The 63,370-nt window shown below is 38.1% G+C and overlaps 2 protein-coding genes across 12 annotated transcripts; one reads left to right on the forward strand and one right to left on the reverse strand.

Annotated features, from left to right (window-relative positions):
- The first annotated feature begins 30,156 nt into the window (after positions 1 to 30,156).
- Positions 30,157 to 36,770, forward strand: LOC132609354 (protein NLP8-like). Its single transcript, XM_060323299.1, has 5 exons — positions 30,157 to 32,034; positions 33,106 to 33,150; positions 33,608 to 34,300; positions 34,942 to 35,065; positions 35,592 to 36,770. Exons 1-5 carry the CDS (start codon positions 31,243 to 31,245, stop codon positions 36,620 to 36,622), a joined length of 2,685 nt encoding a protein of 894 aa, XP_060179282.1. The 5' UTR covers positions 30,157 to 31,242; the 3' UTR covers positions 36,623 to 36,770.
- Positions 32,029 to 60,089, reverse strand: LOC132609355 (uncharacterized GPI-anchored protein At1g61900-like). Of its 11 annotated transcripts, none has more exons than XM_060323301.1 (9): positions 59,852 to 60,088; positions 56,170 to 56,311; positions 55,747 to 55,886; positions 54,120 to 54,971; positions 48,616 to 48,861; positions 48,491 to 48,505; positions 40,377 to 40,520; positions 40,199 to 40,246; positions 39,589 to 39,801 (listed from the first exon to the last, which is right to left on the reverse strand). In XM_060323301.1, the coding sequence occupies exons 3-9, from the start codon at positions 55,778 to 55,780 to the stop codon at positions 39,716 to 39,718; spliced, it is 1,425 nt and encodes a 474-aa protein (XP_060179284.1). In that variant the 5' UTR covers positions 55,781 to 55,886; positions 56,170 to 56,311; positions 59,852 to 60,088; the 3' UTR covers positions 39,589 to 39,715. The 11 variants fall into 11 exon arrangements, with proteins under 11 accessions (XP_060179289.1, XP_060179290.1, XP_060179284.1 ...); XM_060323302.1 differs by having other exon boundaries at positions 56,170 to 56,320; XM_060323306.1 differs by lacking the exons at positions 39,589 to 39,801; positions 56,170 to 56,311 and adding an exon at positions 32,029 to 32,701 and having other exon boundaries at positions 59,852 to 60,089.
- Between the last annotated feature and the right edge of the window lie 3,281 nt (positions 60,090 to 63,370).

A 63,370-nucleotide genomic window follows, 5' to 3' on the forward strand; every position in this document is an offset into this window, starting at 1 on the left:
TGCTCACTAAGATTATTATTTGTATCTATCAACAAAACAAAGAAGAACAATTATTATTTTGTCTTTAAAATAATACACAATCCAATGCAAATCAATTACATATGTGATGAAGCAGACAAATTCTCTCTATTCACAAGAAGTAAAACTTAATAGCTCTTAAAAGAAGGAAAATCTTATAGGTGACGTGATCGCACAAGATAGAAAGAAGAAATTATTTATAGCTAATTACAAGAAATAATAAGTATTATGTGTGGAAGTTACAGAAATAATGAAGAGACAACATTTAATTTGATCCCTTAAGGTAAATCCGTCGAAATGATATCATTTTCAATTGGATTGAATGAAAAGAAATGGAAGGAAGGGTGGAAAACTAAAGAAAATGAAAATTCAATTGAGTTGAATGATGAAAAGAACAAATGAGAGAAAAATTAAGGCAAAATGCAGAATTCTTGGCCGAAGAATTATGTCACATCATTATACTATAGACCACACTTGTGATATATATATAACAACATACCTAGTGAAACCACACAGTGTGGGGTCTGGGGAGGGTAAAATGTACGCAGACCTTACCTTCATCTCGGAAGATAGAGAGGCTGTTTCCGGAAGACCCTCGGCTCAAGTAGAAAACATGATGAGAAAAGGTCAAATAAGCAGAAACAGTTCAAAGCAATACGAAAATGAAACTAACGAAAGCGAAAAAGCCATGATAAAGCAGTATGAGAAAATAGAAACAGTAGCTACCACCGATAAATACGATAATTGTGGTACACGGACCAACATATAGTTGCACGAATCAAAGGACAAGAAAATGAAGATCAAAACTGCGACTACTAGTACGACGGGATACGTGGGACTACCTACTAGCCTTCTACCCTAATCTGAGTCCTCCATAGCCTCCTATCTAAGGTCATGTCCTCGGTAAGCTGGAACTGCGCCATGTCCTGTCTAAGCACCTCTCCCCAATACTTCTTCGGCCTACCTCTACCTCTTCTGAAACTGTCCATAGCCAACCTTTCACACCTCCGCACTGGGGCCTCTGTGTCTCTCTTCCTCACATTCCCAAACCATCTCAGCCGCGCTTCCCGCGTCTTGTCCTCCACTGATGCCACTCCCACCTTATCTCGGATATCTTCATTCCTATCTCGCCTGGTGTGTCCACACATCCATCGCAACATTCTCATTTCCGCAACTTTCATCTTCTGGACGTGCGAGTTCTTGACTGCCCAGCATTCCGCCCCGTACAACAAAGTTGGTCTCACTACCACTTTGTAGAACTTGCCTTTAAGCTTTGGTGGCACCTTCTTATCACACAGCACTCCTGAAGCGAGCCTCTATTTCATCCACCCTGCACCAATATGATGCGTGACATCATCTTCAATATCCCCATCTCCTTGTACACTAGACCCAAAATACTTAAAACTTCCTTTCTTTTGGATGGCCTGGGTACCCAGCCACACTTCCACGCCAGCCTCATGTGTCTCGTCCCTAAACTTGCACTCCATGTACTCTGTCTTGGTCCTACTCAACTTGAACCCTTTAGACTCCAAAGTTTGTCTCCAAACCTCCAGCTTAGCATTCACTCCGTTGCGGATCTCGTCAATCAGGACTATATCATCCGTGAATAACATGCACCATGGCACCTCACCTTGAATTTGCCGCGTCGAACATCCATCACCAAGGCAAATAAAAAAGGGCTAAGAACTGATCCCTGATACAACCCCATCTCCACTGGGAAGTGTTCCGAGTCTCCTCCCACTGTTCTAACCCTGGTCTTGGCTCCCTCATACATGTCCTTGATCGCCCTAATGTACGCCACAGGTATACCTCTAACCTCCAAGCATTTCCATAAAACCTCTCTTGACACTTTATCGTAAGCCTTTTCTAGGTCGATGAAAACCATGTGTAAGTCTCTCTTCCTCTCCCTATACTGCTTCACCAGTCTCTTCACAAGATGAATGGCTTCTATAGTCGAGCGACCCGGCATGAATCCGAACTGGTTCTCTGAAATGGACACGCCTCTCCTCACCCTCATCTCCACCACCCTTTCCCACACTTTCATAGTGTGACTTAGCAGCTTGATACCTCTATAGTTGTTGCAACTTTGAATGTTGCCCTTGTTTTTGTACAAAGGAACCATCGTACTCCACCTCCATTCCCCGGGCATCTTCGTCATCTTAAAAATGACATTAAACCGATATATATATAAAGTTGCCCTTGTTCTTATACAAAGGAACCATTGTACTCCACCTTCATTTCCCGGGCATCTTCGTCGTCTTAAAAATGACATATATATATATATATATATATATATATATATATATATATATATATTATATTGTTCGAAGATTTTGTTCTCTGCCATTATAATCGAGAACTGGAAGATTTTGGTCAAAGCGACGAGTTTATGGAGAAAAATGTTGAAACGGTATTTTTCTCTCTTTCTTTATTTACTAAAGTATCTTTAGTAATTGTGTGGATGACTTGAAAACCTTAAAACTTTGCTTTGAAACAGTTGGTTTTCCAAGAAGTTTGAAAGGATGCATGTCAACAGTTTGCGAAATGGTTATGATTTGAAACAGTTGGTTTAAAAAGAAATGTGAAACGGTGCTTTTGGTCTTATAGATGCAATTAAACCGTAATTGCTTGCATTTAATAATTAAGTATTGTATTTAAATGGGAAGAAAAAGGCAAAAATTGAGAAATTAGATAAATACATTTCTTGATCCTAGAGAGTGCCACACCACCGGGCCCGTGTCCCGGCTTTATATATATACAGATTATAAAACAATATTATTTAAATAAAATCTTTAATTTGAAGTGGCCTTTCTTAAAAAGGTTGTGTTCTTTTAAAAATGTGTAAACCTTTAGAGGTTAACAACTTTTCCTTTCAAAATTAGTATAATTTTGGTCTTTGTGATATTTAATTAAGCACATTGAATTTTCAATCAACTGACGTGTGTTTTTAGTTCTTATGTAGAAAGTATGTTATATTTGATCTAATCCTTAGAACTGTATTACCGAAAAAATGTAGTAACAATACAAACTTAAGATAAAGTGGTGGAATGGTTATAATTATGATAAATTTATGAAGATTTAATTTTCATTAATTATATTTACTTAATAAGACATCACAAAGATTAAATTTAAAATTTACTATAACTAAAGAACCAAATTACTATTAACCTTTCTGTTTACCCTGAATTTAGGTAATCAATTGAATTTGTAAGTGAGGTATAGGATATGTGGATGAACTTTAATCTATTTTGGGTTTATAGGAAATAATTATAGATTTGCGTGCTATAGCATGTGTACGTGAATATATACGCTAATGATTGAAATAAAGATATGGATGTTTGTGATTAAGCCAAATATGGAAGAATAAGCATAAAATGTCACTGATCCGGACCAAAGGAGAGAGAGCTTCAATATATAATTTCTATTACAATGTTCTTGATCTTGAAAAAGCTAACCCTTAAAAGAAGGGAAATGCCTCATATTTATAGTTTTGCCTTATAGGCCTTGCATACTACATAAAGCCCCTTTAGAATAAAGAAAACCCTAAAAGGATAAGGTTGGGCCGTATGGTCTGACACCCGTACGATTGGCAGTACAATGTGGCAGAATGGTATTGACGCGTGGCAATTTTGTAACTGATCACCCGGACTAACAGCCACGATCAACTCGGCCATAGAGAAACCGGACTAACGGCCACGATCAACTCAGCCATGGAGAAACCGGACTAACGGCCACGATCAACTCGGCCATGGAGAAACCGGACTAACGATTTCCTTTGCCTTTTTCTGATCAACCACTTCTAGTGCAATACCCCCGGTTCGAAAGAAAGTCCTCATGCTCGTGCTTGTTTCTTTCTTCCCTCGATTTTCGATCTCACCGGTCTAGAATAAATTCAATTTTTATCGTATACAGATAGTCCCCACACTTTTCGGACCGTAGTTTTACCGGAGTAACGGGAATTAGATGAGTCACGAAACCGGTGGTTCCACAAGCTCGTTCTTATCTTTTCATTTTGGCGGGAACAGTTGCGTCACGTCCCTCTGCCATCAGCCACGTGTCTCATCCCGAACGGCTAACTTTGGCAACCGCCGTAACGCACGTCGTTTCAAATCATGTCTCATTAATTATGGGATACGTGGCATCCCCTGGTTGGCTGGGATCTGTAACCGCTGGTTTCCCATGCCTATATAAGGCTTTTAACCCTTTCATTTCTCCATTTTACTTCTTCACTTTCTTCTTCTCCACTTCTAATCATCTTCATCTCATATTTCTTGTGATTTCAGCCGTTTTCTCCCCTCAATTCGTTTCTCACATTGTGTGTAAGAAAACCAACTTTGCCAACTTTTTCATTTGTTGTTTTCCTATCGAAAGTGCTGCTTTGTTTCTTCTCTCACTTTGCCATTTTGAATTTTCAACTGCTCCTTCACTCTTTCTTATTTTTTAACTTGTTCCTTCTCCCTTTTCGAATTCGCCAATCTCCTTTTCCATAACTTCTAAATGCCTGCCAACACCGAAACCACCTCTCAGGATGTTCCCTCGGTTTCTTCTCAAGGAACCGAGCCAACTTCACAACCCAAAGGAAAAACTGTCATTGAGCCCACTGCTTTGGACATTGTACCGTCCAAACCCAACTATAACAAGGAGTTTGAAGTTGAGAAGCCTTCTTCGGTTACTGATAGAGGGTTTGATATCAGGCGATACCCGTCGTCTATTACCGAGGACAAACTTGATCAAGTCCAGGCTGATTGCGGATGGGATAACCGTCCAGTACAAGTGTTTGCCCCTGGACCTGATGAATCAATCACCGATCATCGGGAGGGTTTTCTGTACGTTTACACCTATCCTTTTACACTCAAGCTCGACCCCCCAATCGACTCGGTTATTTTGGATATGTGCCACACATATAATGTAACCTTGGCCCAGATTGGTCCGATAATCTGGAGGACCGTGGCCTGCCTCCGATTGTTGGCCAACAACTTGAAGAAGGAGTTTACGATGGCTCACTTCATCCGATTATATTCCCCGAGGTTGTTCCGAGGGGGTGTAATAAAGTTCGCCAAGAGAAGCCGGAACCCAATCTTTTTGAAGATGGATGAAGATAGAGACCGAGGTTGGCTAGAGCGCTGAGTCCGGGTGAGGACCGCGGACATTATTCTGGCCAACTATATGCCTTTTCCGGAGAGGTGGAATGATAATCGTAAGTGTCTCAGTTCTTTTAATAGTTACCTTTGAATGCTTTGTCAAACGTTTGTCCTTTCATATTGTCACGATTTGTCCCCTTCTTTATACCAGCTGTGGCATGGATACCTTCGGCTGTCCGGAACATGAACGAATGGGTTGGTGCTCTCCTTAGCCAACACACCCATGAAGCACGGACATAGGGACTCATGTCGCGTGGCCGATGGGTCGCTCAAAATCACGGTAATACTATGCTTGGAATTTATCGCATTTTCTACTTTTTTCTTTCCCCTCTTTTTGTAACCTCTTCGGTATTCAAGTCTACCCAAGGGCTCGGTGGACCCAAGACCGGAGGCAGCAGCCGAAACCGCTGCACCGGTATCCGAATTTGATTGAGCGGGTACATCCCGTATTATTGCTGCTGCCAACAAAAGGAGGAGATACCCCTCGGACAAAGGGCAGAAACCGAAAAAGAGGGCAAGAAGTGTCGTTCGGCCTCTAAGAGATGAAACAGAGCCCGATTTCCTCGTTCGGAGGATCGGTGTGACCCCTTCCGTTGCTTCTATTCCAGAGGAGGATATCACCATTCCACCACTTCCTTCAGTCGAAGAAGGACCGTCAGCTCCGGCATTGCACACAGGTGGGGAAAAAGTTCTTTACCCGACTCCTCTAAGGTCGATTGAATATGTTGATATTTCAGGTGATGCTTCATCCGAGGAGACCCCCCTGCAAAGGACTAGAAGGTTCGGGCAAGCTCCAGTTGCCGAAGCCGATCAAAGGGCTGAGCCGGTCCCCGAGACCGAGGCTTCAATGGATGCTGGTCCACTGCCTGGCGATGAGACTGCTGCAACTTCCGAGATCTTTACCTCTACCGAGGCTGCTGAGGCTGCTCTAAATTCTCCAACTCCAGTTTCTGCGACTCCAACTTCGAGGTCGGATAACTTTGATGATATGTTCTCGGGTACTCCTCCTGCTACTGAGGAAGCTGCCGGTTTCGGACATCTCCCTATCCCTCGAGTCACGAGGGCAGCTAGCCGGTCCACCAAAACTGGTGCAAGGGAGAGCCTGGTGCCCATCTTCCCGCCCCCAAGTGTGGAACCTAGGAGGATAAGATCGGCCGTGATTACCGTCCCCGAGGACTGCAGCTTTTTTGTCTCGTCCAGTGGGAGTAGCAAGCTATCAGAGGCCCCTCGTCTCGGACTCGGATAAGCGAAAGATGAGCAGAGTCACCTGGCAGAGTCTCATTAATGAGGGCATGCACGCGGATAATCGAGTAAGCTTATCAGCCTATCCTTGCATAATTCAATGGGAATTTTAGCTTCTCGTTTATCCAAGTTTAACTTCTCGTTTCTTTTACAGAGTGTGGTGCTCGTCAATGAAGCCTTCATCCGTGCTCAGCAAGAGGTTGACGACCTTAAGGGCCAGCTGGAGAAGTTTCAGCACCTTTTGCAAGTGAAAGAGGATGAATTGAACCGAGCTGTTGCCCTTTCCAACCTTCAACCCGAGCTCGAAGCAGCGAAGGCTGAACACCTTCGGTTAAGGAATGAGTTGGTCGGGATGGTCGAGAAGAACCGACTTCTCAAAGCGGACAAGGTCGGCCTTAGCCAAGACAACGCTCGTTTTTCTTCGAGGCTTGGTGAGCTCGAAACCACTATCTCTCAACTCCGGGGGGAGCTTGACTAGGTCAAGTCTGATGCCGTGAACATGGCCGAGAGGCATCGGCTACTTGAATCTGAGAGTGCTAAGTATAAGGAGAGGATGAGGGTGTTCGAGCAAAAATCCGAGGATAGGGCCCAGATATGCGACGAGCTGAAAACCGAACTCGAGGAGACAGCCGAGGCTGAGGACCTTCTCAAAGTCGAGCTCGAGTCGGCCACTCAAATCCAAAGAATCCTTGATGAAGAGAGGGGTGAATTAGTGGCCAAGTTGGCCCTGGCTGAGGCCGATTTGGCAGAAGCCCTTAGGAATGTGGAGGTTGTCGAGGCTCATACCACGATTGCGGTGGAGTATGAACGGTGGAAGTCCCGGAGGGCCACCCTTGCGCAAGCCGATCATGGTTTTGCGGATCTCCCGGCCCTGATACTCGAAGCTAAAAGAACCGAGGAAGAAGCTAAGAGGGCCCTCGATACTGACTCCGAAGATTCCGAGCGGACAGTATCCGAACATTCTGGATCCAGCCACACCGAATAGACCAGGGCCTGTATTTAGCCTTTATTTTGTCTTTTGCCTTTTTGGCTTGATTTTTGTTTTTCAACTTCGTAGGAATTTCAGGTGTAAAAAACCTTACATATATGAAATGTGTCTTTTTCTTGTTGACTTTGTTTATTCTTTTGCTTGAATGCTTGTTATGACTTTTGCCAGAATTATCGGTCTATTTTATGGACAAGTAGAGACTTGGAGTCATTTTTTTTTTTCGGAATGTGCCTGAATATTGGCTTTTCTCTTCTTCCGGTACGTTTTGTCCGGGAATTTGATCGAGTGGTTTGCCCGTGCGACTTATTTATGCTTTGTGAATTCAGACGTCTTCAAAACACGTTAGGCATTTTTAGGGCCGATATTTTTTTTTTTTTGCCTTACCAATTTTTAATACAGCAGTCCCCATTTGGGGTGTTTACAAGATTTTGGCTCGGTTCAATGTGACCTTGTTGCCTTTGTCGAATTTCGACTATAATCCCCGGTATAGGGTATTTAGTTAAAAATGATGCCGAATTTCGGTGGTAATCACCAGGGTGGGCCGTTTTAACAAGAAGACACATCCGTAATGATCTTAATATTGAAAGTATTTGCATATACATGATATGAAAACTTCATCTGTTTCCTTCTATTTTTGCAGTAGCAAGTACTAAGTGGACACGATTCGTTCTGATCGTTTGGTCCTTACATCGAAACCTAATACAGAAGGTCCGGCTTTAGGCGAAGGTGGGAAATACAAAAATCTCGAGGATTTTTCCGGGGTAGCATCTATTAGCGTTCACTTGCTTTGTTGAGCTCCTCCGTTTTCGGCTAACCGGGATAAACCTCGATGTGGGTATAGTAGTCCCCTAGTGCTTATCCGAGCTGCAAGATCGGGTAAGCACAATCAAGTCCCCATTAGTAGGGTGTGGCCCCGAGTTTCCGGGCACTTGTCCTCGTCTTTATCAAGTAACACGTTGTACTTGTTGCCTCATTAAAAACTTTGTCGGAAAACCCATTTTGAGACAAAACCGTACTAAGAAAAAGAGTGCAACACGTGTTTTCAGACCTAGCACCTAAATTTATCCGGTACTCGACTTCCTGCAAAAAAAAAAAAGGTTAATAAATAAACACAAGTATCCATACCTTAGCAGTAGTATCTCTTCAAATGAGCCACATTCCAGTTATTGCACAACCGTTGCCCATCCATGGATTCCAGCTGATAGATCCTTTGCATGTTACCTCGGTTATCTTGTACGGACCCAGTTTTCCATCGTTGGGATTCTTGGTGTTTAAGGTAACTTTCCGAAGCACCAAGTCCCCAACTTGTAAATGTCGAAAATTGGCCCTCCGGTTGTAGTACCTTTCCATTCTCTGCTTCTGGGCTGCAATACGGACCAACGCGTTTTCGCGAAATTCATCCGTGAGATCGAGTTTTACGGCCATGGCCTCCTCGTTTGACTCCTCGGTGGTGTACCTGAACCGGAGACTCGGTTCACCAACTTCTACGGGAATGAGGGCTTCGGCCCTGTAGACCAACGAGAAAGGTGTTTCTCCCGTGCTTGATTTCAATGTGGTTCTGTAAGCCCACAATACCTCCCGTAGTACTTCCCTCCAGTGATGTTTTGATGTTTCAAGTCTTTTCCTCAGATTTTGAATTATTCTTTTATTCGTGGATTTCGCCTGTCCATTCGCACTCGGGTGATACGGAGTTGATACGATTTTCTTGTTCTTCAACCCTTCGAGGAAATAATTGACTTTGCCGCCAACGAATTGGGGACCATTATTACAAGTTATCTCGGCCGGGATGTCGAAACGACAAATAATGTGGTCCCATATGAAGTCAATAACTTCCTTTTCTCTAATTTTTTCGAAGGCCTGCGCTTCAACCCATTTGGAGAAATAGTCAGTCATAAACAAAATAAAACGGGCCTTACTTGGTGCCCATGGAAATGGACCAACAATGTCCATTCCCCACTTCATGAAGGGCCAAGGTGACATCACCGAGTACAGCAAATCCCCGGACTGATGAATTATTGGGGCATGTCTCTGACACCCGTCACATTTCCGGACAAAATTCTTCGAATCTTCCTCCATCCGGTTCCAGTAGTAACCGGCTCTGATAATTTTTCGGACCAAGGCTTCAGCACCGGAGTGATTGTCGCAGGTCCCCTCGTGTACTTCTCTCATCACATACTCGGTTTCTCCAGGACCCAAACATTTGGCCAGGGTCCGAAGAAAGACCGTCGATACAATTGGCCGTCTACCAAGCTGAAACATGCAACTTTTGTCTTTAGTGATCGTGATTCTTTTGGGTCACTCGGGAGCTTTCCATCTCGCAAGTAATCGATATACTTGTTGCGCCAATCCCAAGTTAAACCCATTGTGTTTATTTAAGCATGTTCGTTTTCTATCGCCGAATTCATCAAGTGCACCATAGTACCGGGGTTTATTTCTTCCCCTTCGACTGAAGATCCCAGATTGGCCAATACATCGGTTTCGCTGTTCTGCTCCCTGGATACATGCTGCATGGTCCATTCTTTAAACCGGTGTAGTATCACTTGGATATTTTCCAGATACTTTTGCATCCGTTCGTCCTTGACCTCGAAGACGTCATTCACCTGGTTAACGACCAAGAGAGAGTCGTATTTTGCTTCAATTATTTCGGCCCCCATATTCCGAGCTAATTCCAAACCTGCAATCATAGCCTCATACTCGGCTTCATTGTTAGTCAATTTAATAATTCTAATGGATTGTCGAACGTCATCCCCGGCGGGGGTTCTAAGGACGATTCCTAGCCCGGAACCTTTGAGGTTCGAGGCCCCGTCTGTGTGTAGTGACCAAATACCCAAAGCTTTCCCCGAGGTTAGCAGAAGTTCTTTCTCAACCTTGGGGACCATAGCCGGGGTGAAGTCTTCCACAAAATCGGCCAAGATCTGGGACTTGATGGCCGTCCGAGGCTTGTATTCGATATCATATCCGCTAATCTCTGCGACCCATTTAGTTAGTCTACCCGATAATTCCAGTTTATGCATGATGTTCTTTAGAGGGTAAGTAGTCACTACACATATCGGATGGCATTGAAAGTAAGGCTTGAGCTTTCTAGAAGCACTTACCAATGCCAATGCCAACTTTTCTAGGTGGGGATAACGGGTCTCTGCATCCCTTAAAGTTCTACTAGCATAATATATAGGGAATTGCGTACCTGATTCTTCTCAGACCAAAACACCACTTACCGCTAGCTCGGAAACGGCAAGGTAGAGAAAAAACTGCTCGTTCGCCTTCGGTGTGTGCAGAAGAGGCAGGCTGGAAAAGTACCTTTTCAATTCTTGTAAAGCTCTTTGACACTCCGGTGTCCAAACGAAGTCATTCTTCTTTCTTAGTAAGGAGAAAAAACGGTGACTCTTATTCGAAGACCTCGATATGAAACGACTCAGCACCGCTATCCTTCCGGTGAGCCTCTGCACTCCTTTGACGTTATTCACCACCTCAATATCCTCGATGGTTTTGATCTTATCCGGGTTGATTTCAATCCCCCGGTTTGACACCATGAAACCCAAAAATTTGCCAAACCGGACATTGAAGGCACATTTTTCCGGGTTAAGCTTCATATTGTACTTGCGGAGTACATCGAAGGTTCCCTGCAAATGCTTTAAATGGTCCTCTGTTTCCAGGGACTTGACAACCATGTCGTCAATATAAACTTCTATTGTTTTCCCTATTTGTTCTTCGAACATTCCATTAACTAGGCGTTGGCAAGTTGCACCAGCATTTTTTAATCCGAAGGGCATGACATTGTAACAGTAAGTCCCATACCGGGTAATAAAGGATGTTTTCTCTTGATCCTCCAGGTGCATCCGGATTTGGTTATACGCGGAGTAAGCATCGAGAAAATTTAACATCTCATGTCTGGTCGTCGCATCGATCATTCTATCGATGTGAGGCATCGGAAATGAATCCTTCTGGCATGCTTTGTTAGATCCTTATAATCAACTTACATTCGAAATTTATTACTTTTTTTCGGCACCACTACTACGTTAGCTAGCAAGTCCGGGTATTTTACCTCCCGGATAGAGCCTATTTTCAGAAGCTTTGTTACCTCATCCTTTACGAAGGCGCGCTTTTGTTCTGCCATAGGCCTCCGCTTCTGCTTCACCGGGGGAAATCTCCCGTCGAGGCTGAGCTTGTGAGTTGTTACTTCCGGTGGCACACCTGTCATATCTATATGGGACCATGCAAAACAATCGGCATTAGCTTGACGAAATTTAATTAACTTGCTCCTGAGCTCCGAGGTTAACCCCGTGCCCAGGTATACCTTTCTATCCTGTAGATATTCAAACAAGATGACTTGCTCCAACTCCTCTACTGTAGACTTGGTTACATCCGAGTCATCCGGCAAGACGAATGATCTGGGTACACCGAAATCATCCTCTTCATGCCCCGGGTCCAACCCCATCTGCTCCGTTATCGAACCCATGTACTTTAGTTGCTATTTAGAGTCCTTGCCACCGACTGATTCATCTTCTTTTTTATCCGATTTTTTGGGAAGGGGTGACGCTTCGTCGACCGCGAACATCTCCCTTGTAGCGGGTTGTTCTCCCCGGATGGTTTTTATCCCTTCCAAGGTCAGGAATTTCAGCAGCTGATGTAATGTCGACGGCACGGACCTCATGCTATGTATCCACGGTCTACCCAGCAATGCATTATATTTCATATCCCCTTCGATTACATAGAACACCATTTGCTGAATAGTGCCGTCAATGGTGACCGACAAAGAAATCTCTCCCTTCGTGGTTTCACTTGCCATATTGAATCCACTGAGCACTTGGGCTACCGTTACGATCTGATCGAGTAGCCTTAGCTGTTCAACCACTCTCCACCGGATGATGTTGGCCGAACTACCTGGGTCAATCAAAATACGTTTAACTTGCGATTTAAAAATAAGAATAGAGATTACCAATGCATCATTGTGCGATTGAATGATGCCTTCTGCATCCTCGTTGTTGAAAGAGATCGAACCCTCGGGTACGTAATCCCGCTGCGCTTCTCACGCACAATGGAAACCTTTGTCCGTTTCATCACCGGCCCTCGAGGGGTATCAGTACCCCCCGATTATCATGTTGATTATATGCTGAGGTTCTACTGGTTCGGCCCGTTTATAAGATTCCCTTTCCTTGTAGTGGCCTTTAACTCGTTCACTTAGCAATTATCGAAGGTGGCCATTCTTCAATAACCGAGCCACCTCCTCTCTTAGTTGGCGACAGTCCTCAGTTCTGTGCCCATGGGTTCCATGATATTCACACATCACGCTCGGTTCCCGTTGGCCCGGGTCTGACCTTAGAAGTCTCGGCCATCTTGCTTCTGTGATACAGCCAATAGCCGAGACGAGGTCCGAAGTGTTGACGTTGAAGTTGTACTCCGATATCCTTGGCAAGTCTTTGTTGCTGGCCGAGCTTCCGACATCACTCCTAAATGAGAGACCTCGACTGTTTGACGGGCGCTCAGTCCGTTTATCACCCCGATCGGAGGATTGGCTCGGGCCAAACCTAGATTTTTCCAACCTAAAGCTTGGCCTTTCCGAATGAGAGTATGGCCGATATCTTTCCCTCGATGGTCTTGACTCCGGATCATAATGTTTCCTCTATCTCTCCGAGCTTTTGTTCATATTTACGGGCCCCGGGGGAAGTTCGAGTTGGTCATCCTCTACCCGAATCTTTGATTCATATCTGTTATGGACATCCGCCCAGGTCACAACCTCGTATTCCAGCAAGTTTTCCTTTAGTTTGAATGAGGCCGTCGAGCTCCGAGGATTAAGCCTTTTGGTAAAAGCTTGTGCAGCCCATTCCTCCGAAACCGGAGGGAGCTCCATCCGTTCCCTTTGGAATCGGTTGACAAATTCACGCAATAACTCATCGTCCCTTTGGGCTATACGGAAAATATCCGCCTTACGGGCCTGCACCTTTTTGGCATTGGCATGTAAATATGAATGCTCGGGCAGATGGTCGTACCAAGTCAACGCTCCCTTCGACAGAGTTTCCCCAAACTTTTTCAACAACACAGATTCAATTTCATCCTCTTCAACATCATTCCCTTTTATGGCACAGGTGTATGAAGTCACGTGTTCTTGAGGGTCCGTTGTGCCGTCATATTTCTGGATATCCGGCATTTTGAACCTCTTCGTGATCAATTTCGGAGCCGCACTCGAAGGAAAAGGCCTCTGAATGTACCACTTCGAATCCGGTCCTTTCAGAATAGGCAGAGCCCCCGGGATCTGGTCCACCCGAGAGTTATATGTTTCCACCCTCTTCTCAGTCGAGTCTACCCGCTTCTCCAATGTTTCGAGCATTCTCAGAACTTCGGTGAATGAACCAGCTCCGGACCCATTACTCTCAACCATCCGTGTCTTGTCCCTTCTGGGTTCGGCAACACCTTTCGTCCTCTCCGGGGCCGTTTCATCATTTTTGGTTTGCAACTAGGCTATTGCGACTCCTTGTTCGGCAATAGCTGCCCTCTGTTCCTGCAACATTTCAAACATTAAACGTAAGTTAATATCATCTGGGGTATCCGGCACTTTCTGGCCTTGTGTCCGGGACAAAGTAATTGAATTGTGAGTATTTAAGGGATCAGTGGCCGGCGGGGGGACATTCTCCTGATTCACGGTGTTTTGCCGGTTGACCTCCCTCGAATTAACTGGGTTTGGGTCAATGGGATCTGCTGGTAATCCCCGTAGCCCACTGTTTTCATTTTCGGCCACAATCTCGTTGTTGTTGACGTGACCAGATTGTCCACTGTTTGCCATTTGGTCCGTTTTCACAGAGACGAACAAAAGATTTTTTCAATCCTAATGGGTAAAAGATAGAAACCAAGATCAAAGACCACTATTATCCTATCCCCACGGTGGGCGCCAAACTGTTTGCCCCGAATTTAGGTAATCAATTGAATTTGTAAGTAAAGTATAGAATATGTGGATGAACTTTAATCTATTTTGGGTTTATAAGAAATAATTATAGATTTGCGTGCTATAGCATGTGTACGTGAATATATACGCTAATGATTGAAATAAAGATATGGATGTTTGTGATTAAGCCAAATATATTGGAAGAATAAGCATAAAATGCCATTGATCCGGACCAAAGGAGAGAGAGCTTCAATATATAATTTCTATTACAATATTCTTGATCTTGAAAAAGCTAACCCTTAAAAGTAGGGAAATGCCTCCTATTTATAGGTTTTCCTTATGGGCCTTGCATACAACATAAAACCCCTTTAGAATAAAGAAAACCCTAAAAGGATAAGGTTAGGTCATACGGTCTGACACCCATACGATTGGCAGTACAATGTGACAGAACGGTCTTGACGCGTGGCAATTTTGTAACTGATCACCCGGACTAACGGCCACGATCAACTCGGCCATGGAGAAATCAGACTAACGATTTCCTTCGCCTTTTTCTGATCAACCACTTCTGGTGCAATACCCCCAGTTCGAAAGAAAGTCCTCATGCTCGTGCTTGTTTCTTTCTTCCCTCGATTTTCGATCTCACCGGTCTAGCATAAATCTAATTTTTACCGTATACACTTTCGGATTTGATATGGTTGGTTTACAGTTTGGATATATTAGCTGCGGCATCTGAATAAAAATGAACATTAAATATCAAAAGAGTCATGTTTTCCCTAATTTTCTTCAAAACAAAAAACATTTCCGAACTCTTACTATTTGCTTAACGAATGGCACCCACTTTATCGTTAAAACCTAAAAGCGAAAAGAAAATATAATTTTTTTTATCAGTTTTTGCCGTGTTTTTTGTTAGTGTTTTTTTATAGTTACTGTTAGTTTTTAAGTTCATTATGTTAGTTAGACCAAAGGAACTTTACTTTGGCAAACTTAAGGGACTAAAGATGCTCAAGGTTATATTTGAAAGCTCAAAATATATAGGCTTACTCCATTAGATAAGGAACAATTTTGATAAATAGCAATTTCAAAGGCCAAGCCCGAAGATAGTTATTCTAATAAGATGGGTGAACGGTCCATTTTATAAGGACTTTTCGCGAGAGGGCTCTCACCCTTTATATCGAGGTAAGCTATTAGTGCTTCCAAAGGCGAAATTCTAGGCTATAGTTTGGCGCGCTATACCCAGTAGGGATTTAATCTTTTGATTAAAGTATGTATTTCAATTTTCTTCCTTTAGCCTTTTGTTCAATTTAACATGTCACAAATTTGAACTCTAATGTTTCATAAGCTAACTCTATTGTTTCATAAGCTAACTTGTTACAATTTGAATTATAATTCTTCATGCATCCTAGATCCTATAGACATTTCTATATTCACATATAAATCCACTTTGTCTAAATCTCGGCCTACAATTGCCAAGGTAAAGGTGAAAATTGACATTACCAAAACCACTTTAACTCAGACCACCCAAACTAATACTCAAACGAAGGAAGCAAACGAAATGGACAAACAATCCAACATAAGGAAGATCAAGAGGCCTAGAAAAGAATATGCTCATGCAATCCTTCCTATTAAAAATTTCAACAAATGAAAGAAAAAGAGGATAAGCATTCAAAAGAAACTGATCCAATTAAAGGAACCAATGTTCTAGGTAGTGAGAGATAACAAAGTACTCCCTTTGATATTCCCTTGGGGTAATGATCAGAATATGAAAGATTCTTCAGAACCTGGTAATCCAATTTTAGGATTGGATTAACAGTATTTTTCGTTCCTTAGTTATTGGTAAAATTCTGATTTTGATTTTTGTGATACTTGACCAAGCACATTAAACCTTCAATTAAAAAAAGTGTATGTTTTTAGTCCCTAACTCCCTATGTGTAGGAATTACGTTATATGTGTACTATTCTTAAAACTATACTACCGTAAAATATAGAGTAACAGTACACGCTTAACATAAAACATAATTAATTAAGTGATGAAACGGTTAATAATAAAGATAAATTTGTGAATATTTGCAAACAAAAGGATCAAAAATGAATATTTTAATTAACTAAAGGTTAAATGTGCTTAAGCAAGTATCAACCAAGACCAAATTCAACCAAAATAACTATTAACTTTTAGGATTTGAGATGGTAGGTTGACAGTTGGATATATTAGCCGATACATCTGAATGAACATTAAATATCAAAAGACAGTCATTTTCCCCCTGATTTTCTTCAACACAACAAACATTTCCACATTCTTTACTATATTTGCTTAATGAATTTCTACTATATTAGAAGAGTGGGTTGGATCGTCGTCCACCCACTCTTCTAATATAGTTAAAATTTAAAAAAAAAAAATAATAATAAGGTGGGGTCCACGTGAACAATTAGGAGACACGATCCAACCCACTCTTCTAATATGGTTAAAATTAAAAAAAAAAAAATAATAAGGTGGGATCCACGTGAAGAAGTAAGAAACAATTGCAAAAAAAAAAGACATTTAAAGAATGATAATAAGTTCAGAAAATGGTAAAGATACGCTTAGAGAAAATTTAAACAAGAGAAATTCATGAAAAAAGAAATAACTATTTAAATTGAATACAATAACCGCTAAAGAAGTCGTAAAACCAAAAGATTTAAAACTTATACATTTGGGTTTAAGTTTAGACACATACGTCTCACACAAATAATGAGGAATAATATCAAGAAGACGAAATATAAACGGTCAAGAAACGTATACACGTATTTTCTTAAAATGATGAAGTTGGTCTATACTTAAAAATTTAAGACTACAACAGATACTAACACATGAAAACGTTTTTCAGTGTTGTTGAGTAAAAAGGGATGATAGCATGAAACTCGGTAGGAGAAGGTGTATTTCAAATCTTTTAATTGGAAAACCACACCAGGAAAGTCATAAATGGGAGAAGCCAACTAAGTAAAATAATTTATTGATATTTTCAACTAATTGAATTATAACACTTTCTATAATAAAAATTCCATAATTATATTACTAAAAGGTACTCTCTTTGTCCTAATTTATGTGACATAGTTTGACTAGACACGAAGTTTAAGAAAGAAAAGAAAGATCTTCGAAACTTGTGATCTAAAACAAGTCATAGATATTTGTGTGGATTTAAATCATTTCATTAGAGGTAAAAGGGGAAATTTCAAGTTAAATGATTTCTAAACATAAAAATATATTATTATTTTAAAGACAGACTAAAAAAAAGTATGGTACTATTTTTTGTGTTGAGCCCGTGCATCATCTAGTGTATTGAGAAATACAAGAACAATGTGGACCCGCTCACTTTATAGTTAAATCCTAAAAGCGAAAACAAAAATATAATTTCCTCTTAGTATTAATATAAAAAGAAAATGAAATACACGTACTATTTTGACTAGGAATACTCATGGTTTTTTTTAATCAAATCTTCTTCTTTTTTGTACTAATTGAGATTCAGTATTCACACTAGAATCTTTTTGGAATGTGGTGTGCACATAGCCCCAATCTTCATCTAATACAAAATATCAATTCAAAATTTTTATTGTTTGGTTTAGTACTTTAATTTGTTTTCTTTTTTTTAAAACACAAATCTTCAGAAGATATGCTGATTTTTTGGAGGCAGCTTGAGTTTTTCTCTTTGAAATAGAAACCGTCTCCAGCATTCCAATTCTTTTATATATGTAGTCAGTGGCGGACCCATGTGCAAATTTTGGGTGCTCCAGCACCCATTAAATTCAGTCACGGAGTGTATAGCTGTATAGAAAATATAAAGAAAACAGATATAAATAGTTAATAGAGCACTCCCGAACTCAAAATTCCTGGGTCCAGCACCCCCGAATTTAAAATCCTGGGTCCGCCACTGATGTTGTTGAATTGGTTGTCTAGCAGAATTACACTAACTAAATCAAAGAAGTTATAATGCTTCTCATGTATTATATTCTTTTTTCTCTCTCTCTCATCGATCCCTAGTTTGTGTTGTTCAATTAAGTTTGATGTTTGGTGTAATTTTACTAATGATCACTTTACTTATTCGCATTAAAATTAGGGAAAGATCACGCATGCCTCCTCAAATCAAAATAGTTATCCGCCCATATTTCCATTACTTTCGTACTGAAAAAATAAAAAATATTTACCCAAGATGCCCTCATTTATGACATTAACATGATATATAAATATACTGAGATGGTATCATGGAAGATGGTTCAGTCCTTATCTTAGTCCTCCATGATACCATAATGGTCGTATGTAAATATACTGAGATTGTATCGTGGAAGATGCTTCAGTCCTTCTCTTAGTCCTCCATAACACCATCATAGTATATAAATATACTGAGATGATATTATGGATGATCATGTTCATTAATTCAAAAAGACACTTTTCTCGAAGAAATATCATCATCTTATATACATCTACCGTGATGGTATCACGAAAAATTGCTTCAGTCCTTCAATGAGACACTCCTCAGGACCATGATACCATCATGGTATATAAATATATTGAGATGGTATCATGAAGGACTGTTTTAGTCCTTCTCTTAGTCCTTCATTATACCATCATGATATATAAATATACTGTGATGATATCATAGAGGAAGAGGTTTGGCCGAGAGATATATCGGGTAAATATTTCTAGCCGGTGGGGGCCGGGTAGAAGCGAAATTACTTTAGAAGAAACATGGGGCGGGTAAATATTTTATATTTTAGGGGTATTCAGTGATATTTTCCCTTAAAATTATTGAACTACTATTTTTTATGACAAAAAGGTCATTTGACAATTGTTCGTAACCAAAAATTACTCAACTGGGTTAAATATCATAAAAATGATATTATCTATGTACACTATGATTACCATGTCTGCTTTATTTTCTATTCGTGACTTTCTGTGATTGATACTTAGACAAATTAAAGTTGAGTGGCTTGTTGGTAAAAAAAATAAAAATAAAAAATTAGTAACTTTCGCAATAATACATATATAATGTTGAGTGATTTTTCATTATAAAAGATACATTAATGATTTTGGCTCGATTATAAAGTGAAAGTTTGAGTTACCATAAATTATATTAATTGTTGAAATTCAATTGGTCTATTGGCTCGATTATAAAGTGAAAGCGCTCTCTTTCATGTTGTGTGCATGTTGTGGTAGAATATGCTAGAAATCTTTACAGAAAATTTTGGTAACTAGTGATTTAGCTGTTGCTGGTTGGACCACTTCATGCTTATTATGATACGGTGGTGGAACCGCAGGGTAAGAAATAAGGTGAGATTAAAGTATTATTAAACAGAATTACCAAAAAAATAAAAAATAAAATGAAAAAGTATGATTAAACAGAGTTGCAGCTTTAATTAGTTGGAGTTAGATATATAAGTGTCGTCATCAAAAGGGGTTGGGAATCTGATGCCTCACCTGCATCGCATGTGATCAAAGATTCTGAAGCAAAATATGAATGAATATTTAATTTTCTTCAAAGCAACAAGAATTTCCAAATCTTATTTGCTCACTGAATGTATTGAGAGAATAGATAGAGAAAATGAAAAAAAGATAGGGCTTTTCTAATTGTTGGCCGATCGGCAAAATTAATTATGGACGCTAGCTAAAATATATACGTATTTTTATACTTAATATACAAAACTTATACGTTTGCCGTCTATTATTTTATTAGGGCAGTCCAAAAAGGTAATTACCCCATCCCTTATATTGAGGTCCACATCTAATATTGGACAAATTCTAGAGTTATTAAATTTAACATGAACTATAAAAAAAAGATTTAACAAAAAATAAACACATTGATTCTGTCACGACCCAACCCCGTAGGCCGTGACTAGTGCCCGATCTGGGCACCCGAACCCATCTATCAAATATTATCTCAAATTCTATCAACTCATTCTAGTATATGGCGGAAGCCGACAAGGCTTTATTTCAGATTTAGGTAATTTCCAGAAAAATTTCGGCAGAGTTTCCTTTGTTTTACGGACTATCCAATATACCCTGCACGCAGAAAATACCAACAAAAGCCACACAGGGCTAACCAAGCAATATATAAACATATGCGGACCGGCCGCCTCGGCGTATAGGATCGCCCAAACAACATATGCGGACCGGCCGCCTCGGCGTATGGGATCGCCCAAACGACATGTACATACATCCATACAGAAAGACCCTAACCCACAAACACGTCCACAGACCTCTAAACAGACCGACAGAATCATATGGCGGGACAGGGCCCCGCCGTGCCCCTGAACAAATACATATATACATAGCGAACAAATGTATACCAAAATGTGTGCTCTGAAATGAGAAGAGTACTCCAAACAGCAGAAGAGGATGTCCTAAATGGGTAGATCACCAAACTGTGCGTCTGTACCTGCGGGCATGAAACGCAGCCCCCCGAAGAAAGGGGGTCAGTACGAAATATGTACTGAGTATGCAAAGCAGAATATACAGAAAGCAAATCTGAGACATAAGCGAAATGGAAGTACCAAACATAAGTGCAAATCCAACATATCAAAATTTGCTTACTTTCAAAAATATGTAAGTAATGCATAGGGTACAGAAGAATATGGTCGCCCACCCGTCGATGGCGCCATAACACAGCATAACACCAGAAAGTTTCAAATCTCCGTATCCCCGTCACATATCACATCACAACATACCGCCATACACAGCATAACACCAAATATATGTGGAACCCGACCCTCATTAGCGAGTAGCTCGGAGAACCATAACACAGCATAACTCCGGAGTATATCAAAATGCGCACGATAACAGAACCGGCCCGGGAACCGGCGAAAGATATAACAAAACGCACGAGCAGAGTCATGAGTAACCATATGCATAAAATCATTATCATAGACTCAAATATAAGTAAATGACCATACTTGAAATTTGAAATGATAATCATACCAAATTCTTTCAAAAGTCGTCCGAATTACATAAAGGAAAGTCGCGGGACCCACGGACGGGTATTTTCCCGAGTCGAGCCCACTTATGGAAAACATACTCATTATAGGCCATGCAAACTCATACGAAAATATCAAAACAATCTGAGCCTTTATGTGAAATATATGGCATTCAAAAATTACGAAATTCTTTAAAGTGAAAACCTTTTTGTGCAAAGTTCGGAAAGCGATTATTTCAAATACATAAAGGTTCATATTTCATCAAATTATACATAAGAGTGCCAAGGAACATATACGGATCATAATATGCTCGGATTTAGAATCATAGGATTTCCCTAAAGGCTCGTAATCTAGCCTATCCAAAACTAAGGCATGCCAAAAGAAGGAAGGTTGGAGCTTTACATACCTCGTACGCACTCCAAGATAACCAATCTAAAGTAAATCCCAATCTACGCCTCGGGCTCCCCAAGGTCTACAAATATGCCAATGAATATCCAATATTAAACATAGGCACTTAAGCCATTCATTCCAAACTAACATTAAATTCTACAGAAAATTCGGCAGCATTTCCCCTGTAAATATGCCAACCCGAGAATTTAACTCGCTCAAAATCAACAACAACAACCACAATAACCAACCTAGCAACTCCAATAACCAATCCGAAAGACAATATTACATTAATACTCTCTTTTTCATCATTCGACAACTTTTCAAATATTCAATTCAACGGCTTACCTTCAAGCCAACATCAACGCCTATACATTCAACTACTAACCCAAACCCATACTAACAACATTCAAGAACATTCTAAGTAATTCACATAATATTTCCAACGATCCAACAATTTCTCCAAATTGGGCCGAAAACAGCCCCAAAAATCGAGAGCAGCCCCTTTACCACATTCCTCATTTTTAAGTCATGATTTGTATCAACAATCCACACTATAACGATATAATTCTCATAAATATAAAGATTGCATTAATTCCACAAAATTCTCCAAATCAGTCCGCAACATTCACCATATCAATTTGGGACATTAAACTCTCATTTCCAAACTAGAATTCATAACGACGACAACTAAAACACTAAGCGATATTGATTCATCCTTTGCCAAACATTGGGGCTATACACGGCCACACTACACACATATACGTATATTGATGATTTTTATTCTCTTCTCCACTCTACAACAATCAAACATGCTACAAAAATTTTATTCATTAACCCAATCACACACCCATTTACACGGCTAGCTCCCCAAGCACACAACCCACTTCCAACATACAATATTTCACCAATTTCATCCATATTAACATACCAAAATATGCATAAAACATTTATAACCCATAAAACAATAGAAATTCTTACCTTTGTTCTCTACTCCACAAGAAAGTTAGGGTTTGCGATTTACAAAAATGGATGGTTTGATCGCTCCAATAATGCTTCCACGCTACTTAGGGACCTCCAAATAGTGGGTTAACACCAAGGAATTATTTTTGGGAAGGCTAGAAATGGGGTTGGATTTTTCTCCTCTTGGCCGTGAACAGTGGCGCGTGAACAGTGCGCCGTGAACAGTTCCGCCGTGAACAGTCGCCGACGTGAACAGTTCCGGCGTCGTGAACAGTGCCCGAACTTCTCTCTCTCTAGGCTTGAGAGCCCTTCTCTCTAAAATCTAATTTGCAAGATTAATTGTTGTGTAAGTGATGACTTAGTCATCCACTTTGCTCATATATATCATCTTTGCAAAGTGGACATGTGTCAATTTTTTTTTATGACATGTGTCCATCTTTATTCAAGTCCAACCAAATCTCTCCACGTGTCGTGGGACCCACTTTTTGATAATTAGATTAATTAATCCCTAATCCCTACTTAATAATCTAATCACAATTTATTAATTCCTAATCTCCAATATTAATATTTTTATGCTAAATAAAATTTATAAGCAATTTTTGTGATAATCAAAGTTGAAAATTAAAAGCTCTTATTTCATGTCCGAAAATAATTCCGCCTTTAACTTGAGTCGATTTGCTTGCGGATAATTCGTCGTATAAATGTACGGGGTATAACAGATTCTATAACTTAATAAAAGAAGTATAAACTATACACCTTAATCAAATAGATATTCACAGCTAAACAAATTTGTGAAGATTTGCTATCAAGAATAAGAATTTAATATCAGCTCAATATTTGTTACAACCTACATAGTAGAAGTATAATATTCCACCTCCTTTACCAAAGAATGCAAATAATGACATGCATGACTAGATTTTATAAAAGTGAGGAGATTCCCCAACACAAGTACAGTTGATGATTTCAGCAACAAAAAAAAAAAATACTACTCTCTCCGTCTCAAAAACAGTCTTAGTTTAACTTGACACTGTTTTTTCAAAAATAAAGGGAGACTTTTAAAATGTGTGGTCCAAAACAAACTTTAAAAATTTATGTGGCAGTAAATTATCTCATAGAATTAAAATGTTTCTAAATATAGAAATGTGTCAACCCTTTTAGGACAAACTAATAAGAAAAGTAAGACAAAAGTATTTGATTTAAAACAAAGTTTCAAAATATCTATAGTTGTGAATTGACTTTTCCTCCCCCATGACGACCTCTCGAAGAAGATTGCATTCATTTAGCAAATTATTCCTTTGTATTAAAATTAAGTAATAAAAAATTACTTTCATAGGATTTTCTCATCAAATCAGTAGATACATGAGGTACACAAATTTTTCTCATTTAGTCATGATTAATTAATATATATTCTTATCTCATTAGATTACTTTTTTTTTCAACCCTCATAAATCACTTAGAGCCCGTTTGGATTGGCTTATAAGTTGTTTTCAGTTTTTTTTTGAATATTTGGCTGACCAGCTTATAAGTCATTTTGTGCTAAAATAAGCTCAAAAAAATAGTTGAGCCCGTTTGGCTTAGCTTATCTAAAGCAGCTTATAAGCTGAAAATAACTTATAAGCCAAAAAAATAAGTTGGGCTACCCCAATTTTTTTTAATTTTTTTTTTAGGCAATAAATTGGTAAGTATGTTGTAGACACCCGGTGCAATTTTTTACCATCACAAAGTTGGCCATTTGCAAAGGAACTTTTCACACTTTTAACCACATTAATTAACCTCAATTAACGAATTTAGCCACTTGAATTTCCAAGTCAATGGGTGCTCCCAGGGTTTTAAGTTGTGGAGCAACTGGAGTTGGGCCAGAGGGATTTCTCCGTTTAATAAAAAGGAATGAAGCAAGTTACATGTCCATTTAGCCGGTCAACGAAAAATAATTATATTTTCTAGCTAAATATACATAAATATATACTATTATGTATAAATATGTATATATTTATTGATTATTATTTTGGTAGGTGAATTCTCTAAAGAAGATCTAACAAGTTCACACGGAACCCAAAACTATAGCCTCGAACAGATTCATGTGACCTTACACGTGAAAAATGAAATTTTAAACTGAACATAAGGGTGCCAAGAAAAATATCTTCTACAAGAAATATTCTTTCACTATCCAATATTTTTTAAACTTTGAAAACAATTTTTAATAGACTATTTGAAAAACATAAGCACGCGAACAAAGTTATTTTTCCCATTTTAATAAGAGATATTACTTTGTTTGGTCTTAGTTGCCAGAAAATCATTTCCTGCTCACCAATAATACATCTTTTGTTTTTAGGAAACAAATGAAGTCGTGTTCGTTAGACATCGTATTTTATGTAGACCGACTGGCAACAAGTCCTTTCTTGATTCCTGAAATGATCATCCTCAATAATATCGGAAATGTTACCGGAGGTTACGAGTTCACGTAAATCTAATATAATATGTTCGGATCCTGTATATGTATTAAGAATTCAATTACATAATATAAATATTTAACTGTAAATCTAATTATTATCATAATATTAACTTGAGATTGTTGTATGAATCTATAAACTTTAAATTTTAGATCTTCCTCTGTTGTATGAATCTATAAATTTTAAATTTTAAATCTTCCTCTGACGCAAGCAATTGAGTTGACTATAAAAATGATTGGGACTTTCAGGATTCTTCTCCTTTGGCAGTTTAGCTACAAGACGAAATCATATGTACTTAGCTTGGTGCTTTGTAATTCCCTTCCTAACACGCTACTCCAAGAAAGTGAAATCATGTATTCTAAGCGTGTGTTTGATATGGACGAAATTTTTAAGGGTGTGTTTGATATGGACGAAATTTTTAATTTTTTCATGTATGATTAGTCAAAAATTAAAAAAAAAAATTATAAAATAAGTTCCTTAAAATTGAGAAAAATAAATTTCTTAGTTGAAAGTGAAGAAGCAAGTTTCATACATGACATTTCATACTAATTGTCTAAATACCAACATCCAACCAACCCCAGCCCTCTACCCCACCATTCCCACCATGCCCACACCCCTAGGTCCTCAAACTAACTCCAATAATGTTTGCTGGATCACATACAAATGCCATTGGAATAATATTTTCAGTTTATTTATCAAACATTAAAAAATAAGTAACAAACTCACTTATTTCCCAAAAAAAAAAATCGTGAAAAATATTTTCCTTAAAAATTATTTCCTTTGTACCAAACACACCCTAAGGGGTCATTTCGTGAAAACATTTTCCTTCAAAAAAAAAATCAGATTTCAAATAAAAAATATCTTGAATATTTATCTAGACAAAATTTGTCTTTTTCTGTTGTTGTCACCAACATGCAGTAGACAATATTTGCTCATCAGCAAGGGACACGTGAGTAACAGGTTAGGCATGAAGATCCGTAGAATCACAGCAACGTGGCCTATAATTTAGGCACTTTTTTATTAACTGGCCGTATTTTAATTAAATAAATTTGTATTGTTAGAGCTTGTTTAGATGAGCTTATGCTTATTGGCTTATCACTTATAAGTAATAAATTAAGAATCCTAACTTATAATTTATGGCTTATTTTTGTTATTTTAACTTAAAAATAAGTGTTTAAAAGTACTTTTTTTATCACATCCAAATACTACAAGAGTGTTTAAAAGTACTTAAAATAAGTTGATTCAAACAGGCTCTTAGTATCAGTTGTTTCGGGATTAATTTTATTACAATTTTGATATTATTTTTATATAACATTTTCCTGCGGGATAAAAATTCAGAATTAACTATCCCATAATAAAGTAATCAAATGACAAACCATGTCCTTTCCTTCTTCTCCCAAAATTCTTTAAGAAAAGCAAGATTAAATTGAAAGTAAGCATAAGCTCATTAGCATGTCATATATACTGTGGATACGTAGATTATATCAAATACTCCCTTCGTTTCAATTTACGTGAACCTATTTCTTTATTAGTCCGTGTGAAAAAGAATGACCCCTTTCTATATTTGAAAATAATTTACCTTTATGCAATGATCTATAACCACACAAAATATATATGACTCATTTAACACCACAAGTTTAAAAGTTTTCTCTTCTTTCTTAAATTTCGTGTCCAGTCAAATAGACATATCAACAACTACTTAAATAATTTAAAATAAAACTTAAAACTTAAATTGATAACATTGCAAATTCAAAACATGCAAACTTGAACGGCTAAATATTGCAAATCAAAAGTTCAAAACATACAAATTAAATGGCTAACATCGATGGACAAATTTAAAAAAAGAGATAAACTTCAAACTTCAACTTCATGCCTTTTCACCAAGTGCCCACGCAACACCCCCGTATCCCACCCCTCCCAACCCCCAACCCCCACCCCTCCCAACCCCAACCCCTACCCCCACCCCCACAATACCCGATGCTCCAGATTTATGGAGATATATGTCACCACAATGTTGACATTTAACATTTTCCTCGTCTACTCGCTCAAAATGCATCCACACCACATTGAAGTTGATCTTCGAACTCAAGGAGAAGGTGGAGGATTATCCATGGAAGTTGAAAGTAAAGATGTATACTAGTTGAATAGCAAATTTAGATAAAAGGGAATTGGGAAAGAATTGTTTGAAAATGAAGAAGAATGGAGGAGTATTTATAGTTTGGAAATATGACCAAAGCATGGTTTATTCATAAATTTAGGGGTTAAAATAAATTGGCTACGGCTAGTTTTTAAAAATTTAGAATGGCTAGCTTTTTTAATTGGACAACGACTAAACTCTTTTTTTGTTTAACAATTTAGATGTAAATGTTATATCTTATTATTATTAGTAAATGTAAATGTCTAGTTTAGTATTAGAATCTTTAAAAAAAAAAAAAAAAAAACTAAAACCCGACCCAGTTAGCCCGTAGTGTACCTCCTATCCGGAGAGGGGCTGGGCCGAACACCCTTTTCCCTAGCCCGGGTGTGGCCCACGTTTAAATGGCCCGGCTTGACCCGGCTCGGCCCACTTGACAGTAGTAGGTGGAAACCGACAACTTCCAAGCATAATGAACTTGGCTCGGTGGAAGAGCTCCATTAATGATTTTTATTGATTTTTGAAGCTTTATATTTCAACCTCCTGATTAACTTATGAAATTGATTAAATAAAAAAAATATATTCTAAAGGGAAAAATTAGTCAGATATAATATTTTATATTGATAATTAAGTTAAAAACTCTTACAAAAAATAAAAACAAGATAAATAGTGTAATATCATATATCACAAGGAAATTTAAAGTTGTGAAGTCAGACCGAAAGAAAGTCTATGAAATTACTACAATAACAACAACCCACTGTGATTCAATAAGTGAGGTCTAGGGATGGTAGGGTGCAGGGGCGATTTTAGGCACTATTTTTGGAGCACGTGAACACATGGTCTCGCCGTAAAACTAGGTATTTTATATATATATTTTCTAAAATTAGTATAATACTACCTACTGGAACACATACTACAAAAGACTAAATGGTGCACTTGGTTGAAAGTTGAGTTATTTACCTAGGGGACTAGGAATCAATTCCCGCTTAACACATTTTTTTTTAGTGGTGAACTCATGCTCCAGAAATTCTAGATTCGTCTCTGGTAGGGTGTACGCAGACCTTACACCTACCTTGAGAAGATAGAGAAGTTGTTTTTGAGAAGTTGTTTTTGAAAGACCCTCGGCTCAAAGAAAGGTGAAAAAGGAAGGCAGTAAGTAGTAGCAACAAGCACAAACATCTAGATAATAGTCTGAAAAATTAAGAATATAACAAACAAGGCTAAAGAAACACCAAGTAGTAATAGAAATTTAAGAATGCGAAAATACGTACAAGAATATAACACCGAAAAAGAACGTCCAAATACCTACTATCCTTCTAACTTAATTCTAGACCTCCACACCCTCCTATGAAATTATCCCTAACAAAATATTTCATCAAAAAAAAAAAAAAAGCATTAAGTAAACTTATTATTATTAAATCCTCAGGTATAAATTATTTCCCAGAGGGACAGCTTTGGATTAGTTGGAGTAAGATATGGTGTCAGCATCAAAGGAGTTTGGAATCTTATGCCTCACACGGATTGAAGATTCTGAGTATCTTCTCAATTCTTTATCAATAGCTTTCCATTTCATAAAACGTCTTGGACCAACTTGTCCATTATGTTCAAGGCCACCCAAATTGCTCAAGAGTAACGTGTTGTTTCTATTCTCCTGCTTACTTATCCTATATCTCTTTGGCGTTCGGACATGATTCACTTAAGATCTGAAAAAAACAGATGCTATTTGAAATTGAAATTAAATAGATACAACTTGTCCTCTATTAATAGATGGGGTCAAATATGTATCGTCGTTACTAGTTTGGGTCAAATTTATTTTATTTCACATAGTTTAAGGACAAATTTAACCTTGAACTATGCGAAATAGAATAAATTTATCCTTATTTTTAAACGGTGGAATCTTAGTACCCTATGACACCGCGTATCATACAATTAAAGATTAATTTTTAAAATGAGACTTCTCCCTTCTTTCAACTAGAGAAAATAAAGAGAAAGAGCTCTCTACTTTAAAAGTTCTATTTCTACTTTTAGCAACAAAACTTCTGGAAAAAAAAAATACTCCATATATAGGCTCTAAGATGTTACGCCACCCATTTTCCCTTCCTCTTCTTTCCAAAAATAACAATCTCTTTCCTTGACTCGCTTTTCCATTTTAACCCTACTCTCCATTATTATTTCCAAGTAGTCCTCATTCCAAATCGTGATACTACTATTTTCTTATCACTGGGTTAAATAATGCTAATAATTTTTTTAATGTATAAATATAATTTGACTTTATTTTATTTATTTTATATTTAGTGACGTGTTTTCATAATCACAAAAGTTATCATGACAATTTTTAAGATTATAAGTCTTAAAAAAATTCTTCTAAAAGATCTACTCACATATAAACCAAGAGTATATTTAAATCTTCATAAAGATTCAAGTTGACGTGAGAGCATTTATGAGTATAGTGGAAAAAATTTACTTTAAAAGACCGGGCTCGTTTGGTATATGAAGATTGATGATAGGGTATCTTTTTAGGTTGACATATTTCATGGGATTAGCAATCTCACCTTTTATATCATTTTAGCGTTGAGTTTATTTTTCCTTATTTCACTAACCAGACATAATATAAACGGAAAAGGATCGTATTTACTCTTGTATTCTAAAAAAAAAAAATTATATTTATTCCATCGTTATATTTTTTTGATATATTTATCTTTATCATCCAACTTTGAGTTCATATTTATTCCTGAACCGTTAATTCCTCTTGTCCCCACCTTTATTTCCTATGTGGCGCCTACATGGATATTATTTTCTCTAGTCAAATTAAACCAACCCATTCATTAAACCGATCCAATTTGCAAGATAGAGCTTGTTTGACGTGCGGGATGAGATAGATAAGGATAGCCCATGAATTGAGGTGTCTCACGATCGGGATGAGATAGCTAGTTCCACAATTTTAATACATCCCATCAAGTTATATCCCACTAACCAAACATGCAATATATTAATCTCAATTTTTTATCGCAAAATTGTTATCCCTTTTATCCCACCAACCAAACAATCCCCAACATTTCAAACATCAACCACTTGTGTGATAAATGACTTCAACATTTTTTTTAATCTCTGGTCCTTGGTCTCCGCTGTTGTGTTGTTTTACAGAGTCTCAGCTATTTCTTCCCACAGCAAAGTTCATATTGTCAACACATAGAAAAATTCAAATCAAGTTGGTATTATTTGGAACCTTCCTTCTCCTTACAAAAAAATATCTAAAACCTCAGTATACACCCTTTTTCTCAATTCATTTTTCTCTTCTTAGCCATATATATATGTATACAACTACTTTCTAGTAGGTACATATATCTTGATTTGTATCTATCCATGATTTTGGGTTTTTGTTGATTCCAATATTAGTTGGTACAATATCTTGGAATTTTATCGAAAATTTCCAGACCCCGCTTATGGGATTACACTGCGTATGTTGTCGTTGATTGGTACAATTTTCTTGGAATTTAGAGTTTGATTGACAGCTAAAGCTTTCTGTTTTCTGATAAAGTTTTGGCTTTCTTGGAAACTGTGAAGTTCTTGAATCTGTGCTCAAAAAGTGCTTCTTTTGCTCCTTTTGAGACTTTATTTTTCACCCTTAATAATTTAGTCCTTCATACAAATAATATCTGCGTATGTAAGTAGATTCCTTAAATATGCGACTAGTATGTTAAGGGATAGAGTGGTCTTGGTGCCACAATCCACTGAGATTCAGTCTTTGTTGCAACGGTTTAGAATGGTGAAAAAGTTTGATACTGTTATATTGGATTCTTGGAATACATTTATGGCAAGACTTAGGGAGATTGAATTAGCCTGAGGAGTATTTGATGGTTCTCTAACATTTTGTTGCAATAAACTATCAAGAGATTTCATAGCCTTTTTACTCTTGTATTTTTCAAACCTGTTTCGAAAACTCTTTTCTTGAGCCGGGGGTCTATAGGAAACGGTCTCTCTACCCCCACAAAGATAGGGGTAAGGTCTGCGTACAGTTTACCGATCCTCCCAGACCCCACTTGTGGGATCACACTGGATATGTTGTTGTAAACTATCAGGAGATTTTTGTAAGTTGGATTGACTATGGAAAATGGTATTGGTTTTTGGGCATCTCCAAGGGATCATCAAATGGAGGATGTTGCCTCTTTTGATGGTGGTACAAGGTATTCATATATAGATGACACATACAACAATGTAATGGAAATTATGAATCTTGATACATGTGGAATAGAGCAAATGTTTGCCTCTTATCCAGCATTTTCGCCGATTAATCCGATGTCCATCAATTATGAAGAATTGAACTGTGAAGAACAGAATACTGAAACTTTTCCCTGTGAAGGGGAAAATTTGATGTTTCAGCAAAATGATGACGAGAATTATGTTACTGATATTGGGAACTGTATAATCCCAAAATCACCTAGTCAATCACTTGATGAGAGAATGCTCAAGGCATTAGAACTGTTTAAAGAATCATCCGGTGGGGGAATCTTGGCTCAGGTTTGGATTCCAATGAAGAGTGGTGATCAGTACATTTTAAGCACCTATCAACAGCCATTTCTACTTGATCAAGTGTTATCTGGATATCGAGAGGTCTCGAGGAAATTCAGTTTTGATTTGGAAATGAAATCAGGTCTTCCTGGTCGGGTTTTTGCTTCAAGAATACCCGAGTGGACATCAAATGTTATGTACTACAAGGAGGCTGAGTATTTACGTGTTCAATATGCAGCTGACCATCAAGTCCGTGGATCGATTGCTTTACCAGTTCTATCAGATGAAGGACATGATACTATGTGTTGTGCAGTATTAGAACTAGTCACTACGAAGGAGAAGCCAGATTTTGATTTGGAAATGAGTCATGTTTGCCGGGCTCTGCAGGTTTCAACCTTTATTCTATTAGTTCCTTTATTCTCTTTTTGTAACAACATCATTTGTTCCGATATTTTTTAGCTGCTATATCTAGATGTTGTCATAGAGAGCATATAATATAACATAACATAAAAGATCAGTTCCATAGAAAGCATGTTGTTATAGAGGATGTCTGTTAAAGGGAGGTCTGACTGTACCTTTACTACTTGGAAAGAATTTTATTTCAGTGTATTGAGGATAAAATAGATGACCAAAGAAATCATAATATCTGCCTCAGAATATTTTTTGGAACCTATTTAAAAAGCTTGATGAACAGGCTAATAGTTTTTGCTTCAAGTATTACTTATGACTACTAGGCTTTTGCTTTTTTCTTCTTTTTTGTTTTTCCTTCTTCTGGGGTGTGTCGGTCATAATATGTATCCATGGAAGAATTTTAGGTCGAATAATATTGCATCAATTGATTGTTTTAATTATGCCTTGCAATATAGTGTATGACTAAACATCCTTTTGTAATTTTTCACTTTCTTTTTTTCTGGTGATGCTCGTGATGTAGTCAGTTTTCTTCCTTCAGTATTATGTTTTATTTGGGTATGTAACCTGGTTATCTATTGCTCTGTTGTATGTCAAGACAGATACAGGGGCACATCCACTTTTGTCCTCCCACTTGTTGCCTTCCCTGCGGCCAATAGAACTTAATTAGCATGAAGGGAAAAAAAAATAGAGCGACCATAAGAGAAACATGTTCATTTGATAAAATATGCCATACTATTACTTTTTTAAGTGCATCTACATCTTTGGTTGATCAAATGTAGATCTTTATGTGTTAGCTGGCCTGGTTGAAAGGTTATGCTAGCGTCTTTGGAGGTTATATAGGTTGCAAGTGCATATAGTGGGCTCGACTTTATGGTTATCTGAATTTGTCGGAAGGGTAAAGTAACGGGATGTTGCTGTGTGCTCTTTTATTTTCTTGTTTTCCCCTTGTTCTGTTGTTTGTGTTTTTGTCCTTTTAAGCATCTCTTAATCTGTTTTAATTTATCCTCAAGAAAAAATGGTTTAAGTTTACTTCGTGGTCATTTGCAGGCAGTGAATCTAAGGAGCACACCGCCTCCTCAATTTTCTTCCCAGGTAATACTCAATATTTTCATGCCATCTGGTGATCTATGCATTATTTCTGGCTAGGGGAAAAATGGTTAAAAGAAAACAAGTAACCATCCAATCTGACTTTTAAATATGAGTTGGATAACTAACTATTTAAAAATGGATCAAATATGGATATTATCCACTAAAAATGGATATCCAGATGGATAATACGGATATCCATATTATAAACACCCATTGTCTGCTTGTTATTTTTCATGAGTTCTTGCTTTCTAGGAGTCTAAGATTATTTTGGCTTTTCATGGATAGTGTGGATATCCATATTATTCGTCGGTTATCCCATTTTTTATCCGTGTTAAATATGGGTGGTTTGTATATTTTATTCGTATCCGACCCGCCTGTTTGCCACTCCTGTTTTTGGTTATTGCTTGTCCTGACATGTTATTCCTTTCTAATATCCCCTTGTCTTTTTGCTTCCTCGCAGAGTCTCTCCAAGAATCAAAGAGCTTCTTTAGCTGAGATAAAAGATGTTCTGCGAGCGATTTGCCATGCTCATAGGCTGCCTCTTGCTTTGACATGGATTCCCCGTCAAAGCAAGAGTGTATTATGTGTTGAGAATACAGCTTGTTATGTGAGTGAAAAGGAGATGCAAGGATTTCTTCATGCATGTATGGGACATGATCTTGGGGAAGGACAAGGCATTGTTGGGAAATCCCTCCAATCCAACCACCCCTTCTTCTACCCTGATGTGAAAGAGTACCATATAAGTGACTATCCACTTGTTCATCATGCACGGAAGTTTGGTCTAAATGCTGCAGTGGCTATCAGATTACGTAGTATTCTCACCGGTGATGATGATTACGTATTGGAGTTCTTTCTTCCTGTTGATATGGAGGGAAGCACTGAACAACAGCTTCTCTTAAATAACCTCTCACGTACCATGCAGAGAATTTGCAAAAGTCTGAGGACACTATCAGATGCAGAATTAGTGGGACACGGGGGTGAGAAGTGTGGGTTACAGAGTGATCAATCTGTTCTGAATTTACCACCAATTGACTTGTCAAGTTGGATTTCTCAGCAATCATTATTAGACGGCACTTTCGATTTGAGTAAAACTCCTGTAGATATATGTGATTCAGAGACAGCTGGAATAGAAGCTAATGGTTCTCGCGGACAGGTATATCACTCAACTTGTCTTCCTTCTGTTTTCTAGTCTATGCTCCCCTAGCTTATTCTGGTGGAGCAGGTAATCTTGGTTTACGTTGTTTAAAGTGATCCACGAGAGTGTACTTAATTGTTCTGCATTTACGCCGTGCTCGAGTATCTGTTTTCTTTCACCCTTTTTATGTGGTATTGAACATTGTCTTGCGCTCTTGAGAATCTGTTTCACTAAGTCTTGAGGGTCGTTTGGTAGGGTGTATAAGAATAATACTGAATAGGGTGTATTAGTGATGCTGAGATTAGTAATGCTTGGATTAGTTATGTTGGGCATTATTTTTTATCTACTGTTTAGTTTGTTGTATTAAACAACATGCATTGCATAATTTCTAAATAGTATTGAATAGGGTGTATTACAATAGGAATAGTACTGGTATTGTTAATTTCATAGTTCACTATGTATAAGAATAGTATTGAATAGGGTGTATAAATAATACTGATATTAATTGTACTGGACTTACCAGTATTATTCTACCTAATATACCCTACCACACGATCCTTTAGTTTATGTGCTCCTAGACAAGTTATGTTCCTTCTATGTGTTTTTTAATTCATACTTTTTGTTTGTCAATACTGAAGTTATTTCGTTTCCTATTATAGACGACGAGTATATCAAGAAGACAGACAGAGAAAAAAAGAAGCTTAGCGGAGAAACATGTCAGCTTGAGTGTTCTTCAGCAATACTTCTCTGGGAGCCTCAAGGATGCTGCACAAAGCATTGGTGGTAAGAATACACACTCTCTTCAACTGGAAACAATCAACTAATTTAGACATTCTGGAAAATTGTATTAATAAGTTGGTATCTGTCCTGTTCCACCGGGCTGTTATTTTGTGATTCAGATATTCCTTGCAAATATTTATGGACAATCAGGTTTTTGTGGTCGTCCCAGTTGAGGCTAATATACATGTACTGAGTACCGTCTCTTGTCCCTTTATTTGCCTTCTTACATGATTTTTGGGCTCTTACCCACCCATCCAAACTCTCCTATCACGAGTCGAATATTCTAATCTTTCTTTGTGCAGAATTCAATTTCTAATTCTATATATCTGGTAGTAGTGTCTGGAATTTTACATGAAGACTTATATTTAAGCCAGCAATACTTGAGTTTTGTTCTTCAGTGATATTCTTAAAAAGAAAAGTGACATTACCCAAAGGCGCACTCTTTATAGAACCGTTCGAAGTTGAAAGCACAAAATTAATGACCATGCAAAAGATGATCATAACATTTGTTTGTTATGTGTTTTTGTAGTGTGTCCGACTACATTGAAAAGGATATGTCGGCAATATGGGATCTCAAGATGGCCATCCAGGAAGATAAGCAAAGTGAATCGTTCTTTAGTAAATATACAAACAGTGCTTAAATCAGTCCAAGGGATAGAAGGAGGACTGAAGTTTGATACAACCACTGGAGGTCTAGTTGCAGCAAGTTCTATCCTCCAAGATTTTGACACTCACAAACATATCCTCTTTCCCTGCAAAGATGTCTCGTTAAAAGATCCTGAATCCCTTCTTCACGACTCTGCGGTGAAAATGGAAGAAGACTTGCATGTGGATGGAAACCAACTAGCAGAGTCGAACCATTTCAGTCATAGCTCTTTCAGGGCTGGGGATAAACCAGATAGTTCACTGTCTGGAGTTTATCATGGCTCCAAATTGGTTGCATTAGATGGAGGGTCATCGTTGCCCGCAAATCCCGACACATTGCCATGGACCAGTTCTGGAAATGTGTCACTGGATTCTTTCCATACAAAAGAAGGATGGAGGAGCTGTGGTTTGAACACAAGCAATTTAAAGTTGGACAATTCTGGCTGCCATTTCATCAGTCGAAAAGGAAGTACTGAAATGGATGGAGATGATAGTGTTATGGAACTTAACAAGGCGAGTTCTTCAGGCATGACAAATTCGTCAAATACGTCCCATTCAACGATGAATGGCAGTTCGTCAAGCTCCAGCAGAGTTGAGGATGGTGGCTCACAAATTACTGTAAAAGCTACTTACAAGGAAGATAAAATCCGATTTAAATTTGAGCCATCAGCAGGATGCTTCCAACTCTATGAAGAGGTTGCAAAGAGGTTCAAACTGCAGACTGGGACATTCCAGCTCCAGTATCTTGATGATGAAGAGGAATGGGTGATGTTGGTAAATGATTCAGACTTGAACGAGTGTTTGGAAATACTCGACATTCTTGGCACGCGTAATGTAAAATTTCTCGTTCAAGATGTGGCATGTGCTATAGATAGCTCAGGCAGTAGTAATTGCTTTCTGATAAATGGCTCTTAGTTACCCCAGTCGTTTGTTAATGTGTTATCTATGTCCTGTTTCTAAAAGTTTACTGGTAACAATGTAGTTTAAGATCATGCTGTAGGGTAATGGTGAAAGTAACCTGTAAAGTTCATTCAGTAAGAAATATATATATTTCCTTTTCTGATGTTTGTTTCTCTTTTGTAATACTTTATAAGGCGCCTAAGATTGGTCCATAGAAATTAGAAATGCAAGATCAGCTGTATGGGTGTGTTGGGACTAGAGATTTTCCCTGAACTTTGTACTTTCGAGTAGAAAACACCGCTAAAACAACAGGGAGACTTAAAAATGTGATAAGCATCAGATGTCAATGGTAGGCAAATAATGGATGCTAACAAGAAATAAGGATGACACTTTCCTATCTTGGCATTTCAAATGAGAGTTTTGGGAAAAAGTTTTCTGATCGAAACATGGATTTCAGACTTATAATAATGGGCGAAGTGCACAAATACTCTGGGGCCGCAATTTAATTTGTACCCAAAGTTAAAAAAAAAAAAATTAAAAAAAAAAATTGTGAGTTTGTCCACTTCAGGAACAACTTCATACTTGTGCAATTGAAGTTGCAAAATTTTGTGTATGAAGTTTGGCAAACTCCAGACATTTTTCTCTGAACCGTGGCCTTCTGAACATCAGAATATATTCCTGAAGTTTGGTATGACTTGCCAAAGGCCAACTTCGGATATTTTTTACTGAAGTTGTGACCTTGGCCTTTAGACACTTTAGCATGAGGTCAGGGTATATATTTGGCTGCACTTCAAGCATTTCGGGGCCATAAGACCACACTTACTGTAACAACTGGAATAGGCACTAGTTAGTGAGATATTGCACATAATGAAAAGAGCTATACAAACTCTATACATGAGTGCCAACATCATTAGCAACAAATATTGTGCTTTTGGTCTGATTCTGAAGTTTGGAGAGCCTTCTTGATCATGCCTCACCATGGCTTTAACTCTGCCAGGAAGGGAGTGAATAGGTCAACTAATCACAAATATTTAAGACCTATATCATAATAAACTCAAATTTAACCAATTTTGGCGAACTTCATATTAACTAATGCTGCTCCTTCTTCGTTTTGAATGTATGAAGTTCTTTGCCAAAGCCTAACTTCACACGTAAAGATATGAAATTTTACAGAGCCCAACTTCATGCTAGATATTCTGAATTTTTCAATTTTAGACTCGATTTTAACTTCACACCCTCACATGTCTAAAGTCAATTTTGAGGCAGCTAAATTTAAGAAACTATATAAATTTCAACTATTATTTAAATTGGGGTCCTAGAATTGTCTATTTGGGCACTTCGCCTGGAATACCAGTCTTCTTCAATTTGCCGTACTGCTATTAACTCGAGCATGTCGTCAAACTGAGATGACGAGGACAATGAAGATTCACGGGGAAATTGGACTTTGAACTTAGTTTGGAGCACTTGGCATAAGCCAAACATCCCGGGATGACTCCAAAAGCTAACGAGATGATGCTATTTAAACCGGGTGCATGCTAGAGATCCATTAGTATCACCGATCAGCATCAATATTATTCTCTTAGAACAAAGAAAAAAAAAAAAAAACTGCACCATTAAAAGCAGGCTCAGAATGACCTGAAGCTTATATCCTTAGTTCCTCTACTAGCAGTACCAGTCGGTTAAAAAAGAAGAAAGTAGTAGTAACAAGGTTATGATTCTATTGGTCATCAATTTATATCCTTTAAAGTTCCCATCGAACTCCATCATGGGGCACTGTCAAAGTTTTTATTAACACTAGTGCGTCAATCATTTGAAAACTCTTTCATCTTCCCCTCAATCCAGCTAAAAGAGAGAAATGGTAGCTTATATTTGTTCTTTTTCACTAGCCTCTGACATCCTACAAAAGAGGAAGTGGAGCAAAGGTTCTCAGAGATGTTTCTTGTCATGCGCGGTGGTTCGTCAAGTGCTTGCCATGGCATTATGGATCCATTTACTGCATCGTGTTTTATTCAAGAAACGTCGGTTTAAGAAAAAAACCATTAAGGGTTTCGAAATGAGAGAAAGAAACAGTAAAGACTGAAGGGATTTGTTGAAAAGAGAGAACAAAAAGTAAAGATGACTAGGCGAATAGCATTGTATTAACATTTAACAGAATCCGTTTGAACGGACTGAAAGTGTCTAGAAAGGACAGACCGGTACACTAAGCTCCCGTTATGCGCAGGGGCTAAGAAAGAGCCGGACCACAAGGGGTCCCACTAAATTAAAAGGATCTTTTATGTTCAGCACGGTATTAAAGGAATAAGGCAAAACACATAAACAAGTCTTTTAACTTGGCGCGAGCTGGCAACTATGACCTTAAACTTTGCTAGTGCACAAATAGGCACTTAAACTTGCCAAAAGTCGAACATGTAAACACAAATGCTGACGTGACGCTGAATTTTGTTCAGTGTTATGTCACTGCCGCGTCAGCGCCACATCAACAATTGTGTTTATATGTTCAACTTTTGGCTTGTTTAAGTATTGTGCCAAGGGATAATATTGGTCTTTCTCGAGAAGATCATGTTAGTCCAGTCAAGGACCATAAAATTGAACTCACTCCCGGATTTTCTCATTTTTCCTCTTTAGCATATTTAACTGCATAGCAGCAACAGGTGAAAAAGAAAAATGAAAAAGAGAAAACAGGTATATAAATCTGTCTGCTTTCTTTTTTCAGCAAAATACTATCAAAATGACGAGCTTCGCGATGAGACAACAATTCACACCTCTTCATTTGTTGTTGTATTTCTTTTTAATGTAATTTTTTTCATCGATGCAGGAGGGCTGCACAGCAGCTGAGTTCTGGAATGCGTTTTTGCTTTTCTTTGTTCTTTTTTTTTTTTTTTTTTTTTTTCAGAAAATGTTAGGACCTGTTTAACTGTTCCACCACCAGCATGGGCAAAATAGCAAAGCAAGTACATACAGAAAAGCTTGCAAGCAATCTGTAGAATATCCTAATATTGTAAAACCATGAATTGACTTACCAAAAAAGACAGCAGCTATACATGAAGAAGGATATTCAAATATATACACGTGCTCTGGTCACTCAGTGTCTACCTACAGGGCACTAATTCAAACTGGCAAATCTCCTGAAAATAATATAGAAACAAAAAACAAAAGAATGGGCACAAGGAGGTCCACTCCACCATGTGGACAGCCTGCAATCATAGCATCGATACGTGCATCAATATATGCCTCAAAACGGGGTAATACCTACAGTAACATTGCAGGCGCTTTTGCCATCCCCCACGCCCCACCACCAACAGAAAAAAGGTAGAACAATGGAGAATTTGCAAAATATTTCATGAGAAGAGTTTTATATGTGGTGTTGTATATGTAGTTGTATCCATAAGAAAAACAGAAACCTACTTCACTGTCTCATTTGATAGGAAGCAATAGTTGTCCACTGGCAAAAAGCCAAAAACTCACTTTTCAAGGGAACTGCAATTCCAGCTTGAGCAGGAAAGCAACCAATACTGCCTACTAAGATGGCCTTCGCAAATAAATGGCATCACAGGAATAAGCAAAACAAGGTTGGAAATGAAAGATACTCACTATGATTTTTCAATGTCTCTGATGTTGGTAGTGCTGGCAAAGACATCTCTGCAAATTGAAGCGATTCGTCAAGACATTTATTTAGTTACCGAAAACGAAGACGATTTATATAGAGCTATATGTCAAAAGTAGCTCAATTTTGACAGAATCAGAATAAGAGTGAAGTTCAGTCATTTACCCGGAGCACAAAGAGACAAGGACGTGCCTGTCGATGATGAAGGCCATGGAGCAGCAATATTGTCATTTAAGTCACAAGTAAAGCTGAAACCTGTTGAGTTGTCATACACCAGATCTGCTGGATAACTTCGAAGCAAACACCCTGCTAATTAATTTCAATTACTTAATCAGTACAAACTAAGCCAAGAAAACCTAAAATGCGTTCCACAACAATCCTAGTATCCAACTGTCACTGGCAGAAAGCAACATTGACAAAATACTAGTATTGTAACATGCAATTGAATGTAGTTCAGCAAACACATTGATGAACTTCAGTTTGGTCACTAACAACTGCAGCTGCATGCATAAATTTCCAATTTATCCCTAACCTACAGGATAACCTTTCAAGTGCTCACTTATCATGGGTAGAAGAACGTATGCAATTCTGGAAGACTGAGGGAGGATTAACCCAATAACGCAACATACTAATTGATGAGGAAATAGTTGACAGACTTATCAGGCGAATCACGGAGTAGTGAAGTTGCCAAGTATAAATCAGCGACAACCTACTAAAGAAATAGCTATACTTTATTTTTGTAGATGGCGCTGCTTTTGTCAGGGATTATTTAACTTTTCTTTGTATGTCACCCAAGAAATTGTAATCTTCTCTGTAGTCTTTGTTGGTTCATCTACAATGCCTCCGTTGATCAACAGACTACCAATGTTGTTGTACCTCTTATGACAGTTGGCAGTTTTTATGAAAAAATTGGTATTTCTGTCACCTTCTTTAAGCCACAGAGCCTGGATCTTTGTTTCTGAGCCACTTCCTCCCTTTTAACAATCTCCTCAAACTCCATAGTTAATACTGCCCTCAATAAGCCGCCTCACCATCAGTTGGCAACTCTGCTGGGGACGATTATGCACTTAGCATTAGGTTTTGAACTTAGCAAAATTTAGTCTTATTTGATACTTGGGATGCTTGTTTATTTCCAGCTTAGTATTTGTTTCAATTACATGTCACAATTTGTTTTACTACTAAGTTTGTAAGGACACAAGCCACATCCGAACTTGTGCCCCTTATATGCTTGCTAATACACTATATGTTATTGCTCTCATACACTGTCATCACATTTCTAATCGAGTCTTGGTCATACACACACGCTGTACATGCGAGATGTGCATTGCGCTTCTCCAGATGTCTTTCAAAGTCCTTAGTTTCAGAGGTTGGCGCACGAGACTAACTCCAAGCCACCTCGTAGCTTGTCCAGTCCCACCCTCAAAATCTAGAAAAAATACTCTAATGTTAGAAAGTTCTAGATCATGTTGCATACACTTAGGCGGGACAGTCTTTGGTATTGACTCCTCATTTAGGAAACTTCCCTTGTGTCAACGGATTCTGCACAAAAATGAGAAATTGATCCAAGTATTAACATAGCGGATTCAGGACAACATGCTTACCTTACCCTCTCTTTTTTCAGATGGAAATTAGCCAAGATATCTCCGACATCCACAGTCTCTGGAGCCCCCCACAACCTGCAAACCTGATGGTCCGATATCAAGGTTGCACACGGACACGAAATCATAGTACATATGGGATCTCACAGCATTACTGAACATTTGGTCCAACAAAGTGCTCACTGAGTTACTAGTCGAATTCTCGGACCTTACTACTGTGACATTCAAATTTACGAATTTTAAAATCACACTTACTCTGTAAGAAGTCAGCAGTTTCACGGACTTGCCTTTCGAAGGGAGAAGACCAGTGTTTCCATCAATCATGTCCGACAACAATTTTTTGCGCACTTAAGGCTTGAATGCCATCCCCACCCTAAGAATGTGGAGAATGGGTGAGTAGGCTTGGACTATCTCTTTCAGAGATTTGGACACCGAGAGAGTTACGACAAGTATCAGGAGGAGTTGGAGTTCACTTGTACCAAAGAAAGGTGGGAGAAAGTTCGCCCCATGGCCTTCACTTGCTTTCCTGGGATCATGGTTTTTCCCAAAAAAAGGGTCGTACTAATATCAATCTAATGCCAGTGGTCCATGCAATGTTGCAATGTTCACAGGTCCCGAGAGATTGACGCTGGAACCGATGCTTATGGCAGAATTGTTCAAGGCTTTGTCTGCTTGCTTGAGAGGGCATAACTTTTTTGGTGGATGCAATTTATTACCAGTGTTTTCAGAGGCGATTTTTGGGGCGATCCCGGGGCGGGGCGTATGAAAAACTCTCCGGGACGCAAATGAAAGGCGTAGATCCATAGGCGTACATTTGGGGCGTAAGTCCTGGGCACAAAAGCATAAGCCCCGGGCGTTAATTTAATTTTTATTGTTTTAAAAGTATTTTTGCTATAGATTTTGATTTTTATTATTGTTGTAATGATATTTATACTTTATGTTATCATGTTGTAGTGATTTTTCTTAAAATATATAAATAAATAAATAAAGCAACTCTCATAGAAAATAACACTGCCATAAATAGTTTTTTTTAGATGATTATGTTTGAAATTGATATGATAGAGATTTCACAGCACTATGTTCCTAAAGCAACTTCATCCATTTTTTTTTTGTCATTCTCTTTCTTTGAATATATAAATTAAAGTCAGTGCAAATATTAGTTGAGGGTGGGAAGGACTAATAAATTTGGAGATTGATGATGAAGTGAATGAAGATTTCATTTTAAAGATTATCTAGGCTATTATCATTTTTTGTGTTGTGACCTTTGTCAAATAATAACTATAATAATCCTTTTTATATTACTGGTGATTTGTTTGAATTTATTTGCAGAATTTTTATGAAAACTTTACATTTGCTTATTTTTAGTAATAAAATTATAAAGTTGAAGATACCTAAGACATACGCTCTTAGGGCTTACGCCTCGCCTCATGCCCCCGCCTTTTAAAACACTGTTTATTACTACAAATTAGGATTGTGGAACACTTTTATCAAAGGGCACTAATCAATGACTATGCAGAGGGCATCCGTAACAAAATCTGAAGCCACAAGCAGAGGCTAAGATTTTTGATCGCACCAATGTGGGCAGGAAGAATGGCGTGGTTATCCGACTCATCTCACAAGAGATGCCATTCCGTGGCAGTTCTCTTGGATCACCGGAAGAACATTGGTGCGGAGGAACTGCAGCTATTTTATCGAGCTAATTGGATTGGACGGAGTCCAGCCATACACTCCACTTAGGGTTCTATAATAGTTTGACATCAATCAAAATATCCCTATGTGGTCTCTAGCAGAAGGTAGTTATGACAGTGAAATGCCCTTAGCCAGAATTAGGGAGTTGCAGGAAGGGTGGATGAATGTGCTCACAGTGGACATGGGACAAACAAAATGGTGTACTCTCAAGTACTACGCATGGCAGGTAAAGAGAGGTCTTATAGCATGTCCTAGCAAAGGACTCCCCAAAGACCAGGGCCAGATTAGGACATGGTGGTTAAAGTTTCGCGGGAAATAATACCTCACATGTATCTTACTATTCCTATGTACCGATAAATGATTCTGGGTTCTGTTAATGACATGATACTCCCAATCGATGATGATGACATGGAGGAAGATCCAGAGGAAGACCAGAAGAGGATCCAAAATACAACTCCGCCGAGTATAACCCAGAGGATGGAGGAATAATCGAGGTAGACCCAGAGGAGGAACCTGAAGTAGGTCTCCGGAGTACAACTCAGGGCCCCACTATGATCTGGCAAACAATGTGGATAATAATGACGGCCCGATATGGCCATAGAACTTTCTTTTTCTTTTTTCCTTCTATATTTCTTCGAAGTTGAGGATGAAGCTATTCATCTGAAGTCTGTCGGGGAGGTGCTCACTTGGTATACTCACTAAGATCCTCGCAAGTAGAGCGACTGGCAGGATATGGCAGAAGATTTCAAGGGTCGCTTCAGATTCAAACGGAGATCACACCAGATAGGTTTTTTCTTGGGCAGTGTACAAAAGAAGGCGACCGTATCGTTCCAGGAGTACGCACGACTTTGGAGAATTGAGACTGCCCAAGTTCTACCCCCCGGGGATGAAAATGAGCTCCGTAAGTATTTCATTCAAGCTCAAGAAGGCAACTACTTTGAAAAGATGATGAGCATGATGGGCCAAAGTCATACAGTCGGGTTCAATCGGCAGAATTAAAAAGGAAGATGTATCCACTGTCAGACCTTACTACCAGCGAGAAGAGTCATCTCGCCAATACCCCAAAAATTCCCAAATCTTTGCTCATGCCCCTAATGTCCCCATATCAAGTTTATAAGACCCAGCCAAATTACAACCCACCACCAGGACTCCCACTTATCAAAACCCCCCGAGACCTTACGCCCTATCCAAGCACCCGTCCACCAAAACATGCCAACATATGCACCAAGACCTTGCCAAATCTTAAAGCCAGAAATACCCGAACCTACACCCCCCACAGCCGAGCCTTTAGCCCAATTATTTAAGAGGTTGAGGACAGCACGATTGTTGCAAACGGTTGAAGCAAAACACCCTGATCCAATTCCTTGTAATTTTGATGGAAAGAAACGTTGCGCCCCTGGGTTGTACTACGGAGGCCCCTCTTTGGGTCCACTTTTTATTCTTCTTCCTTCTCTGGGTCTACCTCTATTACTCCCCCATCCTCTGGTCATTCAGCGGGGTCATATGCTCGATCCTCTTCTAGGTCTTCCTCTATTACTTCTGGATCTTCCTTCCTGTTGTCATCGTCGATTGGGATGTCATGTCATTAACAGAATCCGAAATCACCTGTCGGTACATGGGAGTAGTAAGATACATGAGAGGTATTATTTCCCGCGAAACCTAAACCACCATATCATAAGCTGTGACCCTGGGGAGTTCTCCTCTGATCGAATATGCTATAGGACCTCCCTCTATTTGCCATGCATAGTACTCGAGAGTACACCATTCTGTCTGTCCCATGTCCACTGAGAGCACATTCACCCCCCCTTCCTGCAACTCCCTAATTCTGGCTAACGTTACTTCACTGTCATAACTACCTTCTGCTAGAGACCACAGAGGGATATTGTGATTGATGTCAAATTGTCATAGGACCCTAAGTGCAGTGTATGGTTGGATTCCTTCCAATCCAATTAGCTCAATAAAATAGTTGTGATCCTCCGCACCAATATTCTTCCGGTGATCCAAGAGAACCACCAATGGATGGCATCTCCCGTGAGATGAGTCGGGTAACCATGCCATTCTTCTTGCCCACATTAGTGTGATAAAAAATCTTAGCCTCTGCTCATGGCTTCGGATCTTGTTACGGATGCCCTCTGCGTACTCATTGATTTGTGCCCTCTGATAAGAGTGTTCCAAAACCCTAATTTTTTGTAGTTATAAATTGCATCCACCAAAGAAGTCACGCCCTCTCAAGCAAGCAAACAAAGTCCTGAACATTTCTGCCATAAAAATCGGTTCCAATGTCAATCTCTCGGGACCTACGAACATGACGAGAACTAGTAGCATGATATTGATATTAGTATGGCCCTTTCTTTTTGGAAAAACAATGATACCGAGAAAAGCAAGTGTGAAGGCTATGAGGCGAACTTTCTCCCACCTTTCTCTGGTACAAGCGAACTCCTCCTGATACCTATCGTAACTCTCTCAGCGTCCAAATCTCTGAAAGAGATAGTCCAAGCCACCCATTCTCCACATTCCTTAGGGCAGGGATGACATTTAAGCCTAAAGTGCGCAAAAAATTATTGTCGGCCATGATTGATGGCAGCAATGGTCTTCTCCCTTCGAAGGGCAAGTCCGTGAAACTGCTGACTTTTTCCACATTAGGTGTGATTTCAAAATTCGTGACTTTAAATGTACAGTAGTAAGGTCCCAGAATTCGACTATTAACTTAGTGAGCACTTTGTTGGCCCGAATGTTCAGTAATGCTTGTGAGAGATCACAGATGTCCTACGATTTCATGTCTGTGTGCAACCTTTATATTGGACTAGGGGTGTCAATGGTATGGTTCGGACGGTTATTTTATAAAATTTATACCATACCGATTTTTCGGTTATTTTATTTAGTATAACCAAAATTAGACTTTTCGAAACCGTCCCATCATCTCGGTTTTTCTTCGATATCGGTACGGTTCGTTTAATTTTTGATATTTTTTTAAAACAAAAACTTCATGTAAAAATCACTAGTAAAAGTTAGAACAGGGTACTCCAATTGGACTTGGACCAAAACTCTCTAGACATTTTTACTCATGTTTAAAAGGTGATGAATCAAGAAAACGTGAAAGACGACAAGAAAGAGATTGATCTCACTATTTTACGATAGTATAAAACAATGTTAAGCAAAGACAAAACATATAATTTAAATCACACGAGTGGGAAGAAATCAATCAAGATTAGACTCAAGAACTGAGTCTACTAAGATTAAGTATCCAATAAGAGAAATATAATTTAAATCATACGAGAGGAAAGATATCTAATATATTGTAGTTTGCTAACCAAAATCGTTCGAATATCTTGTAACGAGGCGCAAAACATGTTGAGCGCTTTGCCTCGCCTTATGGGCAGTGTCGTCATCAAGTCTCTAAGGCGTACTTTTCCTTGCCAATAAGCTTAATCCTAAAGATGCGACACTTAAAAATTGATATTGCACTTTATCGTAAAAAAAAAAAAAAAAAAAAAAAATCTTTGTCCATATGTTTGTTATTCGTGCTTATGATTATTAATCTTGGACTACACATACATATTTGTATTTTTTTTTTATCCATTTGCGCCTTTTTTTTAAAACCCACACTTTATTTGAGCTTAAAGCCCCAAAGGACCTTAGAGCTTTTTTGCGCTTTTCGCTTTTGATAACACTGATTAGAACATAATAGTACTGGTATTGTTAATGCCATGATTTACTATGTATAAGAATAGTACTGAATAGAGTGTATAAGTAATATTGGTAATAGTTGTACCAGGCTTAAATTTGCAACCAAACATTGTACTAAAATTTAGTACCAGCATTATTCTACCTAAAACACGCTACTAAACTATCCCAAAGAGTCTTATGATGCAATGTGGGTGCAACTCTATAAGTGAAGTTTGGGGTTAAAATCTCACATTTATTTTGTTGTTTTTTCCTTTCTTTTTCTGAAATTTTGCTCAGGGATTCAAGTATCACGTTTATGGGTATGTCTGGTGTCCCCTCCTGCGTTTTAATTATATATTTTTGTTTTCCTTTCTTTATTTATTTGATTATCCTTTCAAAGTCTCTAAGTCTGACACATTGAAATCTCTATTCCCCTTTGTCACAATAAAATTTGTATAATTAAGCCAAGTATTTATATTAAAACTAGTAGAACTGTAGAAGTGGAGGATGTATTATATAGCCAACGGGTTCAACTAATCGCAACATTTTTGACACAGGGTATAGGTATACATGTTAAAAGTCACTAAAATTGCAAAACAATGAACATATAATTTCAAAAGTATAACGGTTTCAAAGTTGAACCCGTCAAATATACATTTTGAATCCACCTCTAGGTAATAGTGCACCCATCTTCTTGAGATCTTGTATCCGCCCATGCTTATGATGACCACTAAGGTAGTTGCAGGGAACCTACTTTAAAGTACCATGATACTTGTCCGATATAATAGAGCAATTATTCATATTCTCATCACTAAAGGGTGAAAATTTAGATACAGTTTAACGAGAAAATGGAGAAAAACTCGGTTCAACTTACAGTCCAACGGTACTAAATGTATTCTAATGTTAGAAAAAAAAACCCGTTACAAGACTGTGGGAAGAGATGATAACTATATTGGAGATGACAAACAGAATGAGAACAAAATCTTTATTGCAACACTATGGCAGATGGAAAAGGGTAATCCTGCAACAGTAACAAAACCTGCAATTTCTCAATTTAAATCTGAAAGTTCCAAGTTCTTTAGGAGCTATGTATTGGTTGTAACCATAATAAAGTATGCATAACCAGTTCAGAGTTTCTGGGGGCCATAACTTATTTTCCAAAGACCATGTATGAAAGTTTATTAAATTGAATTTTTTATGTTAAAAGCAAAAAAAAAAAAGACCATATTTCTTGACCGCAAATCAGAGAACGAAAGAACTACAAAATGACAGAGAATCAGTATCAAGTAACCAGTTTCCAAAAAAGAAAAAGGACAGAATAAGTACCTTCTTGCCCATCTTCTGCTCCATTCCAAACGGACGCCAATCACCAAAAAAAAAAAAAAAAATCAGTTATAAACAATAGAAATCAAGAAAAGATTTAAAAACAAAATTAAAAAATGAAAAATCACCCTGGAGACTGAAGTCTTTCAAGTCAACATCACAAAGCTCGTAAACATTTGTCATGACCCCGGCCTTCTGTAACATAGAACCAAATGCGGTGGCACATATAATTGCTTGTCGATTTGTAATCAACATCTGCTTCTGTATCCCAGCAATATAGGCATTTAATGAGCTACAACATGAAGGACTAGGGACGGCTAAATTTCTGCACGCATTGATCACTTCTAATGGTTGCTTGAATTCCAGGGGACACACTGCAACCCCAAATGACAACTGCTTAATAATATGCCCATAATCACAACTGATATATGCTAGAAAGTACGTTACAACTCTGCTGCTGTGAGCAGACCCTAACTACTTCTAGTCTGGGGCATGTTTGTTTGGTGTTGTTGTAGAATGTATGGTATACAGGTACAACTAGATTTAAAAAAATATCCGAGTTAAGAAACTAGATAAATGTGGATAGTATTGCAAACTGATTATTGCTCTCATTTGGTGTACGAAAATATTTTCATATCCAACCAGTGGATGACTTCTTATATCTAATCTCAAGCATAATACCATTTTAATAGGATCGCATACGACTCTAATCCATCAAAGGTGTATCCACCTCTTCACTTCAAATATTTGTGCTTAGTTCTTAGGAAATACCTGGATGATTTCTTATCGAGGACTAACGTCTCTGGCAAAATAGGACCAACTTGTAGAAAATAAAATCCAAAATAAAGTGAAGTTCCAAAAGACTAGGAAATATATCTCCTAACTTCTGAATCTCAGATGTCAACAATTTAAGGATGTGTCAGTTTCTTTTTTATTTTTCCCTGTTCTTTCTTTTTCTTCTTTTTTCTTTTGGGCTGGGTGGGGGATAAGTTTGAAGGGTGTGCGAAGTGTCACCATTTTCTTTTAGTAGCCGAAAAATGGCATATCTCTATAGAGTAGATGAAACTTGGAAGCCAAGTGCTCAGAAAAAAGCTAAGTTTATTCAAAAGTTATTACGGGATCAGATTGTAATCAAGAGGCTTTTGTAAGCCTCTACGATACAAGCCATAAGAATTAAGAAGCACAAGTACAAAAACTTGCTTATATCAGTTGTATAGCTATAACAGAATTAGAATCTTTTAGTTCTCTAGATACAAGGAATGCACTTTTTTTTATGGTAAAACGAAATTGAGTTTTTTTATAAGAATATGGTAGAAACTAGAAAGGAATTTAGTTCTACTTTAGTCACCGCTGGCCTTTTCTTTTGTGAGAAAATATGGGAGAAAATATTATTATTGAATTGTGTATCTACATTATTACATTGAGCCCTATTTATAGACAATACATCCTAATCCTTTTCCATGTAGGATAAGCCTTGCTAGGGAAGTGGTTATGGAGGTTTGGAGTGGAGGAGAATGCACTTTGGAGGGGGATGGTAGCAGAGAAGTATGGCGTTATGGAAGCTGGGTGAGGACTAGAGACATCATAACACCGTTTGGATGTGGCTTATGGAGGAGTATTATGAAGGGGTGGGAAGACTTTAGTAGACACATTTCTTTCAAAGTTGGAGATGGTAGTAGAGTTAGTTTTTGGACACACAAGTGGTGTGGGGAGAATGAGTTGAGGGTAGTTTTCCCTAACTTATATAGAGTGTCCTGTCAAAGAGAGATGACAGTCCAACAAATTGTGAGGCCTCACGAGGGGGAAGTTCATTGGGATCTGAAGTTCAGGAGGAATTTTCAGGACTGGGAGCTGCAAGAATTTTATAGTTTGGTTGAGTTACTGTATGGACAGCATATTATTACCGATAGATCGGGTATTTGTAGTTGGCGAGAGAGTAGAATTGGTTTATTCACTGTTAAATCGTTTTATGAAAGGTTATTAAGGAGAGATGAATGTATTTTCCCTCATCGTGCTATTTGGGTTCCCAGGGTTCCGAGGAAGGTGTGTTTCTTTGCGTGGTTGGCAGCAAGGGGTGTGATATTGACAGCAGAAAATGAGAAAGAAGAAGATCAACCATGTAAGTTGGTGTTTCATGTGTAAGAGTACGGGTGAAGATATGGATCATCTCTTGTTGCATTGTCAGGTGGCTAACCGACTGTGCAGGGTGGTTCTTGATTGGTTTGGGATGCGAAGGGCGATGCCGAGAACGGTGGAGGAGGCTCTGTATAGTTGGGGTTACAGAGAGGGGAAGAGGAGTTTGTATAGTTGGGGTTACAGAAAGGGGAAGAGTCCTAGGGCTTGGAAGGTTGCCCCGCTAGCACTGATGTAGGTTATTTGGAAAGAGCGAAATAGGAGAGCATTCGAAGGGATGGAACTAGATATTGTGGTCACTGGTCACTACCCAGTGTAATCCCACAATAGTGGGGTCTGGGGAGGGTAAGATGTACGCAGCCTTACCCCTACCTGGGTAGGGAGGCTGTTTCCGATTGACCCTCGGCAACCCTCCTCCTTTATCCGGGCTTGGGACCGGCAATGTGAGCGAGCTCACACAGGCGGACCGGCAATGGAACTAGATATTGTAAAGTTGCAAAATAGTCTCTTGTTTCTAGTTTGCTTTTGGTGTTCCCATGAGACCCCTGTTTGTATAGAAAATTGGGTCTCCTTTTTTTAGAATCATGTTTTGATGTAGGTTCTCTCTTTTTGGTATACGGCTTGTATACGTGGTCTTTTCCCCCAACTGCTAATAAAATTATTACCTTATCAAAAAAAAAAAAAATCCTATTCCTATTCCTATTCTAACACTCCCCCTCAAGCTGGTGCATACAAGTAATATGCACCGAGCTTGTTACAGATGTATCTAATACGAGGACGACTGAGTGACTTGGTGAAAATAGCCGCAAGCTGATCACTCGACTTCACAAATTTAGTAACAATATCTCCGGAGAGTATCTTTTCCCTGATAAAGTGATAGTCAATCTCAATGTGCTTAGTCCTCTAATGAAATACCGGATTTGATGCGATATGATGGGCTGCTTTGTTATCACACACAAGTTCCATTTGACTGATTTCTCCAAATTTTAGTTCTCTAAGCAACTGCTTAATCCAAACTAGCTCACAAGTTGCTACAGCCATTGCTCGATATTCTGATTCAGCACTAGATCGTGCAACGACACTCTATTTCTTACTCTTCCAGGGCACCAAATTACCTCCTATTAACACACAATATCCGAATGTAGAACGTCTATCAGAGAGAGATCTTGCATAATCAGCATCCGTATATCCAACAATTTGCTCATGGCCTCGATCTTCGAAAAGCAGTCCTTTACCTGGAGTTGACTTAATATATCACAGAATGCGGACAACTGCATCCCAATGACTATCACAGGGAGAATCCATAAACTGACTTACAACACTCACAGGAAACAGAAATGTCAGGTCTAGTCACTGTGAGATAATTCAACTTACCTAGATAATTCAACTTACCAACCAGCCGCCTATATCTTCAAGGATCACTGAGTGGCTCCCCTGTCCTGGCAGGAGTTTAGCATTCGAATCCATAGGAGTGTCAATGGGTCTACATCCCATCATTCCTATCTGCTCGAGAATGTCTAAGGCATACTTGCGTCGCGAAATAACAATACTTGACGTGGATTGTGCAACCTCAATACCTAGAAAATACTTCAATCTGCCAAGATCTTTAGTCTGAAAATTCTGAAAGAGATGTTGCTTTAAATGAGTGATACCATCTTGATCATTGCCAGTTATAACGATATCATCAACATAAACCACCAAATAAATACTCAAATCCGGAGCAGAATGTCGATAAAACACAGAATGATCTACTTCACTGCGAGTCATGCCAAACTCCTGAATTACTGTGCTGAATTTACCAAACCAGGCTCGAGGAGACTGTTTCAGACCATAAAGTGACTGACACAATCGACACACCAGATTAGACTCCCCCCTAAGCAACAAAACCAGGTAGTTGCTCCATGTAAACTTCCTCCTCAAGATCACCATAGAGAAAAGCATTCTTAATGGCCAACTAATAAAGAGGCCAATAGCGGACAACAGCCATGGATAGAAAAAGGCGGACAGGTGCTATTTTAGCCACGGGAGAGAAAGTATAACTGTAATCAAGTCCAAATATATGTGTATACCACTTCGCAACAAGGCGAGCCTTAAGCTAATCAACTTGGCCATCCGGATCAACTTTGACTGCATAAACCCAACGACAACCAACAGTAGATTTACCTGAAGGAAGAGGAACAAGCTCCCAAGTACCACTCGTGAGTAAAGCCGACATCTCGTCAATCATAGCCTATCGCTATCTAGGGTGAGAAAGGGCTTCACCTATAGACTTAGGAATGGGGACAGAGGATAATGATGATACAAAGGCATAATGGGATGATGATAGACGATGATAACTTAAAAGGGTATAATGTGGGTTAGTATTACAACTGGACCGTTTACCCTTCTGAGGTGCAATCGGCTGATCAGGAGGAGACAAGTCAGCAATAGGTGCAGGGTCCGACGCATGACATGAATCATCTAGACCTGATGTTAGGTCTGATGCCGGACACAGTCGACACTGATAAGTCAAAAGTGGTGGCACTGTGACTGGAGATGTAGAAGTAACTGTAGATTCAGATTTTTTCTTTTCTTTTTCTCATGTTGATATTCGTTATACCAGGAAATGTCCGATCACATATTTCATAGAAGCTAGATAAAAGGCCTAAATTACCAAGCAAAAAAGCAAGATTTCTACTCATTGCACACCAAGAGAACGTATTTTCTTTGAGGATGGTGAGAGGCAACAAGGCAACGACAAAGAGTACAAAGAGAAAAAAGAAATGGGACTAGGTCTTTTGATAAGAACAAGTATTGAGAATTATTAGAAGGAGCAGTGCATAACATTGTAATTTATTTGGTCAAACCTCATGTGCTTTTAAGCCAAAAATCCATAGATTGGGGTAGACCAACTTATGGCTTTTTGACTTAAAAGCACTTTTTAAGTTTGTTTAACACTAAGACAAGCCAAAAAGAGCTTTTAAGTTGGTTTGACCAGCTTTTAAGCCCATTCAAACAGCGTCTTAACCTTCCCCTTAACTGCAATAAAAATTTGCTGCAACATTCCCATGAAGTACACAAGTTTGAGTTGTTCAAAAATTTTCATGGCCTCAAGTACATTCTCCAGCCTGTGTATATCTCAAATTCATATACATTCAAATAGAACGTAAAAGCATTACTTGGTTCATTTCGATGGAAAATTGACGTTAGATGTGTTGCCAGGGACATACAAAATACTTGAGGCAAACTTGCTCCGCTAACAATTAATGGTCATGGGCAGTTATTTTTAACCCCTATGGCAATACAAATTTGTCTATTTCAAGCGTCCATCAGAGTTGCTCAAAATCAAATTTAGACCCCCCCCCCCCCCCCCCCAAAAAAAAAGAGATTAGCGTCAGGTTCACCGTAATAATTTTCAGGCTAGTATAGAGTCAAATGGAAAAAACCAAGAAACATGAGTTCTTTGAGAATAATAAAAACCCCACAAACACGTTCAGGGCTAGATGTGTCAAAAACTAACCTTTGTTAACTTTGCAGGAAGACAATAACCGAAACGCAGAACTGGCATCATCAAATTGTAGTTTTCTTCCAATCCATGAATAGACCACTCCTTTACAGTCATTAAGTGTATCAATTTCACTAGGTACTCCAACTATGTTCTTAACACCAAGAGTCGTCTTTATCCCTGAGATCAGAAGTGCAGCCTCTGAAATTGCAGGCTGGCAAACAGGCCTACAGCATTCTTTAAGAGAATCAACTTTGCTACAAGACTCCAATAGCTTGCTTGTATTCACTATTTTTTCGAAAGTACCAATGTCCTTCACAGGGCAAGACCCACCAGTTAGATTTGATGACTTTACAGAGCACAGGCCAGAAATGGAGCTGTTTGCTCCTTTACTAGCTAATATACTGATGATATCACTAAAACAATCATCAGCTACCGGACTTTGTAAAACTAAAGTATCAGAACGCTTGCTGTAAAATCCCTGGAATATGTGGAGTAAGCTATTGAACTGTGGACAGCATACTACATTTCCTACTAATGTTGACAAAGATAGAGTACAATCAGATGCTGTTTTTTCTGTGATGCTTGAAATGACAGAGAAATTTACAGGGCATCTTCCAGTCAAGACAGGGTCATATGTCTTCGGAAAGGAAGGGTACATTGGTGGCAATGATTTCCCCGGGCAAGGATAATGAGGGATGACAGCAGGTGGTATCTCAATTGGTTCGAAGATTCCACTTTTGGGAGGACTAGCCAGTTCAGATGTGGAAGACGTTCGGCTTGGCTTATGCGACACATGTCGAGCCACTACATTCTGATAGCTGGCCAAACAGATAGCAATTACTAGCAGCTGATGGATCAACAAACCTGCAATCAGATGCAGTCGCCTTTCAGTATATATAGACAAACAAAGGGCTGGATATGATACACTTGCACAGGCATAAGCAGGACTTTGGAATATCAAGTTGCATCTTGGAAGTGGTCATTTCATGCAATTAATTTAGGGAAATGTTCAAAAATATACAGCCTAACATAAAATATTATGCGACGTAGCCATATTTTCAGTTTATACAATATTATACAACATTATACCAGGGGGAAAGCATATGCATAATGTATCAACCTTGTATAAAAGTGTAGAATAGTGTATAAAAGGTGTTTATATACAAATATGGGCTAAGCCGGGTAACAAACTCAAAATATGGGCTGAATCGTGTAAATATTTTTTCCCAGTAGATATAGAGCATAATTTTCCCATTAATTTAAGTAAACACTACCTTTGAAATTTTGACAGAATTTTTAGCATTACAAAGATGTGTCGGTCATTCAAAGAAACCACAAGGCAAAACCAATTACTGCACGGCAGCTTGCTCATCTTCATTCAGAAAAGAATAACATAATTGCCACTACCAGGCAGGAATGAGAAATTACAACCAAATTCTATACGACCTTCTTAACAACTGCCAGCTAAATTATGTATGCTAAAATTTGTAAAAAAAGGTTTGGATGCCATTTTAGGGGACAAAACAAAAAGAGACCAAAAACACGAGTACATTTACAACAGATGGCGCCTAGAAAGTCCAAAATTTTCTTCCCTGATCTCTAATAAGATAAAGTCTAGCATACAAGTCCAGTACTGTACCCTTGAGACGAGCGGCGGTCTTTGCATAAGCCATCCGTCCACTAATCCTCTGGCAACATGGAGACACACAATGGGTACCTTTAAGCTGCTGAAGCTACACCAGCTGAGCTGATCACATAAATATTATGATGTACCAGTACCTATAACAGATTCAATTACTGGGTTAATTAAAAAATTAAGGCAACACCATACAATCCGAAATTGCCTTAGTGTGATAACCATATCCATAAATAACTAATTGGCCAAACACATAAGTAGGCCCTTAAACTTGACATAAAATTTTATTTTGGCACCTCAACTGAACCTTGGTCCTATTAGGCACTCCAACTTCTACTAACAACAACAACCCAGTGAAATCCCACATCGTAGGGTCTGGGGATCCAACTTCTACTAAAGTGTGTCTATTAAACAATTTATACTTACGCGGCACATGAAGTGGCTTTTACTTGTAGTTGAGCGCGTGACCTTTTCTTTTTCTCTCTCTTCTCCAATTTTTCTTCACAATTTTTGTTCACATAACATACTCCCACCATTATCATCTTCTTCCAAGGTTTCCGCTAGCTCTCTTCACGTACTCAACCAGAGCAAGAAAATCAAAGTTCAGTTTTAACTAAAAAATATTAATCCTAAAAAGAAAAGAAAACGAAAATTAAAAGTCCATTTCTTCCCGTTCAAGTAAAAAATTAATTATTACAATCTGCTTATGTCATATTCCCATATAAATAACTTGTTTAATCCATGTAGTAACCAAAGTTTCAGAGAAACGAAGATTTGCGTCCAAAAGGAAAAAAAAAATGATGGCCAATTCTCCAAACAGCCAAAAAGTGGGCCAGCGAAAATTGAAAATCTGGGGAAGGCAGCAACATCAAGAAAATTTTTGGCCGGTCGGCGAATGGAGTATTCATATGAAACTGAAAAGAATGGCAGTATATGTCCTTGGTAGCCAGAAAATTTTGCGCCAAGTCGTGGCTGAAAAATAATCTGTCAGAAACCTCTCGCCTGCTCGTATCCCGCGGTCACTTTAATATGCCGCACATTAACAAAACACAAGAAAAGAAGAAACAAGAAGACCAGAAAAGGAAAAAAGAACGGAGAAGATGAACGAATGGGAGGGGGAAAGGGATTTCAGAGAACATAACATTTTCTTTTTGGCTTAGAAGCACTTTTCTTTTTTCTTTTTAACTTTTGTTCTTTTGTTATGTTACACGTGTCATCAATTGATTGGTAAATTTTCTATGTCAGCATGCCTGAAAAACACGCGCTTCATTTTGATGAAAGATTGGGAGTCAAGTGTTTATTAAACACACTTTGGTGGAAGTTGGAGTGCCTAATAGGAACAAGGTTCAATTGAGGTGCCAAAATGAAATTTTATGTCAAGTTTAAGGGCCTGCTTGTGTCTTGGTCACTACCCAGTGTAATCCCACAATAGTGGGGTCTGGGGAGGGTAAGATGTACGCAGCCTTACCCCTACCTGGGTAGGGAGGCTGTTTCCGATTGACCCTCGGCAACCCTCCTCCTTTATCCGGGCTTGGGACCGGCAATGTGAGCGAGCTCACACAGGCAGACCTGCTTGTGTATTTGGCCTAATTAATTTTATCTTAATTCTAAAAAAAAGAGGTATTTACAATTTAATAGGAGCATAACATTCTTCATCAATTAAGTGGGAAGTTCCAAAATGCATCATTTTCTCTTTCAACAACAACAACATACCCAGTATAATCCCACAAGTGGGGTCTGGGGACGGTAGAGTGTACGCAGACCTTACCCCTACATAAACAAACCAATCGTCTAGATGTCTCTCCATATCATGAGAAAGGCAACCTTAATATGAGTACTACCAAACAATAGAGCTAATAAGCTAGCAAAGTAAGTGCGAAGGAACTTCACTACTGAATAGATGAGAATTTCATAAAATGTGCAGAATCTCATAACCATGTCATAAAATATGCAGAATCTCATAACCATGTCATAAAATATGCAGAATCTCATAACCATGTCATTAAATGCACGCTCTAGATGCCATGAGAACAAAAGCAAACCATACTGTCCGATTGCTTTCACTGTAATCAAATTATGATTTTCCAATTCGGATAAGAATGGAAGATCAGGTCCACTCCTTTCACTCAACTATGTATGGCCTGAAGTTTCTACCACACACTATGACACTGAAACTTTACAACAAAACATATACATTTTTTTTTTTTTGATAAGATAAGCATTTTATTAACAAATGGGGAAGTCCCCGTATACAAGCCGTATACGGTAACCAAAAGACATATACATATAAAAATGACAATCAGACATAGTATGATTCAGCAACTCTCTCCCTCCAATTTCTAGAATCACTACCATTCCATCTTAACAGAATAGTTCATTCACTCATGACTCAACAGCCCATAACCTATGTTGCTCGGACTCACCAAAATGTTGCCGCACCCGTGTCGGATTCTCTAAAAATGAACTACTCTTGGAGTATCCGACACGCACCTGTCGACATTTTTGAAGAGTACGAGCAACATAGCCCATAACCTTCCCCTAATCAAGATGTTAGATCATGAACTTAGTGACGGACAAGAAATAAGCTATTCCACCTCAAACTTCTGTCTTTTTGCTGTGACAACAAGAAAACGTCTCTTCTACTATAGCCAAGTATGTTTATAAAGATGGAAGTAACACAGTAAATCAACCCAATCTTGTTTTCTCTATTCCAGCTAACATTCAAAGAAATAAACTACATATTAACAGGAGAAAATTAAACAAAATAGAAAAATTATTGCTTGATATAATTATTATACACTGACATTATAGATAATGTGTATAAATCTAGCCACTTAAATACCAGCTACAAACAACTCAATCATATATAACTTTATTTTTTATAAAGAACTCAAGTGTATATGAATTAAAGGGGAAGTTATACATTTGGACAATCGGCCAAACATAAATACATTCACTAGCCAATATACAAAAAAAAAAAAAAAAACTGAAGACTACAACAACATACCCAGTGAGATCCCAAAATGTAGGGTCTGGGGAGGGTAAAGTGTACGCAGACCTTACCCCTATTCGAAAGATAGGGAGGTTGTTTCCGAAAGACCCTCGGCTCAAGAGAAAACATGACGAGAAAAGGTCAGATAAGCACAAGCAGTTCAAAGCAAAATGAAAATGAAACTAACGAAAGCGAAAAAGTCATGATAAAGCAGTCTGAGAGAAAAAACCAGTACCTACCACACATAAGTAAGATAATCGAAGTACAAGAAAAAAAAATAATACACTATTATGTATAAAATATGTATATTATATACTAATATATATATATATATATATCTGTCGGCTATTATTTTGGTGGGCGGCTATACAGTGTAAAAATCCCTAATTAACATATACAAGAGTTCTTCAAATCATTTTACCTATTTACAAACTGAAGAACAAAATAAGCAGAAGCAAAATGCAGCTCAAAATCCCAAAGATCCGGAGCTACCAAAAGCTTAAAAATACAACTACAAACTTAACTGCACAATTTCATCTTGCCAAACAGGATAAATAGATAAATATTGAAATACCTGAAGTTAAAATTCAGTTAAAAAAAACATAAATTATCCCCGTGATTTGTCATTAAAGAATTCTTGGATCCACAACTATATCCTAAGACTGAATAAATCCACAAAATGTTGTGATTTACACCTATGTTGCTCGGACTCTTCAAAAATGTCGACAAGTGCGTGTCGGATACTCCAAGAGTAGTTCATTTTAACATAGATTTACACTATATGTATAAGGGGGTAAGTAAATGACTGTGCCCAATAAGAACCCTAGAAATACAACTACAAACTTAACTGCACAATTACATCTAGACAAACAATAATATAAACATAAGTAGAAAAAATAATGGAATAATACCTGAAGTTAAAATTCAGTAAAGACCATAAATTATTATACCCATAATTTGTCATTAAATAATGTTTGGGTCCACAATTATATCTTACTGAATAAATCCACAAAATGTAGTTATCTATAAGGGGAAAGTAGAAATGCAACTACAAACTTAACTGCATAATTACATTTTTGTAAACAGAAATACTAGTAAAAAATAATGGAATAATACCTGAAGTTGAAATTCAGTAAAGACCAAAAATGTACCCCATGATTTGTCATTAAATAATGGTTAGGTCCACAATTATTATTTATATCCTAAGACTGAATAAATCAACAAAATTGTTAAAATTCAAGTAGATGGGTGTGCCAAAAATAATAAGAACCCTAGTAGTAGGTGTCTGGGTGTGTTAACTTTACTCTTTTTTCTTTTCTTTTTTTAACCTTTTTTGAGGTGTAACACACCCACGGTTATTTATAGTGTATATATATAGGCAGGGGTTCAATCAAACAATCTTTGATAATTGAACGTATACAACAACATGGTCCCACTTTAGATCGTACTATGACCGACCTTTGGTGCAAGTCAATGAATGTTGACTCCATTTTACGTGATATTATTTGTATTTTTTATTTTTTATTTATTCTAAAAATATGTAGGAGTATATATATATATATATATAAATATATTTATTTATTTTTATCAAACATACCACTAGGCGAAATATGGTGAATTTTAATGTCACTTTACTTTTTGGCAATTCTTTAATTCTGACACATGACATGTTAAGACCACAAGATTAAAAGTCATTTTTATACATTCTCATATCATTAATTTAAGATCATAAGATTCAAAAAAATTCTTTACATTTTTAAATTATGTGTCGTGTCAAAACCAGACAAATAAATTGAAACGGAGGGAGTAATATAATCATCTGGAAACTTAAAATACATCATGTTCAAAATAAGAGCCTGCAAAAATGAGAAATGTTGTGACTAACAAAAAAATCATAAACTCTAACATGATCCGAGCAAGTGTAACTATATCCAATTTGTATATTTAAAAGGCATAATATATAAACAGGCTCTCAAACTTGGCCTCAGGTGACAAGTATGCCCTTCAACTTTATGTGAGCACGAGTAGGCACATCAACTTGTATAAAGTTGAACACGTAAACATGAATGTTGAAGTGACACATAAATTTTGGAGTGTCTAGATGATTATTTTGTAAGTTGAAGTGTTCACTAACAAAGTGGAGACAAGTTAAGGTGTCTACTTGTACGCACCCAAAGTTTGAGGGAATACTTGCCAGTTAAAGCCAAATTTAAGGGCTTGTTTATGTATTTTACCTATTAAAAAATAAGAATAACTTATCAATTGAATAAGGCCATTGAACATGCCAATTCTAACAATAGTGTGTCCATTGAATACAACATACTGACATGGCAAAAGAAATAATATTCATTACTTCTCGTGACCACAACTTATTCCTTCTCCTTTCACAATTTAATCATTATCGTCGTACCGTCACCTCCTCCCCTTTTATCATATTTGGTGGCTACCACCACAACCAACACCTCCTTTTTCTTTCTCTTCCTTTTCCTTTTCCTTCGTTAAATGGAAACGTTGTCACCTCCTCCTCCCTATTTCTCTTCTTTTGAATTGGCCACCGCCTCTATTTTTCTCTTTCTAACTTGGGGTTAATTTTTCTTAAATTTTGTCTTGTTTTAAATGATATGAGTAATTTTTTTAATTGATTTGGTCTTGCTATTTTGTAAAACTTGTTCTTTTACCCTAATCTGAACTATAGCAGGATGTATAACTGGTTGAACTATCGTTATTGGATCTAGCACATGTTCTTGTGGTGGCGAAAGGTATCTTATAAGTACCGCAAATGCCGCCACATATGCAACGTGCACCTTTTTTTAATTAAATCAAGAAAATGACATGAACCTCTAGGATTAAATCTTGTTTGGTTGTTTTTTGCCGCCATTAGCTATTATTGATAAATTCATAGTATTAGCTTATATTTCATAAGTCAAAAGGCTTAGATTTACCTATGGTATCCTGGCACCAAAATTAAACAAGGAATCACTTTGGCTACGAAGAAAATGACATCATTAAAATTGATTCGTATTGTTAACAATCTCCCCTTTTTGTGATGAAAAATTCTTTTAGAGGACTAATGTGATACTTTCCTTTCTTGATGTTTTTCCCAAAAAATGTCTCTTGCTCCCCCCTAATAGGCACTACCATAAAAGAGCCCGACCACCAATTTTTTTTTTTGTTCATTAATCACATATAATTGATTGGAATCTCTTTTACCAATTTGCCTATGAGATTACTTTTGATGAACTGGTGAAAATTCAAATACCAGAATCTAGTGATTTTATTTAGGGGAAAGGGTTAGAAATACCCTTCTATTTTGAGAAAAGGGCTAAAAGTATCCTCCATTATAAATTTGGGTCAAAAATACGTTCCCGTCATTAAAATTTTCAAATATACCCCTATCTTAACGGAAATTTCCAAAATAACCCGACTTCATTTTTAAACCCGCTCCATTAAACCAGGCTCAACTAAATAAAAAACCCATATGGGTTACCCACTCCTGTGCCTAGTGGCTCCAGATGTAGGATTGGGGAATAAGTTGGTCGCATATGGGTTCTTTACTTAGTTGGGTCGGGTTGAATGAAGCGGGTATAAAAATAAAATCGGGTTATTTTGGGGAATTTTGGAGATTTCCTTTAAGACAAGGTTATATTTGGAAAACTTTAATAACGGGAGGGATATTTTTTACCCAAATTTGTAACGGAGAATATTTTTAGCCCTTTTCCCAAAGTAGATGGGCTTTTTTGACCATTTTCCCTTTTATTTATGACAAAGTGTATCCCAACAATAATTTTATGGGAACCATGTAGAGCAAGATATGGTGCTAAGTATGGGAAGGAAAGGCATAACATACAGAGATCAATGAGAAATACTGCAAACTCTGTCACTCAGTTGGTTGGTAATCAATTTAACAATGAACGAATTAATTTTAACTGGAGTAGCACTGTACAACTTATGGAAAGTGACATTAATTTTAGGAGAAGTATTCCAGTCATTTGGATTAAACCTCCCTTTAGTTTTGTAAGGTTTAACTCTGATGAAAGTTGCATAAATGTCATATGTGGAGGTGGAGATGTGATCAGAGATAATGAGGGTCATCTGATTTTCGCACACATTCTAAGCTTGGGACAGGGAAGTGGTAACTAGGCTGAGACTTGCTTATTGTTGTTTGGTATCAAATGGTGCATTAGCACTGGTTATGACTTCATAATTACTAAAAGTGATTCTAAACTCCAAGTGAACTGTGTCAATGATCTCAACAGTGCACCTTGGAGGATCCAAAAAGAAGTTGAATAATTGAAGAGCCATATGAACACTTCAAGATACATACTGCAGCACTGCTACAGGGAAGCTAATTAGGCTGCTGACAAGCTAGCAAACCTAAGTCATGGTGATCAGTTCAACAAGAGATACTACAACTTTGAAGAACTTCCTAGACAGGTAAAAGGTTTGATGATAATGGACAGACGGGGAGTCACTTCTTTCAGATCGGTTAAAAAGAAAGAAACATGAGGTCATTTGGGAACCTCCATAGCTAACTAGTCAAGTGTCTATATTAGTTGTAGTTACTGACTTTTTGCAGGCTTGGATTTGTTGTAGTTCATCTTAGTGACCAACTATCCAAGATCAAAGTTGCATTTA

Source organism: Lycium barbarum, chromosome 9, assembly GCF_019175385.1.
Source record: "Lycium barbarum isolate Lr01 chromosome 9, ASM1917538v2, whole genome shotgun sequence".
Lineage (NCBI taxonomy): Eukaryota > Viridiplantae > Streptophyta > Magnoliopsida > Solanales > Solanaceae > Lycium > Lycium barbarum.

What these genes read in the sequence shown, in the direction of transcription:
- LOC132609354 (XM_060323299.1), top strand. Translation starts at nt 31,243, where the DNA reads ATGGAAAATGGTATTGGTTTTTGGGCATCTCCAAGGGATCATCAAATG. An exon ending in ATGTTTGCCGGGCTCTGCAG is followed by an intron (nt 32,035 to 33,105) that starts GTTTCAACCTTT and finishes GGTCATTTGCAG; the next exon opens with GCAGTGAATCTAAGGAGCAC. An exon ending in CTAATGGTTCTCGCGGACAG is followed by an intron (nt 34,301 to 34,941) that starts GTATATCACTCA and finishes TTCCTATTATAG; the next exon opens with ACGACGAGTATATCAAGAAG.
- LOC132609355 (XM_060323300.1), bottom strand. Translation starts at nt 55,780, where the DNA reads ATGGCTTATGCAAAGACCGCCGCTCGTCTCAAGG. An exon ending in CTTGTCTCTTTGTGCTCCGG is followed by an intron (nt 40,247 to 40,376) that starts GTAAATGACTGA and finishes TTCAATTTGCAG; the next exon opens with AGATGTCTTTGCCAGCACTA. An exon ending in AGAGACATTGAAAAATCATA is followed by an intron (nt 39,802 to 40,198) that starts GTGAGTATCTTT and finishes CTATGATTGCAG; the next exon opens with GCTGTCCACATGGTGGAGTG.